Raw genomic sequence first — 72,089 nt, forward strand, 5'->3', positions numbered from 1 at the left:
AGAGAGAAAAGTGTCAACAGGAGGAAGCTGGGCTTTGAAAGGCCAGGGTCAATGGCAAAGCAGCAGAAGTGGATCAAGAGTCAAGCTTTTTTTTTACTTTTGAATTGTGTGCTTTGTTGAGAGGCAGTCACTCCACCTTTAGTCTCCATAATGACAGCACTGGCAAAGGCTACTAGGCCCATGTATACTTTGTGCAAGTATTGGTTTTGCATTGGTCTTGTTCGTTTTGTTTTGTTACAACACAAAAGTGTCAGGTTTTTTAAATTATTTATTTATTTCTTTTGAGAGAGAGAGCAAGCAGGAAAGGGACAGAGAGAAGGAGAAAAAGAATCCCAAGCAAGCTCCACGCTGCCAGCACAGAGCCCAACACCAGGCTCAAACTCACAAAACCATGAAATCATGACCCTGAGCCAAAACCAAGAGTCGGACATTTAACCAATGGACCCACCCAGGCACCCCAAACATGGTAGTTTTTATGCCAGGATCAACTCTGTGTAGAATAGAGATTTTGTGAGAGGCACTTGAGCCCCCTCAGGGATTCATAACAAGTTTCAAAACCAGGAAAATTGGGGGCTCCAGTCATTTGCTCCAAGATTTCCAGGAGGTATGAGACCAGAGATGACATTTATGTTTGTGTATACTTATTAATTTACTCAACAAGCTCTACAACAATCAAAATCTGGAAGGGTTTCTGGGTACAGTAGAGTTGGTTGAAAATATTTTTGCAGAAGGTGAGTTTTGTAGGAAAAAAAGTTAAGACTGCTTTCCAAAGATCAGGGATATTTCAAGATGGTGAATAAATGATATCTTTGAAATTCAGAGACAGAAACAAGCAGGTTGCATGAAAGATGGTGACTTGTGGCATGATTGCAAGCACTGAGGGAAGATTCTTCTTGTTGTTTTGAGTAACAGGAACTTGTTTGTCAGACAAGTGCCTTCTTTCTTCTGGGAATTATTTCCCACCACCCCACTTTCATCCACATATTTCCATAGCAATGTTTTCTGTGACCCGCCTCTTCCCTGGTGTTGCAGCTGTTAGATGTGGAGCTCAGTCACTGGATGACTGAAGTTCCTACAATGTGGGTGCCAGTGCTCTGTCTGGCTTGCTGAGCAGAATAGAATGTTGCATGATGGACAAGAAGGAGGAAGAGAGATTCTTGGTGGCTTCTAAGTCTCTGGGTTCTAGTTAATCCTGAGACCCAAACTTTTCCCTATCCTTACATCTCATCTTCCTAACGTAGGTAGTCATCATTTTCAGTGTTTCTATCTAGAATAAAGGAGTTCTGTCTAGCACAATCCACAAGACCCTCTAGAGAAAAAAGCAGAAGAGCCTAGTGGAGGCAGGAAGGTTGGCTAGACAGCTTGTACAAGTACTCCAAACTTGATGAGACAAACTTGTCCATGGTGGTGACAATGGGAATTAGCAGATCCAAATGGCATTCCAGGGGACTGAGATGCAGGAAGTGATGATAGAGTAGAGGGCTTCCCAGAAACATTTGGCGTGCTTGTCATAGTAACATTTTCCTGTGACACCTTTGTTGGCTACAGCGCTTTTATAGCAATAATGGGTATAACAGCCTCAATACTAGCCCAGTAGCTCCCAAGACAGGACGCGATCACAAAACATGTCAGAAAGCCAAGGGCATTAATGGAGACTCAGGGGAGCTATAACTTAACCCAAAGAAGAGACTAGATCCAGGCTTTCCAGAAAGGAAATTAAGCACTTCAGCTACCAATTCACCAGCAAGTCCTACTCTCCCCCAAATGAAAGGGCAGCTGCAACTCTACAGGAAGCACCAGGGTCTGTTCCCTGGAGGCCCTCGGCTGGAGCTAAAGCATCTGGTCTCCAGGGAAGGCTGAAACTGAGAGGAAAGTCCTGGAGGGATGCCATGACAACAGGAGCCAAAAATGTGTCCAAATCCAGAGAAGCACCACCACTCACTAGACTATAGCCTGTGTTTTCTAACCACCTATACAAATATTTGTGGATCCCTCCTCTATGATCTAGGCTGAGATAAGCTTTGGGGGAAATTTATAAGTTGTGATCTCACAAACTTTCCTTGAACCTATCTTTCCTTTAACTAAGACCCCTGACATTAATAATTACAAATGTAAGAGGGAATCTCTGGGAAGAATGATTCCCTCTGGGTCTTTTTTTGGAATAAAGGAAAGTTTATACAGAATGCTATCATTCCATGGCATATAATCTCACTATCCATCAGTAGCCCCAGGGCCTCCAGAAAAAATGTGAATGTCTGACAGAAAGAATTTAATCTTCACGCAGAAATAAGTATATTAGCTCTTTGGCCTCCCAGCAATCAATTTCAAAGTATGGACATTTTAGTTCCTGCACTGTGAAGAATGGGGAGTAAACTGAGTCAGTCAGGATAGGCTAGATATTATACCACAGTGACAAAAGACCCCAAAACCTTAACAGCTTGAATGAAGGTTCACTTCTTGTTCATGATCCGTTTCTGACACAGACCAGGGTGGGGATCCCTGCACTTAATGCTGCCACCATCTCCCACTGCTGATGTAGAGCCAGAGATGTATGGAAATTATCTCAGAGTCTCTTCATGTTTCCACCCAGAAACGCTTCCTGTCAAGAGAGTTCAGTTCTGAATCCAGCTCTGCTGCTGATTTACTATCTAGCATGACTGTAAAGTAATTAAACAAAAAAGGAACAGAGCCCAAACATTCAAGTGACTCAGAATAGTCAATGTGGGAAACTTTATACCACTGTGTACTTAGGGCAGCAAGCCTGAAATCATCCGAGAGCCTGACCGTGGCAGTATTCTCAATACTGTTACACTGTTCCCATGACGTGGGTTGAAGGGAAGCAGGAAGCTGAGGTCTCAGCTAATCCCCTCACCATGTACTCAGAGGGGCAGAGTGGAGAGGCAGCCACACTGTTGGGTCCCCAGACCTGCATTGTTGGGTTATCATGGTGAACACAAGCTTGTTCTGCTCTTCTGCTTTTGTTTTGCTTCTTTCATTGTCTTTTTAAAGAGTGGTACAAGTTCTGTTTCAATGGCAATTTCCCACTGAGGTTCTCTCTCTCTCTCTCTCTAAAAGATGATTTGCTTTCCTGCAGTTCTGAGACTTAACAAAACTGTGTCTAGGTGAGAGCCTTATGTCTTTCATTATGTTGGGCACTCATACACCTTTAATTTGGACAATTGTGTTCTTCAGCTCTGGACATTTTTTCTTGAATTTTTATTTATTTAATTTATTTCTTCCTTCCATTTAATCTGCTCTCTCTTTCTGAAAAGGCCATTATTTGGATGTTCTGATCCAACTCTATTTTTTTCCTCTTTTTCACTGCTCACTTTTCCTTTCCTTGTCTTTATGTTTTATTTCTGAATTTGTTGACTTCATCATCTATTTTTTTATTTTACGCTACCATATGTTTAAGTGTCTAAATCCCTTTTCTTATTGTGTCTGATTTTTTCTATAGAATTTTATACCTGTTCCATGCTCTGAAGTCATTTGTTACATTTGTTTTGTTTTGTTTTGTTCAGTACCATATTGTCTGTCCTGTCCTTTCTGTTTCAATCCGTATCACCCAGTTAAAGGTTTTACATGAATTCCTGGTTATTCTTCACTGTTTATAGTTACAGATGCGGCCCTAAAAGACATTCATTATAGAAGATTGGCTGTTTCACTGGCTCCCTAAATGCCGGGATTTAAAATACAGTTGACCCTTGAATAACATGGGGTTTATGGGTACTGACCCCTCAGACACTCAGATATTCACATATAACTTTGACTCCTCAAAACTAAACTGCTAATAGCCTATTGTTGATGGGAAGCCTTACCAATAACATAAACAGTCAGTTAATACAATGTTTTATGTTAAATGTATTATATATTGTATTCTTATAATAAAGTAAGCTGGAGAAAAAAATATTATTTTAAAAATCATAAGGAAGAAAAAAAAATAAAAATCATAAGGAAGAGAAAATATATTTACAGTACTATACTATATTTTTTTAAAACAAAAAAACAAAAACAAAACATGTCACTCAAACCCATGTTGTTCAAAGGTCAGTGGTATTTCATATTGGACCACTGTCCTTACAGAGACTCCTCAAAGCTAATGTGTAAGTGTGTAAGCCTGACTGTCAGTTCTGGGGACTGAAGGAAGTTGGGGGTTCTATAAACTCAGTATGTTCATTTTTATTTCATCCTTTTTGAAAAAATATATAATTCCATGCCTTCATCTCTCAGCTATCCTCAGTGTCCCCAAATCTAGAGATTTGTCTAGTTCAATATCCCAATAAAGTAAACCTCCAACCTTTTCTTGGAATCATGGGCAAATCCATGATTTCTTGGTGATACAGGGTGAATGAAAAGTCCTAATTCTCCTTTGGTTTTCAATCACTATTCCTGTTTTCAACCCCAACTGCATCCTGATCTAATGCTATAATTCCTTGGTTTTTCCAGGATTCTGTGACAAGAGATCTTGCTTTTTTTCCACTTTCCATCCAGAGACTTTAGTAGCCATCTCTGGGATTCAAACCATTTATTTGTCTCCATTCTTCTTTCCAGCTTCCAACGTGCTAACTTCTAGACACAGAAATCTCCCCTCCTTTTCTTTCAATTTTTGTGTACTTATGACATGTTATTCCTTTACTACCATTTTGGTGAGATTTCAGAAGGCAGAAAGGATAAGCAAAATGTACCAACTTCTTTGTTTAACTGGAAGTCTGTTACAATCTATTTTAATGTTGTATTACTGGATATTGTGTAACTTAAATTATATCTGGGGGCACCTGGGTGGCTCAATCAGTTGAGTGTCCAACCTTACCTCAGGTCATGGTTTCACAGTTCATGAGTTTGAGCCCTGCATCAGGCTCTGTGCTGACAGCTTGGAGCCTGGAGTCTGCTTTGGATTCTGTGCCTTCCTCTCTCTGCCCTTTCCCCACTTGTGTTCTCTCTCTCTTTCTCTCTCAAAATAAATAAACATTTTTTAAAAATTATATCTGAAACAAAATGAAAGGGAGAAAGGGCAATAGAGAAGCAAAGGAAGAGGGAAATAGAGAATGAGAGAAAGAAGGAAAAGAGGAAAAATAGAGACAGAAGTGGATGCAGTTTTGATCCAGGCTGCATTCATGCACCTTACATAAAAAGATGCTCAGGGCCACTCATGTTGGAGGAGGCATCATGGACCTAAGGAGAGTATTTGGTCCAGAATAGATGTTCAACTGGCACATAGTGATGCAGGGCTAAAAAGTGAAAGAAGCCAGCCCAGTATTAGGTTCCTGTTAGTCTAGGTTCTCTGAGAAGCATATACTAACATGGGATTAAACTTGCAACAATTTTACTAAGGGATTGCATGAAAAGGAACAAGAAGGAAGCAGGAAAGGCTGAGAGAGCCACCAGACCACAGCCACACTTGACCCTGAGTGAAGGAGGGAAGCAAGGAAGTTTCGGTGCAGGTGTCCAAGGACACTTTGCAAAGTCACCAGGGAGTCTTTGAGTCAAGGACAGGTGATAAAGGAGTCCATGTCTCCCAGAAAAAATATGCCTTCGCATCCCTACTGCAGTCATTGGGGGTAACCTAAGGGATATAAGGCCTTGACATAACCACAGTATTGGAACCTAAATGCAGTAGCTAAACTCTTGATTCTCATGCTCTCTGTAGTAGTACATCTGCCAGGAGCATTCTCACAGCCACCATAGAGGCCAGTAAAGAAGACGATAATGCAAAGGTCCAGCCAGGGAAGCCACATGTCCATCATCATAACAATGATGGCCACCATTGACTAGGCACTGACTGGATGCCTGCACTTGTGTTGGGCACTTTCCATACATGAATAGTGCCTGTTGCTGATGATCCCATTGCCTGCTAAAGGCAGATCCCAAAAGGATCTTTTCACAGACAGAGTGCTAGGTGTAAAGATTCAAGATGAAAGAAGTCAAGAAACCCGAATTACTCTGAATCATAAAAAGGAGAACTGTGGAGAGAACATGAAGAATCCAGGAGGCAGCAAAGGCCAAGTCCAGCAAAGTTGCACAGAGAGTTGGGGACAAGATGAAAGGAAGGTGAAGTCATTGGAACCCAGATAAAAGCTGGAGAAAGAGGTGGGAAGCAAATACCCAAATTGGGGTTTTGGTGGCCTGGTGGAATTTTTCTTCTTAAAAAATAATAAAAATGTATCTTCTTAAAAAGTTTTCATAAAATCTGCACCCTCGGACTTCCAGTTTGGGCAATACTTTCAACATAACACCTGAAACTTTCCTGTATGATAAAATAATTTACACCATTCTAAAATGCTTTATGGAATGGAATCTGCTTTGGGGGGGATATGACAAAATGCTAAGTCCTATAATTCTAAAGACTGAATAGGAAGTTGGAAAAGAAACCCAGTCTTACAGACTTGGACATCATAGGTACTTGGGAAATGCTATGTTTGGGTGGGTGGACATACAGGTACATGTTGCTCATGACAGCCACACCTGATACCAGAAAGATTAATTCTACACTCCTCTCTACCCTAATCTTCTCCTGCTTATAGGTCAGAACCTAATGATTTGGAGCTGATCTTTACCCCAAATGGCTCAAAAAACTATGTAAAACTGATCTGCCAGTTCTCAACCATGAGAGGATATGGAGAAGGTGAGGCTGACATTCCCCATCCTACATGACAACAAAGATATTCTCAGAGATACAGTGTCCACTAGGGGTAAGGAATCATTTTTTGATGGGGATGCAGGCCACTCAGAAAAACACAAAAGTGCTTACACATTTTTTGCAAAATGAACATATCTTGAGTTTATAGATGTCTATAAATACGTATATATCCTTATGATGCAGAAGACTTACTGTATTGTATAGAAATATGTTTAAGGGCAAATATTCTTCAGTCAGTAAAGCATTAGCATCTGAGGTATCTTTGAGAAATAGTAATGTGACACAGCCCTTTCACTATTCACCCTGAAAAAGCCACATCAGGAAGTTAGAGGGATAGAACAAGACTGTGAGCTTTGAGAGTCACTTGTCACCAGACAGAATATTCATTTAACAATAATGGACAGCACACAGGAGCCTTCAGTGGACATGAACACACTGGCAGTGGCTGCTGAGTGCCACTCTGCTCTGCCCCAGGCTGCAAGGAGATGTAAGGATACAGACTCCCTGACCCACTCAGGAGTGGGCCAGAGCCATGTGGAAGAGGGAGACAGCTAAGTAAGCATGTACCAGCACTGTGATGCATGGCATACTAAAGAAAAAGTCAAGTTTTTTTGTTGGATAAAACAACAAAATAATTCTTATTTTGGAAGGCTAATTATCTGCTAATCAGATAATTATGCAATGAGAATACTGAGACCATTATCTAATTATCTTTAGAGCCTTCCAGATCTAAGGACGGCACCTCTGATATTTCTTATTCCAGGCAAAAACTTGTGTAACTGAGACCTGCGTTTATCAAAGTTTCAAGCAGAGAATAATCACTGTGTAGAGGAACTTGGAGGACCCTTTACTAACAACAATAACAACAAAAAATGCTATGGTCATGCTAAAAATCACATCCCCTTCCACATGTTACCTTGGCTTGGCTTGGCTTTTGACTTTTGCTTTTTCATTGGGTTTTATTAACACCAGCCATGGCAACTTAATAATCTGTCTTTGCCTTCCCTGTTCTTAACACTTCAGAGAGGCAAACAAAAGGTTTAGAAAGAGATTAACTACTTTTATTGCAGTGTCTTTAAAGAGTAGACTGGTCACATCTCACTCACTGCTTTTATGCTTACATGGGACTTCTCTTGCTAGACTAGTGGGTTGGAAATCTAATTCTCAATGTTGACATTCTAGAATCAGTTCCAACATAGAATACTTTAGAAGTTAAAAAGAAAATTGGCCTCAAGACAGTCTAAGATCTACCCTAGAAGGAAGTGGGCACAGAATGAACCAGGCAATACATACTATTTCTGGGTTCAGCTATTTGAAAACTTTTCAAGTCTCACTCTGTGACATTTACAGAGCAGTTTCAAGAATGCTTAATAAAATGGGCTTTGAAAGTGTCTTTCTTAATCTACAGTATCCATTTGTACATCATCAGTGTATAATTATAGATCAGTGCTGATGCTAAAAATATAACAAAGGAGGTAAACTTCGTCTGTGGGCGGAATCGAGCTGGGTTATCCAGGGAAACAGTTCTGGAGAGATGGGGCTTTACCGACAAACCACTCCCTCTACAGAGCTGGATCCCGGATAAAATGGGCTTTATGCTTTTTTTTTTTTTTTTTTTTTTAATGGCTGGGCTCTAGGAAGCAAGAGAAATCTCCAAGGACAGTTTTTTGTTTTTTGTTTTTTGTTTTTTTTTCTGCCAGTCTTTGAGCTGAAATCAGAGCAGAGAGCCATGAGCTTCAAACAAACGTATCAGGAATGGCTGACATGAGAGCCAGTGGTAACACAACTCCATAGTAAAAACCTGAACCTTGCACCTGTTGCTTGGGAAAAGATGAATTTGGGATCCCTGCAAGTCTGACAACCCAAAGACGCAATGCTGCCCGGGGTCCTGGAAGAAACAAATGCAAATCGCTAGAGGAACATCCCCAATTTGGGCTCTCAAGAGTCTCTGACATGAAAATCAGGCAAATTCAGGCTCACAACCAAAGACCAAAAACCAAAGACCAAATTCACAAAGAAAAAATCCTCATGAGTGTGAGTTAACAGAAACAAAACCAAAATATTCAGGTTCACACCCAAGGACTTTAGGTAGTAAAATCATCACACATAGATAAATTCCATATTAAGTGTTTGAAGGAATAAAATACAGAACCACAAAAATGAAAAAGCAGCAAACAATGATTAATAAACATCAGAAGAATTACCAGACAGAAGTTATAGATATTTTTAAAATGAAAAATGCAGGTGTTGTAAAGAAGAAATTGTGGCAGTCCTCACAAAGGAAACCAGGAAAACCCATGTCAAACAAGCAAACTGGGTTCACACCTATTCTTTCCAGACAAGGGAGAGGGTGCTAAGAACAGGGTCTCCATGATATCTTGAGAAGTGAAGTCACAGAGAAATTTATGGAACTGGCCTGTGTTAGGGTGATAATTCAACTGATTTGGGGTGAGCTTTCAAAAGCACCCAAGTAAATAGTGAAATAGTCAAGGTTAGTCACTTTCCATCAGTGGGGGGGCACAGAGAAGGGTTTTCCTCAGGAGTTGTGTAGTGGAGTATGCTACAGTTTTAGCTTTCCAGAGTAGGTCCTGGCCACTCTGCATGCCTCCTGCTAGGGAAGGTTTTCATCCCTACATTGCTCTTTTGTGTCCCTTCTGTACTTTAAAAACAACTCTTTCACAGGACTTTTGACATTACCATCAGGTTGCTCTATTTTTCAGTACCTGGCATATAACTTTGAAGATCATAAGGCTTCAAAAAATGCTTATGACTAAAAGGAAAGAAGGGAGGGAGGCAAGGAGTGAATACTGCATATTCCTTATTTGTTGGGCTATCAGACTCCCATAGGGCTGTCTGACTTCCATGAACGTGAAGACTAGTAGATATTCAAGGAGCCTACTTACTGTTCTTCATATGTAGTCAACATTTCTTCTTTTTTTTAAAAATAAATGTTTATTTATTTTTGAGAGAGAGCATGAGCATGGGAGGAGCAGAGAGAAAAGTGGACAGAGGATCTGAAGCAGGCCCTGCCCTGACAGCAGTGGACCTGATGCAGGACTCAAACCTGTGAGCCATGAGATCATGACCTGAGCCGAAGTTGAACACTCAACCAACTGAGCCACCTAGGTGTCCCTGTAGTCAACATTTCTGACTGCCCATCCATGAAACAGGAGCCTTGAGCACTATCAGATACTAGTTTCCCTGGAGTCTCCTTTCCTTGGTCTCTCATCTGAAAAAAGGCCACCTCTGAAAGATGGTCAGCTGGGTAGAAAGAGAAAAAACAAATGGGTTAAATTATCACTTTGATGGCCATGTTTCTGTTACAGGGATCTAAGGAATAATGGTGGAATTTCACATAGAAAGCTAGAAGGGAGAATAATGAGAATAATGGCCACTGCCTCATGCCTGTCTTCCATATCTCACACAGATCTTCTTTGGCCAAATCTAACCCAAGAAAGGTAATTCAAGGAACCGTAGCTCCCAGCTTGACCAAGTTGGCATGGAATAATCTAGCCCAGCCAGCAATGGAGAACAGTTCCTGAAAGAAAAAGTTCCTGGCTTAAAGAAGACAGAGGAGAGGAAGCAGAGTTCATGGAAAGCTCATGGAGGAAGTGCAGTGTTCACTGAGGCTCAAAAGAAGAATATGATTTAGTATATGGGGAAAAGAGAGAAAGAGCAAATACTTCCTGTTTAAAGGCTTCCTTTATTTTGGTGTTGGGCCAGAGTGTGTACCACTTTCATGAAACACGGACAAGGAACCACAGGACCCTGGAGCTAGGATGTGGCCTAGAAACAGAGACACAGAGGAAGAACCTCATCCTAGCCTTGACTCCACCCTTGAGAAGGACTGGGCCAGGATCCTGCTGCCAAACTCATCAACTCACCTAAAGTGAGTGTAATAGGTCTATACAACTGCCTCAGCTTTGCATTCCACTGTTCCTGTGTCTGCTCAAAGACCATTTGGCATGCCGACTCCAGAACAGGAGTCTGCTTTGAAAAGAATGAATTTGGTCTGGTTGCTTTTTAAGGCAAATTTTAAAATAAAGACCGCTCTGGAAACAAGTAGAGTTTTGTTCTTTGCTGACCTCAATGAGATGCTTATTGGCTCCAGTGCCCAGAAGTCTGGCTTAGAGCTCTGCTGAGCCGGTGGCAACTCGCATGGAGTGAGCACTGCAGGGAGGGGTGCAATTCTGGTAAGGTTCTCCTGCAGTAGAGGAAAGGGGGCCACATTGGAAGGGCTCCACCAGGGTCATGGCTTTGGTGCTGGCCCAGGGACTTATGGGAGGGTAGGGGGGAGCCTGCAGAAAATGCTCACAGTGCTTAGAGAGAAAGCAGTTCAGAAAAGGAGGAAGTGGTAGCCAATGAAGAAATGGGCTCCCCAAAGATGAGCTCCAATCCTCAACAAATAAAGTCGCCCCTACTACAATGGAGTCCAAGTCACAGGAGCCTCCAGGGTGGGAATCTTTTTGTCAGATAGCTCTTTTGGCCCACTCTTATTCCTGGCATCCCCTAAACCGCACCTTCACTCACAGGAGGACTGAAAGGAAGGATTTCTCCACAAGCTTCCACAAAAATATCATAAGATTCCCTTTAAGCTATTCTTGGTATTCAATGTTTCAATAACTTGCTTCAGCTCCAGGACATAAAACTGAAAGAAGACTCTTCACCCTGCTGATCCCACATGTACATTGACTGTGCGCATGACAGAATATTCTAACTTGAGTGCTATATTGCTACCTGGGGATATTCATGTTGACATGCTTTTTAAACGGTGCCAAAGAATATCTAGGTGTTTCCTGTCCTTTAGACCACCAAGATCTGATCCATTTTCACTTCACAAAGGGCTCACTCCATCACAGGCTTGAGCAATCTCTTTCCTCCTCATGTCAAGAATATTGGATCAGCTTTTTCCTTTTCTTCTTTTGCTAAGGAAAATTGAGTTTTCATCAAATGGTTCTCCCATTTCTTTTTAAACAAGCATTGTAAATGGACTCCCAGGTTGGCTGGTGCGTGGCCCTTCTGATACACACATGATCCAGGGAAACCTAACCCCACAGCATTCTGTGCCTTGTCATTGGGAATGTTGAATGTTGTTGACAGGAAAGATACCCTTTCTTTCTACTCACCAAGAGGCTTTGATGTCCAAATCCCCATCACTCAGTCCTGGAAACTATCAGGCATGTGTGTGAGAGCACCAGACACAAATCTCTGAGGTCAGGGTCTTGTTTGCATTCAAGTGCATATGCCACATGGTCCCTGATGACCAGCATGTCCCTGTCTGCATGTGGGACCATCCTTGGCTTACAGTCCCTGCTATGTCCCGGACTCACCTCTCACACATGTGGAACACAAATGAGGAAATCAATGCAATTTGATTTTTGGAGACATGAGAAGGCGCCAATTTACATTTTCTGTTCACATTTGTTCAGTGAGTTCATTCCTTCACTCACCATTGGAGTGAAGAAAAATAATCCTTGGAGAAATCATTTGCCTAAAGTCTTCATTGTATTCCATGAGGCGCTCCCTCTTCTCAGGAGCAGAATGGCATTGTGGAGGGAGGGAGACAGTGCAGACAGGGAGCCAAGGCCACTGCAGATGATGGTCTTTGACCCTCTGAAGGGGCAGCCTTGCCCTGGCCCTGCCCTGCTTCATGTGTTTCCCACATCCCACTATGCTTAACCAGTCCCAGTCTTCTCTCCAAGCTGCCAGAATTATAGTTTTTTAATACAAGTGAACTATGTCACTCTCTTGCCTAAGATCACCCTCTGGATTCCACTGTCCTTTGTTTAAAGGAGAGCTTTTGCCTGGGCCCCCAGCCACCACCACCACCTGTCCCTTTCCCCAGCCTCCCTCCCTCACCTATCACACGAACTTCCTTTGATTCTTGCACCCTGTCATGGCCTTGCTCCTCTCGGCCTCGCACATGCTACCCTCCCTGCTGGGCTGTTGCCCCTTCTTTCCCCTCCTGTCAAACTGACAAATGCATCTGTCTAGAGAGGCTTTCATTGACCTCTAACCACTCTAACCCCTGCCATTACCAATGGTCCCCTTGCTATTCTGTCCCATAGAATTTTATGTCTGTCCTTCATCCATGATGTATATGACAACATTTAATGACATAGCTCATCCGCCTAGTTATTCAACACCTCCGAATGGCATTGGAAGCTTTAAGTGACCAGAGATGGTATCTATATTGTCCACCATAGGCTACCTAGTGCCTAGTACAATGCCCATCACACTGAAGGGACTCCATAATCATTTGCTGAGTGAATGAACACAGGAATGGACAAATAATGAAGCCTGGATTTCAATACCCTGCAGGTGCTCTCTAGACACCACACCTGGCCTCTCCATCCCAGACGCAGGCCTGGTGTTTGTGGTTATGTGAGCCCTGTCCGCTCACCTGGAAAATCTGGCCCGCTCCTCCACCAGCAGCAAAAAGTGCAGGAAATCTCTGTGTTCTGGAACAAGAAACTCCAACTTCTTTTTTTTTTAATTTTTTAAATGTTTTATTTATTTCTGAGAGAGAGAGAGAGAGACAGTGTGAGCAGGGGAGGGTCAGAGAGAGGGAGACACAGAATCTGAAGCAGGCTCCAGGCTCTGAGCTAGCTGTCAGCACAGAGCCCCACGCGGGGCTCAAACCCACGAACTGTGAGATCGTGACCTGAGCTGAAGTCGGACACACAACCGACTGAGCCACCCAGGAGCCCCAAGAAACTCCAACTTCTTTTTTTTTTTAATGTTTTATTTATTTCTAGGAGAGAAAGAGAGACAGCGTGAGCAGGGGAGGGTCAGAGAGAGGGAGACACAGAATCTGAAGCAGGCTCCAGGCTCTGAGCTGGCAGTCAGCACAGAGCCCGACGGGGGGCTCGAACACACGAACCACGAGATCATGACCTAAGCGAAAGTCGGACACTTAACCAACTAAGCCACCCAGGCGCCCCAAGAAACTCCAACTTCTTAACCAGACCCCTGAGTTACAGTTAACGTCACCAACGTTATCCCTAGAAGGTACCTTGACAGACATTTCCCCATCTCTCCTGCCCTCACTTATTGATGAGCAGAAAGACCATGACAATAACAAAGGTCATTATTGGATAACTCTGGGGTCCAGACCCCAGGAAGTTTATACTGCAAATGAGCTGCTCAGTGCCTCCCCATGACTGGTGCTGTCCCATCCTTTGAGTCAGCGCTCAGGACCCCCAGAGAAGGTTAGTTTTGTTTTCCAAGCCATTATTCACAGTAAGCTGTGACCTTATAATGACTTTGAGGTATAGCAATTTAAGATGTAAAGCAATATTGATAGAGTCTAACTACACAGTGGTTTTTCTAACCCTCTTTGTGAAAACAATGTTTCCACTATTTCCACTCTAAATATTTCATTTCTGGAACGTCAGTCGAACAAGAAAACACAAGACTTGTTGTGTTAATAGGTGCACCCAAACACACACTTGGGCAATCTGAGCATCTCTTGTGAGGAATTCCACGGGTCAACGGTATATAATTTGGTTGAGGAAAAGAGAATCTCAATACCACAGCAAATGAGTAAATAATTTGATGACCACCAAAGCAATGATTAGAATTTTCACCACAAAGCAAAAGAATTAATTGTTAAAATGTGCACAGGAAGGTGATAGGATCCATTTTTAATAATAATGCTGTTCAGAAACAAATTTAATCTAACATACACAGCCTGAAATATTTTCATATCCAATAACAAAAATGAGGATTATTGGCCCCTCTTGCTCCTTAGGGATTATTTGTCTGTGAGTAGCATATGAAGAAAACTTTGGAACTGAATCCATATAACAGAAAACATCTGTTTGGGTATCTTTCAATTACAATATGTTACAGGAGGGAAAATGGGATTGAGAAATACCAGTCTGACATGTAAACTGACCATTTCTGACTTAAACATTTCATAGACTCCCTTGGCAGAAATACCTATGGTGAATCCTTTAAATTTATCTCTTTGCCTTTTGAAATTCTTAAAAACTGTGGTCTCCCCATCTTCTTATGTGGTGAATAAAGTAACCAGACATACACACAAAGAATAATTGTGAGGCCAGGTTCAAAAACATTTCCCCGTTAATATGTAAAAAGAGGGAGGAAATGGAAAGCCTGGATTGATAGCTGGAAAATCTTTGTCATAGAATGTGAGTCATTGATTTCAATTTTTCAGGTGGAGGCTGCAAGGAGTGAAAGAAGGAAAACTCTCGTCTACCATCTTTTAAAAACTCTGCCTTCAGGCGTTGTGCTTTCTCTTTCCCGTCATGTCTCAACAAGCTCCCAGCCACACTCTTGCCGGCTCTGGACATTGGACTCCACTTACTCGGGATCCGCAGAAACTAGATTCTTCTCTGAAGTCTTCTACCATCACCAGTGATGTCCTGATGGCCAGTAGGGTGCACATTATGTGCAATGCCCTCATTTTTGGCAGTTGTTTCTCTTTCACTCCAACCCACTTGCAGATTCATGATTGGCCCTTCACCCCCTAAATATCAGTGTTTCCTCTGTCCTCAGCTTGGAAGCTATTAACACAAGTCTCACCCCACCTCTTGCATCTGACTTTGCCCCTCCTGCTCCATTGGTCCAAGTCTTCGTGTTTTTTCTGCCTGAATTCCCACACTCCACCCTATCTCCTAATCATGCACCAGGTTGCTGCCAACCATCAACCATCAGGGAAAATCTGTTGCATCACATCTCCCCTGCCTTAAAATCCTCTAGTGGCTTCCCATCGCTCCTGTTTACCCTCTCCATCCTAGACCCTCCTGGCCAGGCCTGCCCCTGATCCTGCCCTTCCCAAAGGCCACCCTCCATCCTGATGCTTCTCACCGTGAGCAGTGGTGGCCTCAGTTACTGCCATTGGTCCAGCCTCTCCTCACTGCCTGGCACGCCTCTTCCTCTTCATCACCTCCTAACTCCCTCTTATTCTTTAGACCTCAGCCTCCATGCCACCTTTCTCATCATTTCTGGTAGCAGCTGTTTGTGACTTCTCTCAATTTTGAATTGTTCAGCCTTCCCCAGGGTTTATTAATTTTACTCATCTTTTCATTTTTTTAAATAGTTTATTGTCAAGATGGTTTCCACATAACACCCAGTGCTCATCCCCACAAGTGCCCTCCTCCATGCCCATCCCCCCCCCCCCCCACATCCATCAGTCCTCAGTTTTTGTCAGCATTCAAGAGTCTCTCATGGTTTGCCTCTCTCCCTTTCCCCCACCATTTCCGCCCTTCTTCTCCCCCTTGTTCCTCCGTCAAGTTCCTCCTAATCCTCCTATACGTGCAAACATATGATATTTGTCCTTCTCTGCCTGACTTATTTCGCTCAGCATAACACCCTCAAGGTCCATCCATGTTGCTACACATGGCCAGATTTCATTGTTTCTCATTGCCATGTAGTATTCCATGGTATAGATAAACCACATCTTCTTGATCCATTCATCTGTTGATGGACACTTAGGCTCTTTCCATGTTTTAGCTATTGTTGAGAGTGCTGCTATGAACATTGGGGTCCATGTGCTCCTATGCATCAGCACTCCTGTATCCCTTGGGTAAATTCCTAGCAGTGCTATTGCTGGGTCATAGGGGAGTTCTATTGTTAATTTTTTGAGGAATCTCCACACTGTTTTCCAGAGGGGCTGCACCAGTTTACATTCCCACCAACAGTGTAGGCGGGTGTCCGTTTCTCCACATCCTCGCCAGCATCTAGAGTCTCCTGATTCTGTTCATTTTCGCCACTCTGACCGGCATGAGATGGTATCTAAGTGGGTTTTGATTTGTATTTCCCTGATGAGGAGAGACGCTGAGCATCGTTTCATGTGTCTGTTGGCCATGTGGATGTCCTCTTTGGAGAAGTGTCTGTTCATCTCTTCTGCTCATTTCTTCAGTGGATTCTTTGTTTTTTTGGGTGTGGAGTTTGGTGGGTTCCTTATAGATTTTGGATACTAGCCCTTTATCTGATATGTCATTTGCAACTATCTTTTCCCATTCCATTGGTTGCCTATTAGTTTTGTGGGTTGTTTCCTTTGCTGTGCAGAAGCTTTTAATCTTGATGAGGTCCCGATTCTTTATTTTTGCTCTTGATGTCCTTGCTTTTGGGGATGTGTCAAGTAAGAAGTGTTACTCTATATTTTTATTGGGTTGAATCCCTAATCAGTAAGAAGTAACTCTTAATCTCCAGTAATTCTTTTTCTTTTATTTTTTTTTTATTTGTTCTAAGGTCAAGTTTGTCTGATGTTAACACAGATTTGTCAGCTTTCCTTTGGCTACTATTTACAGAGTATAATTGTTTCCATTCTTTTATTTTCAAACTGTTTTTATTCTTATATTTTAATTTGTGCCTTGAAAACAGAATATAATTTGGCTTCAATTTGTAATCAAGACAGAAAACCTTTGTCTTTTAACTGAAATATTTAGTCTACTTATATTTAACATAATTACAATATATTTGACTTTAAATCTGCTATCTTACAACCTGCTTTCTATTTGTATCACTCCATATTCTATTTCTCTCTCTTTTTTTTTTTTTGCCTTCTTTTGGATTGACTATTTTTTATTATTCCATTTTCTCAGTCTCTTTGTTTAAAAGTTTTATACTTTTTAGTATGCTTTTAATGGTTACCTTGGAAACTACAACATGAATTCTGGACTTAACAAGGTGTTTTGATAATTGGTACTTTTATCTCCTCTTGGGTAGTATAAAGACCTTAGAACACTTATAATCCTTTTAATCCCTTCCAAACTTAAAGATTTTCACGTCCTACCTGGAGATAGATAGATAGATGATTGACAGATAGGTAGGTAGATAGATAGATAGATAGATAGACAGATAACACACACACACATATATATACATATATATCCCACAAATATTATTATTTTATAAAATCCATGTCCTTGGGATTTGCTCAGATATTTATTTATTTATTCTTCTGCATCTCTAACCTTCCATCAGGTTATTACTCTTTGCCTACTTAAAGAACTCTCCTTAATGCTTCCTTCACTGACAATCTGTTGGTAACAACTCTTTCTGTTTTTGTCTGAGAATGTCAGACATTGGTTTTTCAGTATTTTAAAGATATTCCACTATCCTCTGACTTCCATCATTGCTCTTGATAACTCAATTATCAGTGTATTTACAGTACCTTTTAAAAGTAATCTTTTGGATCCCTGAGTAACTCAGTCAGTTAAGCATCCAACTCGTGATCTCAGCTCAGGTCTTGATCTTAGCGTCATAAGTTCAAGCCCCACAATGGGCTCCTTGTGAAGCCTACTTTAAAAAAAGTAATCTTTTGGGGCGCCTGGGTGGCTTAGTCGGTTAAGCGTCCGACTTTCGCTTAGGTCATGATCTCGCGGTTCGTGGGTTCGAGCCCCGCGTCGAAGACTGAGCTGACAGTCAGCACAGAGCCTGGAGCCTGTTTCAGTCTGTGACTCCCTCTCTCTCTGACCCTTCCCTGCTTATGCTGTCTCTCTCTCTCTCCTAGAAATAATAAATAAATAAAACATTTTTTAAAAAGTAATCTTTTTATTTCTGGCAGTTTTAAGGATTTGTCTACAATGACACCATGATATATCCTTTATATATATTCTGACTAAGATTCCTTGGGATTTTTTACATATATATTAATGTTTCTTGGGATAAATGTAAGCAATTATTTTATCAATTATTATTGATAAATGTTATAATTTTAAACACTTATTTTATTCTTGAGGCTCTTGTTGCTACTTCTTCCAAAATTCCAACTTGGACTTTCTAATTATACCCTCTCTTTATATTGTTTTTTTTTTAATCACCTTTTGCCTTTATGTGCTTCGTTTTGTATTTTCCTCTAATTAATCTTATAGTTTACTAATTTCCTCTTCAACTATATCTAATTTGTCATTAAATCTATACATTGAGTTTTAATTAAGTTACTGGATTTTTAAGTTCTAGAGTTTATTTTGTTTTCATTTAAATCTGCTTTGCACTTCTTATGCTTTCCAATAATCTGCCAAAAATTTCAAACTTATCCTTTCTCTTCTTAAAAATAGTAAGTACAGGGTGCCTGGGTGGCTCAGTCGGTTGAGCATCTGACTTCGGCTCAGGTCATGAACTCACAGTCTGTGGGTTCGAGTCCTAAGTTGGGTTTTGTGCTGATAGCTCAGAGCCTGGAGCCTGTTTCAGATTCTGTGCCTCCCTTTCTCTCTGCCTCTCCCCTGCTCACTCTCTGTCTCTCAAAATAAAGACATTAAAAAAAATAGTAAGTACAGTTGCTATACAGTCTCTCACTGATCATTCCCATATGTGATATTCTTATGGGTGTGCATATTATTTCTTATTTTCACTGGTTCTTTCTCAGGTGAGTGTGTACCTTCAGGTGCCTAGTTTTTTGTTTGGTTGGGTTTTTTTTTAACTACGTGCTTGACATTGTATTTTTTTAAATTATTGGTAGAAATATTTTAAAGTCAAAATTGATTGTTACTTTTTAGACTTAATTTTTGAGTCTGCCACATCTTGAGGAACTATCATTTCATTATCCTTTATTTCAACTTCAGAATATAAGATTTCTTGGTCCCCCAGATGACCCAGAACTGGGTCATTGTTCATGACAGGACTGTTTTATTTCTGTTTCACCCTAATCTCTAGGATGAACAGTTCTGCTGAGACTGAGACCAAAGCATAACAGGTTTTATCTGGTGGGCTCAGGGCTCCAAACTCATGTCCCATCATCTCACAGGACTGGAAAGGTGCTGCTCACTCTCTTAACCATATTTCAGATTTTCATTTGTTCCTTGGTCAAAAGCAGTCCCAGTGGCAACATCATTTCTTGGATTTTCATCTTCTCCCAAATCTTGACCCACTAATTCCTCATTATCTCGTCAGCTCTTAAATGCTTTTGAGAAATTTTTTAAATGTCATTTAATTATCTGGTGGTTATTTTCAGTGAAACGATTGGCATGAATTACCCCAGCCCTGTCACCAATAGAATCTCTTTGCCATTTCAAGCAATTTTATTAATCTTTCTACCCTTGTTATGCACTACAGTATCAGGTAATAATGCTGGTCTGGCGTACCATGAAGATGTGGCCCCTTGAGAGTTGAAGGCAATTGTTGTCCAATACTGGATAAAAGTCTAGCAAGAAGAAACTTTCAGCTCCTTCCACACAACTTGTGTTCCTTCTCTGAGCCCTACTCCTTTTCTGTACCACTTGTTCTTCCTCACTTTCCCTCTGCTCCCCGCTGCTCTCCCTTGTTCTTCTTGCCTCCTTAAACCAGTTCATCTATAAATGACTCTTGAATCTCTCGTTGTTTCATATTTTCCACTTTAAAAAAAATCAAAAATGATTCTTTTTCTATATGGATTCAAAAGACTCTTAATTTCTTTTTCTAGAAAAGAAAGGTCCAATTGCATTAAACTAAGAAAGACTTTGAGAAACAAAGTTAAATGAGTGATTCATCATGCTGACATTAACTGGGAGGAAGTCCAAAGCACATAGAAGAGTAAATACACTTAGAAAGATGATTTTTTTATGTTAAAAATCATAATAATCATGTTTCCCATGTCCTCTTTGTTGAGGCTTAAAATGTCAGGCTAAAAGTAATTAAGCTTTACATTCAATACAAAAATGTATTCAGCAACTGTCAGGTCTCAACTTTGTCTTTATTTTTATGGCTTTATAACCAGGACTGCCCTGTTATAAAAGAGATGACACTTCATTGTAAATATCTCCATTCCTCACCTCCTCACTTGCTCAGCGACCTTCTCAGTGGAGTATCTGTAAACTCCATTCTCATAAAAGCCCAAAAGGATGCAAAACACACAAGATTGAGTTTATTATGGTAAAACCCAAAACAAAAGCCCTACATTCTTCTCTTTTAGATCTATTCAAAAGAACCAATAGCTTTCACTCCAACAAACTGCCACAGTATTTCCATTCCAATGAAAACAAACAAGCTTTAACTGAAAAATCTTAAAGTCCATAGCAAACAATAAGTCAGGTAATTTCCCTCAATAGGGACACACACTTATAAATAAAGAGGCCAAGCAGTAAATTTCAAGGGACATTCTTCCCTCCTACAACTTCCATAAGCTTTTCTCTCAATGTCTACCATCCCACATCATACCACTTCTCCCAATCAATAAGCAACCTCAGCAAAATGAGCTGTTTGCCATGGACTTGTGTACGTGTATAGATAGAGGGGTAGAAAGAGATGGAGACAGAGACAGAGACAGACATACAGAGATGAGATGGGGGAAGGGAAAGCATTAAAGCAAATACAGTGAAGTGTTAAATTGGGGGATCTGGTTGATTTATGGAATTTTTTGTACTATTCTTGCAACTTCTCTATAAATCAGAAATCATCTCAAGAAAGAAAGTAAAAACAAAACCAAAAACAACAAAAGATTGTAAGGCTTTACTTTCAATTTGTGAGCTGGACAAACCCAATCTCCACTCTCACTGCAAACAGCATCACAACCTCAGGCTAGTTACAAAGCAGTTGCCTGTGTCACAGGCTTCCTTTACATCATTATCATCATGTCCTTCCTGAAGTCTTCTCCTGTTGCCATGATCAAAGTTGGGGGTTTTTCAAGTGTCTGTCAGTGGAAGGTAAACAAATCATCTTTCCAGGTAAGGAGCTTCTGCACCTGCTCCAACTACAAAGACAAAGAAGTCGAGAATTGACAGTTATTTTGTAAAAGAAAAACCATATCTCCTGAGAGCTCACTAGAAGACAAGGTATGTGTTAACCTCTCATTAACGTTCAATGAATACATGTCAAGGGATGAAAAAAAAATGAAACATGAATATATGTCCAAAATGTCACAAGACACACAGATATGTCCATACTATGACTTGGATGCTGTCCCCTCTGGCCTGATCTTGCTCGAGGTTGGGATCTTTTAGCAATTCCACATCCTGATTCTGCTCTGTCCTGTGGCCACGTTCAGGTCCATGCTGGTCTGTTCCCTTTAGATCACGGGAACTTCAGGCACCTATCCTAACTCCAGAGAGAGTTTGATTTCCTTACTTGAAAATTCTTACATTTTAGTCTTTAATGCACAAAAACCTCTTCGCCTCAACTACAGAGGCTTCATAAACTTATTTTTGACCCAGTTATTTATACTGCACAAATTCATCAACTACTTGACTTGATGGAGGTGGAATTGTCTCCAAGTCAAACACACTCAACAAAATGCAAGATGCTTGCTAAGCTCTCTCGAAGCGGGGGGGGAGGGGAGGAGTCTATAGACCCTCCTGGGTTCAGAAAGGAAAAACCATATCCTCCATGCTGAAGGCTCTCTGAAAGATTATTCCTATTTTCTCACATTTATTCTTTGCTTACTTTCTATCTTACCTATGTGTTTTAACCACAGCCATTTGCTAAATATTTACCTTATTGGACCTTTGAGATTTTATATTTTATTTACTTATATATGTGGATTATAGTCATTCAACAAAATGTATCAAGCATCTGCAATACACCTGCCACGAGGGTTGAAAATGCAGGGCTCAACCTTGGACAAGATATAGTTCCTGCTGACCATGGCACATCTGATCTTGTAAGTCAGTGCTTCAGGTAGTATTTGGTGGCTTATTGTGTATTAGCATATGATAAGTATTGGCTCAAATAATGCTAATTAGCCCTCTATGCCCACCTAACACAATATAGCTTTTTATATAATGAACCAAAAGTTTAATGAGCACTTACAAAGTGAAAGTCATTGTACCAATGACCCACAGGAGTAGGGGAGTTCAAACTGTCTTGGAGGATATAAGACATAAATGTGTGAAAAACTAATGAGCAATTTATGGAAACCTATGATCTAGGAGCATCCACTTCTTTGAAAGGAGCAGGCTGTGAAGACAAGACAGGTCTATGTACCGAATTCCAGACACTGTCACCCCAGTGTGGGAAAGGTTTCCAACCAAATTTCCTCATGCTCTTCAAATTACAGCACACAGGTTACTACTTATAGCATGTTCCTCCCAAAGACACAGTGCACGGGAGGAATGGGTCCACTCAAAATGGGTCAGACTCCGTTAGTAGGTTGGGAGGGAAGTCGGAGCCCATGCAGTGTGTGTGTGTGTGGTGGGGGGTGTCTCTGAACTCCCGGGACAGCCCAGGGAGGCCCCTCACATGTCCACTGCCATCTGTGTGCCATGCTTTCCAACCACTAGGTGGGGCAGTTGAAGGAAGAATAATTCATAGCCTCCCAGGTTGATATAGACTCCAGATTTCACTCTTGTCCCCACCAAAAGAAGCAACTGAGGCCAGCCCAAGACACTGCTACTGCCACTAGTGTCCCCACAGTGCAATGCTACCTAACTGCTGGCCTGATGGCCCTGCTCAGGCTTCCATACCCACTGTGGCCACATCCTCAGGCTTAGACCCCCAGCTGGACCACAAGGCACTGTGAGTAGCACATCAGGCTGTGGTCAGTACAGTCCATCCCTCTGGAGAAACCTGCTGTCACCAAGTCACTCAATCCTCTCTTAGGATGAGTCTTTGCTGCAGACTTTTCTTGGTCCCGAAGTGAGTTTGCCTTTCTGGACTCCAGACCTATGCAAACATTGACTCCTGAGTAGAGACAGCTAAGACTCCAAAGGGACCCCCTGCCTCACAAGCATTGGCAACAGCTCATGACCTAGCCCTTGACCAGAAACCACAGAGAGCCCAGCTGTGAGCATCAGGTACTCCAACACCAGGTTCATGTTGGAGAGGGATAGGACAAAGATACACCACGAGGAGCTCAGATTCATGTTCCTGTTGAAAAATCTCCTAGCCTAGATTATTTCTTGGGCAAAGGGGTTCCATGCCAAAACTTACACCAAGCTGATTAAATTTCTCACTGTGTCAAGACCCGGGCATGAGCTCCCTGAACCATGAGATAGGTCGGAACTCTGGGAAGGAGAGAATTGAGCAAATAAACAAAGACTTGAGATGCTTCCACCCTGTCAGGGAGGGCCCTCCTGGGCCCTGCCATGGCCCAAGTGGGCAGGACATTGGAGCACACACAGGTGCAGTGGTCTGGATCTGCTGACCCAGGCTCAGGGTCTGCCCCAGGAAGTGCAAGCAAAGCAGCTCCTGAGTGTACATTTATGAGGCTGCCTGCCCAGTCTCAAATCGTCTCTTCGGGGGCCTTCTTGGCCCCAGGCTGGAGCAGAAGGCAGGGAGCCAGTGCTCCCAGTCAAAGGAAGCCTGTTAAAGACCTTCAGGAGGGCGTCAGACTCCTTTGCGCAGTTCTTTTTCCTTTAGGAAAGCAGACTCTCCTGGAATAACTAAGCCAACGTGAGCTCCAGCTCCACCCTCCCGAGTCTGGCCAGGCATCCCAAGTCCTGTGCCCATAGCTCCCTCCTTGACCATTACCTCATCCCCAAACACTCCTGAGCAAGCGTGGCAGGATCGGAAAGGAAAAGCAAAGTTTCTGGAATAGGGAAAAGACTTCACATGACAAAGGCACTCCCTTCCCTCATGGGGCCCTCCAGCATACCTGGCCCTACAGCATGAGGACCCTCCCACCCCTCCTCCCAGACAGCAGCAGGGAGCCCCAGCCTGGGTGCACCAATGTGACCCGGGGAACATGTTCATAACACAGAGGCTCAAACATCCTACTCACTGCCTGACCTACACATCCTAATCTCCAGCTGGGAGCTTGGGGTGGAGAAGAAGGCATGCACCATTTTCAGAAGCCCCTCAAATGACTTTTAGAAGCTCCCATATCTTCCTGGTGAAAGGCCTCTGCGCTGTGGTGTATAAAGTCTGCAGAATGTAAGCAGACACACCATCCCTGCCCTCACAGAACCTTTGAACCTTCTTCTGACTCCTGTCCACACCAACTCACACAGAATGAAGCTTCTGAGAAGATGAGAAACTGGGCNCAGGATAAGCATGGTCTGAAGGCGACTGCCAAGGAAGTAGAGCCATGAGGCCAGAGTTTCAGTGAGTGATGAGGCTTCTTTCAGGCTGGAGGAGGGACCCAGGAAACTTCTGAGGTTGAGGACCCTCTCTCTGGAAGAAAGGTATCAGCTATACAGGCTGCCAGGGGCCAACCCAGCAGGTCCACAGGCTGGACCAGACTTCGTCTTCAGTGACACACTCCCCCAGGCACACAGCATCAGGACTCTGGAGTCTCAAGATTAACCCACTCAACCCAGCCCAGACCTGCCTTTTCCTGCTCATGTGCCCCCCCCTCACCACCACCACCAGGACCAGGCACTGAGGCCACTGTCCCACTGCAGGCAAGTTGCTTTCTGTGGTCAGCCGCACTCCATCTGAGCTGCTGAGAGTCGTGGGGTCCTGAGAGGGAAGGGACTGGTGGGGCCAGCCTGTTCCAAAGCCCTCTTTCTGCTCCATTTAGCCATTGTTAACAGACTAATCCTAAATCTTCTGCTTCTTCTGGGACTATGGCTGCTCCTCCCATGCCCAAAGAGGTAAAACCAATCATGGTCTGACAGGAGACAGTCTTATTCGGGACACATAAACAGACAAGTCAAATAATTCAGAGTTTGTGTCAGATCCCACAGAGTCTCAAATCATAGCTTTTGCTTGCAGGCTTTTGCTTGTACTAACCCCCTGAAGACTCACAGCAACACTTACGGTGGACACAACCATCTCTATCCACAGAGAAAGAGACGAGGGCTTGAGACTCAGCTGTTACAGAGTCTATGAAATTCCACCTCATAACATTGTTTGGAAAGTATATGAGATGGGGAGAGGGATGAACAGGTGGAGCACTGGGGATTTTAAGAGCAGAGAAACTAAGATGCCTGGGTGTCTCAGTTGGTTAAGTGTCTGGCTCCTGGCTTCAGCTCAGGTCATGACCTCATAGTTCATGGGTTTGAGCCTCATGTTGGGCTCTGTACTGACAGCATGGAGCCTGCTTGGGATTCTCTGTCTCTCTCTCTCTCTCACAATAAATTTTTAAAAATAAGAACAGAGAAACTATTCTATAGGATACTGTGGTATATACATTTGTCCAAACCCACGGAACACTAGGACATGGAAAGTGAACCCTAATGAAAACTCTGGACTTTAGTACCAATATGGGCTCATCACTTGTAACAGATGGACCACACACTAATGCAAGATGTTACTAATACAGGAAACTGTGGGGAGGGGTAATACATGGGGCACTCGTACTTCCTGCTCCATCTTTCTATAAACCTAAAAATGCTCTAAAAAATAAAGCCAGTTTTCTGAGTGAAAAGAGATGTGTGCATTTTAACATGCATTTAAAGCATTTGCAAAGTGCCCGACATATTATCTGCTATAGTTATCATCATTCTCTGTCCCAGAACCGAGGTGGCTCATGTAACCCATCTGCCATAAAATATCACATTGATGTGTTATACTTGATTTCTGATTCCCTGGTATAGGTTTGACTATTGTGTGGATTTTCAGGGAATTTCTGCTGGTGGGAGTGAGAATGATTTCAGGAAATATTGCATAACCAAGACAGGAAACATCTGCATTCTCTCTGCCAAGAGAAGATGGCTCCAGAAAATGCCAGTCTCTAATGACATAGTCAAGAAGGTCTTACCTCTATAGCAAACAGGCAGTGCTACAGGAGTTAGAGCCCACTAACCCTGCCACTCGGTAAAACACCTCTTCCAGTCATTCCTGCCTGATCCCTTACCCCACCATCACTGGTGCAATCAAGCACTTTCCCCTGGAACCCCTTTTCCTCACTTATTGGTTGTTCCATTGATTCGATTAACTTTTACAAGCACACCCTACATGCTAGGAATTGTGCTGTGGATCGTGGGTACAAAAATGGGATAAGACAGGATATTTGCTACCATAGATTGTAGCTGAAGAGACAGACAAATCAGCACATAATGTGGTCCTTGTGGTAGCATAGTGGTTGGAAAGTTCTACCTAAGAGTGGCTGAGGAAGCCTTCAAAGAGAAATGTCCCAGAAGAATGAGTCAGACTGAAGCAGGCAGAGAAAGCAAAGTAATAGTGAACAGAGACGGGGGTAGAAAAAGCCAAAGACCCCTGAGAGAAGCTCATATCACCAGGATGTGAATTACGGTGCATAGTTTAACAGGATATCTCCAGTAAGAAACAGAGTGCTGGGGGCTTCAGAAGTAGAAGAGCTACATATCAATAAACACAATGTGTAGAAACAGAAAACTATAGACTCCACAGTCTTACATTCAGCTTCAGTTATGAATATAGTTGAAAGCAAAGGCCACAAATTTCAAAAGATCTTGAGAGAATGACAGATCTGTTGTCACAAGTATTTTGAAAATACAAAGCACTGAACTTGCCACTGCATCTTTTATTATAAAGTTATCACAGAAGGTGAAAACATTTACAAGTCAAACACTTAAAAGACACTCCAGGAAATAAACGCTAACCAGTTGGACAAATTCTTATTCTGCATAGTGTCAAGCTGAATCTAAGCTGATCTGTTTGCTGGAAATTCTCCTGTGACAATCCATTTGTAAATTCTAAAAGTCTTATCATCATCTCTTCTGGAATGTAATCCTTAACCTGTAGGCTATGCTTGTCTTGCATAGTTCTTATGGAGAACTGCTTTTCCTTGCTATTTTATTTATCTAGCAAATTGTATTTGTTACAAGATATTTATTGTAGAGCATACAATAGTTTACTCATCCAAATTATAATGTACACATCAGTGCTGTGGTCATTAGATCACTCTCATGACCTCACTAATTTTATTCTGGAAAGCTCATCTGTATGTAATTGGCTTGACTTTACTTATGCATCAGAAACTATTAGGAGTCTATGTTGGTTTTCAGCCTACAGGTTTATTGAGAAATAGACTGGGCTCTGATCAGGGTCTTTCCTTTGAAAACAATGCAAAGTGAGTTTTGCACAATGCAAATATGTAAAAGTTCAGATGAGGAAGGTCAAAGGCTAACTTGGCAAGCGATTCTGAATTACATAGGCTTCTTCCTAGCTGAGACCTTCTTTTTATACATAGTTCAGCTCTGCCCAACTCTCTTGAGAGGTGCTTGCTCAGACCTTAACTGCATGAGGATTAACCTTACTGTGGGAAGGGAGTTGTTTCCAAAGGTCTGTCCTTTGCCATCTCCGGCTGCTCAACCAGAGAAAAGAAAGTGAAGGTTCTTTGCATCATGAGGCAACATGCCCATCTTGTTACTGCTAGATTCCCAACACCTGTAGTGGTGACTGGCACAGTGGAAGGTGTGCAATAAATATTTGTTGATTGAATACATCTGAATGAATAAACTAATTCCAACCTTCATTTCCTGTGGCATGTATCGAACTGCAGAAAATGTCTTGGTTTCTTTTTGTTCCGTGACACACACAACCCCAGCCTACCATGTTGAAGAAAGCATTTTGTAGTAGAATTACCATCTCACTGGAGGAAGGGGAAACTTATAATAACACCAGTTATAACCATTCATCTCCCTCATTTTACTAATAATGGTAAACAACCCTAGAGAGAAGACACAGTTGCCTATGGCTTTCTTTTTCTCCACTCATGGAATACTTGCTGTGAACGAGACACTAGGTCAAATGCTGGGACTGGCACAGAGGACAGACAAAGCCCCACCCTCATAGAGCTCACTGTCCAATGAGGACAGAGATTTTCAAGCACTGGTTTGAGGAAACCAGGCCAAGCCAAGCACACTAGGATACCCTGGAAGTCTTATTAAAAGTAGAGAGAAGGGCACCCAGGTGTTTCAGTTCATTGAGGGTCTGACTCTTGATTTCATCTCAGGTTGTGATCCCAGAGTGGTGGGAGCTGAACTTAGAGTCTGCTTAAGATTCTCTTTCTTTCTCCCTCCCTCTCTCTCTCACTCTTTCTCTCCCTCTCTCTCCCTCTTCCCCTCTCCTGGGCTTGCACTCACTTGCTCTTTCTAAAATAATATTTTAAAAGAAAGTAGAGAGTATCCATCAATGAATGCCAAAGGTAGTGGATGATGGTGGTCAAGATTACAGGAACTAATACTGTCTCAATGTCTCTCTCTACAAGATACTTATTAATTACAAAGTTACGAGATACTTATTAATTTACAAAATAAATCACTTTACACTTGAGAAGCCTGGTAGAGATCACCTTACCCAATAACCAAAGCTGCAAATGCCAGGGATGGAGCTAATCAATTTCAGGGGCCTCTAGGCTTGATGCATAGAGAAAGACACATCATCATCCTTGTGGTATGATGGATGGCCCAGAGAGCATAACCCGAATCCAGTCATGAGGAATCATCAGACACACCCAAACTGAGGGTTTGCATGTTGCAAAATAACTGACCTGTACTCTTTAAAAATACCAATATTGTGAAAAGTAAACAAAGCCTCAGGAACTGTTCCAGGTTAAGAGAGGCTAATGAGATATGGCAATGGAATGCAAGGCCTTGGGTTTACCTTTTCTATAAAGAATATTGTTGGATCATTGGAAAAATCTGGATAAAGTTTTTAAGTTAAACAATACTATTGTATTGATGTTAATTTTCTGGTTTTGATTATATTGTGGTTTTGATTATATTATATATTGTGTATTTATGTGATAAATCTTAGATTTTAGGAAAAAGGGATATTTAAGGCTAAAGAGGCATCATGTCTCATGTCTGTAGCTTTCTCTTAAATAGTTCAGAAAAAACTTAAATATGCATAAGCATATATGTGTGTGTGCATGCGTGTGTGTGTGTGTGCGTGTGCGTATGTGTGTGTATGTGTATGTGTTGAGAGAATGTAAACACTTAGGACACCTAGGTGAGGTTATTCAGGAATTCTTCATATGATTCTTACTTTTTTTTTTCTGTGACTTTAAAATTATTTTCAATTTTTAAAATTTAAATAGAGATACTTGGGCTCTCCCCTGGAACATTTTGATTCAGTAAACTTGGGATGAGTCAAGGTGTTTTTATTTATTTATTTTTAATTTATTTCTGAGAGAGAGAGAGAGGCAGTTGAGCAGGGGAGGGGCAGAGAGAGAGGGAGACACAGAATCTGAAACAGGCTCCAGGCTCTGAGCTGGAAGTCAGCACAGAGCCCGACGTGGGGCTCGAACCCACGAACTGTGAGATCATGACCTGAGCCAAAGTCAGATGCTTAACCGACTGAGCCACCCAGGTGCCCCAAGGTGTTTTTATTTTTAACAAGCACCCATGAAATTCTGGCTCAGCTTGCCTAGAAAGGGATTTGGGAAAGAGCATGCACTGAGAGTTGCCTAGAATCACACAGCTATTCAGGGACCAAGCCAAGACCAGACTATATCTTCCCTTCCCATCAAGGCCTCCTTCCACTATATAATATACTTTATTAAATTAAAATTAGGCACACATTTAAGATTATTTCAGCTAATAGTCATCAACAACACATTGCTCTCTCAAGGGTCTCTCCTTAAAAATGGCTCCAGTTGTGGGAATGGTGGGCAGTGAGTACATTCCAAAGGCAGAAGAGGAAGTGAGGAGCTTCTGATTGCCTGGGTCTAGCTCACAGGTCAACCAGCAGTCATGTCCACATAATGACCTTCTCCAACAGGGGGTCAGAGCTCATAGCCACAGACAGCTACCTTATTCACTAAAATGAAAAAAAGACACCAAACCAGGAATCATGGTACCCTCATCCATGTCCATGAGGTCACACTAGCCTGAAACAACAGTTATTTTCCCAGTGATCTGTGGCGTACAGGCTGTCTGCACGTGCTTGCGTGCGTGTGTGCATGTGTGTGTACCAGAAATTCTTTCGTCAGAAACATCAGTATGTACTAGGCCTGTACAAAGAAAGAGCACCCTATCAAGGACCTTGTCTTGGACCCCAAATTCTCAGGTTCACATTTCACGAAAGAAAGAAAGAAAGAAAGAAAGAAAGAAAGAAAGAAAGAAAGAAAGAAAGAAAAGAAAAGAAAAGAAAAGAAAAGAAAAAAAGAAAAGAAAAGAAAGAAAAGAAAAGAAAAGAAAAAGAAAAGATTGGAGTCTCATTGACCTCAGGAGGACTCTACCTCCACCTGTATAAAATATGATTCAAACAAAGATCATTAGAATCTTCAAATCTTAGAATGGAGGGCTCTTTCTAAAAGAACCTGGCTTCAAACCTCACCCATTTTTATAAACAGATAGAACTGTTCCAGGAATTGATAAACTTCTCAGTCTTGGTATTGAGTAGAAGGCAAGAGTTCTAATATCAACCCTGCCCAGTATGATCTCAAATGCAATTTCCCAGAAAGAAACATAAACTTGCCATTGACAAACTAATAGGATATTTTCTTCATCCTAAAAAAAAGAGTATGATTGTTTTTGAATCTGGACATCCTCACCAGTCCAGGGTGAGTGATTCAAAATCTGTGAAGTCGATTTATGGTCAGTGATGACAAGTGAAGAAGACAATGGTTATTTGAAGAAGTAGAAAAGAAACAAGTGATTTCCCTCAGGAGCAATGGAGCAAGATGACATGGTGGGGAGTTGTTATTTCCCCATGATCAGGCACTTTCCTTTCGAGCAGCTTCCCACTGCCTCATCTACAGGAATGAGAGGCACCTGTCATTGGTCTGGGAGATCAAGAAATGGGTGCTTCTGGTGCAGGAGGGAGACAGTGCAGCCACCAGCATGCTTCTCCTGCCTCATTCCACTCCTCCTCTGATCCAAATAACTTTTGATGCAGGGAAAAAACAAGGAAATAGACCCAGAAACTTGCTGAAGTGACAGAATTATAACTTTAGTTGAGAAAAACCTCAGCTCATCGTGCATGCGTCACAGAAAGTGCAGGAACTAAGGACTTGGCAGGAGCCGATGAACAAACACAGCAATTACCCCAGAAGGACTGAGTGAAAGCACCCCAGTCTGGAGTGACCTCCCACTGCACCCAATGAGGACTGAAGACCCTGCATGGACACCTGACCTGACCTTCAGGATCTTGTAGACATCAGTGCAGAGATGGTCACTCTTAGACACACACCCTAAAGCCCTGCATGAAGTCATTGCTATTATTCTTGTTTTCAAAGGGAAAATTCCTTCTCTAGAGTGGGGATCTTTGCCAAATTGCTTAGTTACCAAGTGTGTGTTTGCAGTTGTATTTACAAACTCAGTCCTTCCCTTCCCTTCCCTTCCTTGTTTTAATCACCAGAAACCCTATTGGTTTACTCCCCAGGCCTGGCTTTGAGATCAGGCTGCCAGAGGCACTCCTGAGTAAGATCTGCACCAGAAGAGCTTTTCTTCCCTCACAGGCCACTGTCTCATTCAGCAGGCGAGTTAACTTCTCTCAAACTGGGCTCCATCTCCTCACTCTCTCCAACTCACCAACAAACTCATATTGAGCACCTACAATGTATCAGATGCTCTGTTCTGCATTTAGGGGATACCTACACAACGTGGAGAAGTTCTTGCTACATGAGAGGCTCGGTTCCAGTGACTTGATGTATCTTACTTTACTTAATCCTTACAATTATCCTACAGAGGAGATATTAATACCTTCCATTTTACAGAAGAGCGAATGGAGGCACAGAGCACTTTAGTGACATGAGGACTGTCACGCTGTTACTAAGTGTTGGAGGCAAGGTAGGAATCCTGACTGCGGGGCTCACACTCCCAACCGCTGCGCTATGAGACCTCACAGGCCAGTAGTAGAGCACACCTGTAGATCACCAGTGCAGGGTAGTGTGCCAGGTGCAGTCCTAGAGATGGACTCAGGAAACCATGGGGCACAGGGTCGGACTTTACCTGCAATCCATTGAATAATGTTTCCAGTTGGTATCACTAGTCTTTAAGCCTCAGCACCATCATGACAGCATCCCAGACATGTTCCAGGGCTCCAGACTAGCTTATGGAATAAAGTGGTGAGTACATGAGAAATGGCCTCCACTCTGGGTGCTGTGTGGACATCAGTATTCATTTGGATAGCACTTGCTTTCCAAATGAAAGCTGTACCACGCCATCTAGCAGAGATACCTTGAAGGACACAGCCCCAGACACCCCATTGCCCCTGAAGAGATTTATGGCTCCCTGTTAAGTGGTTATGTGGGATCCTGGGAGTCAGAGAGGGGAGTGGCAGGAGAGTCTGGTGGGGATGCTCAGGGTGCCTGCCCCCCCCAAAAAAAAACAAATAATAAAAGGTGGAGAGAAGGGGCACCTGGATGGCTCAGTCTATTAAGCATCTGACTTCAGCTCAGGTCATGATCTCACAGTTCATGAGTTTGAGCCCTGTGTAGGGCTCTGTACTGACAGCACTGAGTCTGAAACCACTTCCAGTTCTGTGTCTCCCTCTCTCTGCCCCTCCCCTGCTCATGTTCTCTCTCTCTCTCTCTCTCTCTCAAAAATAAATAAACATTTTAAAAAGTTTAAAGGTAGAGAGCAAGTAAAATAAAATTAAAATTAATTCTTAATTTAGCTAAAGGTCAACCCCATCTGTAGTCACCTGAGACTCTTCTAATTTTGTTAGCTTATCTTGTTTTAATCTCATTCCATCATTTATTTTCAGACTGTCCACTGGGGGCTGTGCAAATTCTATCTCCAAAGGCAGGGATCACAGAATTTCCAAGTTAAGAAGGATATTTGAGATCATTTGGTATAGTTCTCCCATTTTATGCATGATGACACGAAGGCCCAAGGATGTTTGGTGACAAATTCAAGGTCACTCTTTTACCAAAATAGAGCAGGAATTAAAATACCTCTGCTGTCTTACAGTCTAAACAAACCTCTATTTCCCAAACATTCAGGAATCTATTGCCTAGTGTTATGGCTATTTTTGTAGTAAACATAATATGCCAAGAGACAAATTTCTGAAAATTCTACACTTGGTTCAGTAGTTTTAATCAAAATGTCCCATTCTCTTCTGCCTTCCTAGTAATGGTTTCTTTAGTTGTTTCTGTGACTCTTTTACTCTTAGGTATTTTTTAGTGCCTTTTATTATCATTCTATCATAAAAGAGTCCCATCTATTTCTAAATGCATCTACTGTCATCGACAGTGTCTACTGCCAACCATCCTATGACTGGATAGTCCCACAGCACTACCACTAGACTGTGGCAAGTGTCAAGAGGGCTTGTGGCACCAACTTTTATAGTGATTTGAATAAAGAGCCGAATTGACAGAAGAATAAATTTGATTACACATTCTTCATTAGCCTTCCTTGTTCATTGCTAAGAATAATGTTGAAATAAAATTATCTAGGTTAGGAAGTTGCTTGTGAGTGAATGCTTGGCATCTCCCTTTTGAGGTCTCCTCTCCCAGCATTCACAGATAGTGTATGATCTTCTACCTCACCGACTAATCATGAATAATATGGTAAAGCAAGTGCTGTCCAACTAGAGAGAGATCTGAGGACATGACGACGTAAAGTCTCCCGCTGCCAACAACTCCAAAAGAAGTTATTCCCATTGCTGTGGCTCTTCATTAAGAAGGACAGAAAGAGCCTGTAGCCCGGAGTTCTGAAAGGGAGTTCCAGAAACCTTGTGATTGGATGCAAATGTCTGTGTCTGTCTATTTTTTACTGTTTTTTTTTTTTTGAAAGAGAGATAGAGAAAGTGCAAGCAGGGTAGGGGCAGAGAGAAGGGGAGAGAGAGAATACCAAGCAGGCTCCATGCTGTCAATGAAGAGCCCAATGTGGGGCTCAAGCCCACAAACCATAAGATCATGCATGACCTGAGCTGAAATCAAGAGGTGGTTGCTTGCCCCTCTGGAAAACAGTGTGGAAGTTCCTCAAAAAACAATAACAATAGAACTCCCCTATGACCCAGCAATAGCACTGCTAGGAATTTACCCAAGGGATACAGGAGTGCTGATGCAGAGGGGCACATGTACTCNAAGAGGCGGCTGCTTAACCAGCTGAGCCACCCAGGCACCCCTGTGTCTGTCTATTTTTAATAAACTTTTCAAAGATATATGTGGCCCCCGAATATTTTTAACTCAACTGTGGGAGAGGATGAGAAACCATGGAAGCATTTTAAAGGACAAGTGCAGCCCAGTCATGTTTCTTAGATCTCTCCAGTGATAGGGTGGAGAACAGCCCTCAAAGGACAATGGTTGGAGGCAGGAAACTCGTGACAAGGGTAATTAGGGGGTCCAGGCATGGAAAGGCGAGCACCAAGCCTCCCACAGCCTGTAGGGTGGAGAGCAGGGGCAGAACCATGAGATCTGGGGAGCTACATAGAAGAATTTAGAAACTGGATGTGGGATAGGAGAGACAGACAACATCATCCCCGAGATTTCCAGCCTGGGGAAGGCACATGACAGTGTCACCAAATGAAGCAGGATTACAGCAGAAGAAGAAACTGTTTTGAAGTGAAGATGATGAACTCAGCTTTAGATGCTTTGCACTTCACTTTCCTATGGGGAAAGGTGCTCTGAGATGGTTAAAAATGTGTCCAAAGCTTGAGATGGTGGGAGGATCAGGGACATAATCAGAAAATGCCATTAACATTTATTTAGATACGAGTTAAAATGACAGAAGTAAGATTATCTAGGGAGGAAAGAGCAGGGGAATAGAGAGAGATGGGAGACAAAAGCCTGTGACACACAACATTTGAAGAGTAGAGAAAAGAGCAGGCTGTGGAGGAGATACAGGAGGAAACATCCCAGGAGGCTGAAGGAAGATCATCAGGGTACAAAGGAAGTGTCTCCTGTAAGACAAGAACTGGAAAGAAAATGAAACTATTCATTGGATTTTGCAAATGGAAAGTCACAGGTTAGCTCAGCTGGAATACTTCCACAATCTTGATTCAGATAGAAGAAAAATGGTTCTGGCTTTTCAAATGCGTGAAAGGTAATGAAGAAGAAGCAGTGAGTGTCTTGGTTCCGTGTGGGTGGCTATAACCAAATACCACAGACAGGGGACTTATAAATAAATTTCCTTCTCATAGCTCTGGAGGCTAGAAGTCCAAGATCAAGACAAAGATAGGTCTGGTGTCTGTAGAACCCACTTCAGGACTACAGATGGCCAACTTCTTGCAGCACGTCCGCACAGTAGAAGCAGGAGGAGGCTCTGGGGACTCTTTTCTAAAGATACTAATCCTATTCCTGAGGCTCTGCTCTCACAACCTGAGCACCTCCAAAGCCCATCCTCCTAATACCCTCGCACTGGGGGTTGGGTTTCAACCCATGAACCGAGGAGACACAAACATTCAGACCACAGCAGTGAGTGCAAATTACCATGCAGAGAATGTGAGGTAAAAAAGAGAGAGGGAGAGTGGTAGCTAGAGATTGAGCCAGGGAGACATTCTGGGTCTGTGCTCCACACAGAGACCAGAGTGTGTTTGTACCTGAGGGGGCTGGTGAGTAGACAGGGGTGTGCAAATGTAGGAAAAAGGATGAAGCCTGAAGACAGGCCTCTGAGGAAACAGTGACATTTGTAGTATAGGTCCATTTCCTTTTCCTTTGTTCTTTTATATGTATTTAAAGTATACAATTTGATTTGATTGATGTATACATTGTACAGAAATCAATCACTACAACTAAACTAATTAACACATCCATCACCACATGTGTGCACGTGTGTGTGTGTGTGTGTGTGTGCGCAGTGAGAATACTTAGGATCTACCCTCTCAGAAAACTTCAAGTGTACAGGGCACTACAGTAACCTACCATCACCATGCTGCACACTAGTCTCAAGAAGATAGTTGTGCTGTGTAACTAAAACTTGATACCCCTTGGACCAACATTTCCCATTTCCTCCTCATGCCAGTCCAGGTAACCACCACTCTGCTCTCTACTTCTATAAGTTCGGCCTTTTCATATTCCACATGTAAGTGAGATCATACAGTACTTGTCTTTCTGTGTCTGGCTTATCTCACTTAGCATAATATCCTACAAGTCTATCTTGTTGTCACAAAGAGCAAGATTTATGCCTTTTTTCAGGCTGAATAATATTTCTTCATATGTACATACCACACCTTCTTTATCCATTCATCTGTCAGTGGACACTTGGGTTGTTTCCATACCTTGGCTTTTGTGAATACCACCGAAATGAAAATGGGAGGGCAGTATCTCTTTGAGATCCTGATCAATTCTTTTGGACAGATACCCCAAAGTAAAATAATTGGACCAGATAGTAGTTCTGTTTTTTAATTTTTTGAAGAACTTCCATATTTTTTCCATAGTGGCTGTACCAACTTACATTCTCACCAACAATGTGCAAAATTTCCTACAAAGCAATTTCCCTGATGAACATGGATGCAAAAATTCTCAACAAGATACTAGCCAGCTGGATCCAACAATACATTAAGAGAATTATTCACCACAATCACATGGGATTTATACCTGGGATGCAGGACTGGTTCAATATTCACAAGTCAACCAATGTGATACATCACATTCATAAAAGAAAGAATAAGAACCACATGATCCTCTCAATAGATGCAAAGAAAGCACTTGACAAAATACAACATCCTTTCTTGATAAAAAACCCTCAAGAAAGTAGGGATAGAAGTATCATAGCTCAAGCTCATAAAAGCCATATGTGAGAGACCTAATGCTAAGATAATCCTCAAAGGGGATTTAGCACAGTCCCAGGATATAAAATCAGTGTACAGAAATTGGTTGTATTTCCATACACCAATAATGAAGCAGCAGACAGAGAAATCAAGGAATCGATCCCATTTACAATTGCACTAAAAACCATAAAATACCTAGCAATAAACCTAACCAAAGAGGTGAAAAATCCATACACTGAAAATTATAGAAAACTTATTAAAGAAATTGAAGAAAACACAAAGATATGGAAAAATATTCGATGCTTGGGGTTTGGAAGAACAAATATTGTTAAATGTCAACACTGCCCAACGCAATCTACATGTTCAATGCATTCCCTGTCAAAATAACACTAGCATTCTTCACATAGCTAAAACAAACAATCCAAAAATTTGCATGGAACCAGAAAAGACCCCAAATAGCCAAAGCAATCCTGAAAAAGAAAACCAAAGCTGGAGGCATCACAATTCCAGACTTCAAGATGTATTGCAAAGCTGTAATCATCAAGACAGTATGGTACTGGAACAAAAACAGACACATAGATCAATGGAACAGAATAGAGAACCCAGACATGGACCCACAAACATATGGCCAACAAATCTTCAACAAAGCAGGAAAGAATCTCCAATTGAATAAAGACGTTCTCTTCAACAAATGGTGTTGGGAAAACTGGACAGCAACATGCAGAAGAACGAGCCTGGACCACTTTCTTAAACCAGACACAAAAATAAACTCAAAATGGAGGAAAGACGTAAACATAAGACAGGAAGCCACCAAAATCCTAGAGGAGAAGGTAGGCAAAAACTTCTTTGACCTCAGCTGAAGCAACTTCTTTTATATCTCCAAAGGCAAGGGAAACAAAAGCAAAAAATGAACTCTTGGGACCTCATTAAGATAAAAAGCTTTTGCACAGCAAAGGAAACAATCAGCAAAATTAAAAGGCAACCAACGGAATGGGAGAAGATATTTACAAATGACATATCAAATAAATGGTTAGTATCCAAAATCTATAAAGATTTTAGGAAACTCAACACCCAAAAAAACAAATAATCCAGTGAAGAAATGGGCAAAAGACATGAATAGACACTTCCAAAGATGACATCTAAATGGCTAACAGACACATGAAAAGATGTTCAACATCACTCATCATCAGGGAAATACAAATCAAAACTACCGAGAGATGCCACTTCACACCTGTCAGAATGGCTAAAATGAACAACTCAGGCAACAACAGGTGTTGGCGAGGATGCAGAGAAAGAGGAACCCTTTTGCACTGCTGGTGGGAATGCAAACTGGTGCAGCCACTCTGGAAAACAGTACGGAGGTTCCTCCAAAAATTAAAAATAGAACTACCCTACGACCCAGCAATTGCACTGCTAGGTATTTATCCAAGGGATAGAAGTGTGCTGTTTTGAAGGGGCACATACACTCCAATGTTTATGGCAGCACTACCAACAATAGCCAAAGTATGCAAAGAGCCCAAATGTCCATTGATGGATGAAAGGATAAAGATGCGGTTATATATACAATAGAGTATTACTCAGCAATAAAAAATAATGAAATCTTGCCATTTACAACAACATGGATGGAACTACAGTGTATTACGCTAAGCAAAATTAGTCAGAAAAAGACAATTATCATATGACTTCATTCATATGTGGAATTTAAGATACAAAACAGATGAACATAAAGGAAGGGAAGCAAAAATAAAAACAGAGAAGGGGACGAAACATAAGAGACTCTTAAATACAGAGAACAAACTGAGGGTTGCTGGAGGGGTTTAGGATGAGGGGATGGGCTAAATGGGCAAGGGACATTAAGGGGGGTACTTGTTGGGATGAGCACTGGGTAATAAATGTAGGGGATGAATCACTGGATTCTACTCCTGAAACCATTATTGCACTATATACTAACTTGGATGTAAATAAACAAAATTAATTAATTAATTAATTAATAAAAACAGTGTGCAAGAGTTCCATTTTTTTAAAAAATAACAGCCTTCCTACAGGAGTGAGGTTGTTACTGAACCTATGTTCAGCTGCCCATTGCTCAAAAGGTCAATCCTCAAGGGACAAGTTTTGATTGGAAAGGAATATAAACTTTATTCAGGAGGCTAGCCACCTAGGAAGAAAGCAGACTCTTGTCCAAAGGCCAGTTCCAAGTTTTCTGCTTGGCCCAGGGACTTTTAAAGGGTTTAATCAGTTAAGAGAGTTCAGTGGTTTGTGACATTTCTTGCCTACGTGCATGCTCAACGATGCCAGCTACAGAGTTACCTCAGTGCTCAGAGGTTGTGCAAGAAGTTCTAGTTCCTTGGTGCTCAGGGGAGAGGGGTGTTGTGCAAGGTCTGGTTCCTTGGTACCAGAGGTTGTGCAAGAGTACTCTGTTCTTTCTGCAAAAGAGGGCAAGGTCTACAGATGTGCAAAAAGGGGTCAGTAAAGTCATTTGTTGTGATCTTAACAAGGAAAAATATTATGCTAACAGATTGCTAGGCTACTCACAAAGCCAGCAACTTCAAATAGACCTGCTGGACTCTGCGGCCTGGAAATGTCTTGGCTCTTCCTTCTCCAAGTCCAGTGATCTTCAAGTCTCAAAGAAAGTAAATTAGTTCTGTTACAGATCAAGGGCCTTGGATCAGGAAACAAGGAGTGTGTTACCTGAAACAAATTAACCCTTAAGACCAGCTGGTATGCCATTAAAGGTGACGTCTCATTGTGGTTTTGATTTGTGTTTCCTGATGGTTAGTGATGCTGAGCACCTTTTCATGTGCCTGTTGGCCATTGTATGTCTTCTTTGGCAAAGTAGGCCAGTTTTCAATGGGAGCTGGGGAGCTCCAGAACCAAGTAGAGCTTTAAAGTAAAGCCTCCTAACCTCTCCAGTTGATGGACAGAGCTCAGGCACAGTAAGGATCTGGGCTACCTGAATGCACTAAGGCACTCACTATCTCTTCAAGAAGAGCTCTTTTTCCTCCAGGAGAGAACTACTAAAAGCTTTGGTTCTCATACTCATGGAAATAAGCATCTCATTTTCTGATGGTAGGTTTTATGGGGCTGCAGTTGGCTAAAACCATATACACATTTCCAGAGCTGAGTTATCCACGCAGGCTCATGATCACTCCCCAGAGAAAGCGGTCGGCAGCGCCTGCCAGGGGCCAGCCCCACAATTAGCATGGTTTCATTTCTTGGTCATTGACCTGGGAGAAGGAGTAAAGGATACACCCATTAGCTTGGTGGATGCTGCCGAGTGAGGCAGGGGAGCTAACATCTTGGAAGAGAGAGCAGAATTCGGTCACTTGGATGAGTTGGACAAATGGTTCAAAGGGGGAAAAAAAAGATAAAGTTAACCAATTTATGTTTTAAAAAATAGCACCACATTTGCACAAAGGAAAGGGACTTGATAGGTATAGCGCTGCATCAAGACATGCAACAATGAAGAAATTGGCTTCTTTCAAAAGTCAGAAAATCATGTTTCTATTGCCATCCGTTTTGGTCTCATAATTTCTACATTCTGTGTCTTAACTTAGATCTTTGCATTTTTAAAAACCCGAGTTAAAAAATGCCAAGAAGGAGGGGAAAAATGAAAGAAGATGGAAACTATATCCTACCAAGAAAAGATAAAGAATAGAAGGACAAAAAGAATTAAGAACTATCATGATCATCCCACAATTAAAAAAAAAATCCATGATGTGAACTACAGGCCAATATCCTTGATGAATATGGATGCAAAAATCCTCAACAAGATACTTGCAAATTGAATTCAACAGCNAAACCCGACAGACTCCACCAGAACTGATCCATGAGCTCAACAAAGTCACAGGGTACAAAATCAATGTACAGAAATCGGTTGCATTTTTATACACCAATCATGAAGCAACAGAAAGAGAAATCAAGAAACTGATCCCATTCACAATTGCACAAAAAACCATAAAATACCTCGGAATAAACCTAACCAANGGGGAGAAGAAGGGGAGAAATAGTGGGGGAGAGAGAGAGAGGCAAACCATGAGAGACTCTTGAATGCTGAAAACAAACTGAAGGCTGATGGGGGTGGGAGAGAGGGGAAAGGGGTGACGGGCATGGAGGAGGGCACTTGTTGGGATGAGCACTGGCTGTTACATGTAAATCAACTTGACAATAAACTATTTAAGAAAAAAGTAAAAAACAAAATTAAGCATCAGACTGGGAAAAAAAAGAAAGAAAGAAAAATCCATGATGTGAATATATCAATAAATGAACTTAATGTCTTAAAGTGCTCTTTTACAGAATTCAGAGAATTAGTATTAAGGATACCGTTTTGTTCTTCACTTTCTAAAGAAATTGATGAAGCCAGCAGTCAGATGCAGCTCAACTAATCTACAAAGCAGAATCTGCTGTCTGCAAATTATTATTCAAACCTAAAACGGACTATGAGGAGATGTAGAACTTCCCTTCCAGGAAGCTATTAAAAGCAAAGGCACTTGGGGGCGCTTGGGTGGTTCAATCTGTTAAGCATCTGACTCTTAATCTCAGTTCCAGTGTTGGTCGTTGAGTTCAAGCTCTGCATTCGGCTCCATGTTGGGCGTGAAGCCTACTTAAATAAATAAATAAATAAATAAATAAATAAATAAATAAATAAATAAAGGCACTTGTTTTACTGCTGGTGTAAATTCACATTTGGAGACCAGTTTGGTAATATGTTTTAAAAGGCTTAAAAATTTTAATTTTCTTGACCCAAAACTTCCATTTGTAAGACTTCATGCAAAACCTCACTTTTAATTTCTACTCCCTTTAATGGTTCTGTGACATTTTATATCTCTTAGTCTAATGTATCTTCCTAATCCCTTAAATGGGCAAATAATACCAAATCACAAATTGTGTTCAGAAATAATCAAAGTAATATAGGTCCTTTGTTTAGTTGAAAATAGTAAGTGCTTAACAAGCAAGTAATTGTTTGCAAGTCTATTCTTGTAGAATCCATTTAATTATGTAAAATGAGAAGATAACATTAGACAATTAGAAAATAGGTCATTACTTAAATATATCTATAATATATACACCATAATAACTGTTCAGCTGCTTAAATAACATCATAAAATATTTAAAAGGTGAAAGTGTTCATGATATATTTGTGCTTTCTGATACAATCCCAGCTTATCTTGGGATACATAAATTGAGAAATTGATCTGAAAGCAGTACGACAAAATTTCCTCATAGGGTATTTATAAGTGGTACGGTAACAAGTACTTTTATGTTTTTCTACATTTTCTCAATTATCTACAATGAACACATATTACTTTGTAATCAAAACTTACAAATGAAATGTTCTATTTAAAATTTTGGTTCAGAGAATCAGCTGGCCTTCATGGTATTATTAAACTAACATAACTCTGTTTAAAAATTCCCTAAACAGTCTTCAAAATAATCTCTAGGAAGAGGCTCAAGTTACCTTCAGAAATAATTTCTGGAAGAGTGTGCAAGTTTATAAAGCTTGCAGATGAGCTCTGTTAGCTGCTAGAAACTGATGACAATGGTTTACACATGTGTGTCACCAGCTGCACTTCCCAGAAATTTAACCTTTGGAGGGGGAATGAGGTTACAGACACCTGGGAATTCTTCATGAAAGCTCCAGACTGTCTTTCCAGAAAAATACACATTCCCTATATACACTTGGAATGTGAGGGTCTGCTTCAGAGGATACAAGGACTCCCTGCCATTCAGCCCACCAGTAACTATTAGGGAAATACCAATGCGAGATACTCCCTTCAGTTTAAGAATAAAGTGGAGGGGCACCTGGATGGCTCAGCTGGTTAAGCGTCCAGTGACTTCAGTTCAGGTCATGATCTCGCCATCCATGAGTTTGAGCCCCACGTTAGGCTCTGTGCTGACAGCTCAGTGCCTGGAGCCTGCTTCAGATTCTGTGTCTTCCTCTCTCTCTCTCTGCCCCTCCCCCACTCATGCTCTGTCTCTCAAAAATGAATAAACATTTTAAAAGTATAAAAAAATAAATTAAAAAAATTGTTTAAAGAATAAAGTGGAAAACCACTCTCTTCCTATTTCGGAGAATAACACAGGAGCTTAGCATAAAGAAGTAGGTAATGACCAGCCAGCTCTTCCTTTTCATTTCCAAAGAGAACAAAAGGGAGATGTAGAATGGGCTGGACCTTGTAGGTGACCTGTTAAAGATGCTGATTCAAATTAGTTTGACTAATCTAAGCATAGGGAGTGAACCTCCTATAACTGAGCTGGGAGACAGGAGTCATAGGTACTTATAGTCATAGGCCCAGTAGATTGACAGACTATAAAAAATAGGTATAGTAGAGATGAAATAGACTACAGAGCTATAGACTAAGACCAACTGAACTTTTGCTCTGAGACCAAATGTTAGATCCATTTTGAATATGGTTATTCTAGATAATTACTGTGTTTTAGTGAGAACCATATAGAAGCTAATAGAGTTAGGAGTTTATCTCTTTTAAAAACTTGCTCCATAAGATTATCTTCTGCACTCATTAATGTTTGGGTTTTTTTAAATACAGTTTTCATTTTATAAGTGTGATTTGTTTGGTAAATTCATGGGTATTTCTGCATCTCGGATTAGGTATGCACCTTGTAGCTCAGAATGCAAGAAGGGGCTCTGAGGGCCACTGCTCACCCCGTGACAAAGTCCCAGCACTATAGAGAGAGGGCACCTGCTGCAGGGACACAGGCGGCAGACTCAGTTTCAAGTCTGAAAACCACAGATTCAGAGCTAAGTGACGGCCAATGTCCCACATTGACTTAAACACTCATCTTCATGAGGCTTTACATTCGAGCTTGCAGGTTTGTGACGTGTATCCCATCTCTTTGCTCTGTGAGGGGTGAGCCAGGCACTATACTTGTGCTTAAAGCCTAAATGGAAGCTAGTGAGCAGCCAACTGGGGAGGCTTCTGAATATTTCTATGGAAGAGACAGAGGAGATGCACTTCTGGAAAAATTGCCACATACAGCTTCGTTGCCAAAGAAACAGTGGAACACAAGACAAAGACCCAGAAGAGAGAAAGGCAGAGAGTCAGTGACCTGCTGAGCCAGCTCTAAATCTTCCCTCACAAGGTGCCTGCTTTGCCAGCATCATGACCCAAGGTCATGACCTCCCTATATAAATTCTAACCCAGCAACTCGTGAATGGTCTCCCATGAGTCAAGGGAGTTGACTGAAGGTCATTGGAGGGCTGATTCTGAGCCTGATCCATAGTGTGCTGTGACTTAGGTCACAGTCAGGACTATGACCCCAAGTGAACGAGAGGCCACAGAGAAGTTTAGTGGGACCACAGGAGCTAGAGGGACAGGTTGGCTAACCCATGGAAATACAAGGAGTGCAGCAGTTCTGCTCAGGATCAGAACACATACAGCGTCAGGCTGGCACACAGGCATGCATCATCAGAAAATAATTCTCTGGGGTTGCCTGGGTGGCTCAGTTGGTTATGCCTCCTACTCTTGATTTTGACCTACCCAGATCATGACCTCATGCTTCATGAGTTTGAGCCCTGCATCTGGCTCCAAGTTGACAGTACAGTCTGCCTGAGATTCTCTCTCTCTCTCTCAAAATAAATAAATAAACTTTAAAAAAAGAAAAGAATTCTCTTTATATGTTTATAATAAGGGCTATAACAGTAGCTGCAGCCTATTACTTTCAGAGTGCACTTGGCACTTGCAAGGGTGGCTATAAATCAATGCAGGACTCAAGGTAAAAATGGCTGGGCAGACAATCTTGTCTGCCAGACAAAGAGGAATAAATCATCAAATCTGGCTGTTCTGGAATTGGAATTAAATGTGCATAGAGTCCCCAGGACTCTGATAGGAGTAGGACTTCTCATAACAAAGGCTGAGAGATGGGAATGGAAGCCTTGAGGCTCTGGGAAGGCATTGCCCACCACTCTCACAACACTAACAGCTAATGTGTATTGAGTGCTTACTCCCTGAGCCTGACATTGATAATCTAACCCTCCTCACAATAAGCAAGCTCTGTTTGGATTCCCATTTTATAGATAAGGAAGCTGATCCTCAGGGAGTAGTCTGTAGTGACTAGCCTAGTTAGAAGTAAAATCAGGATTTGAATCCAAGTAACCTGACTCTAGAACTTGATGCTTTTATTTTTCTGCCCAGATTTACTGAGGGATAACTGGCAAATATAGATGTATACATTTAAGGTGTACAACTTGATGTAACATACATATACTTTGGGTACCTTAGAGCTCTGGCCAGCTGAAACGTCACCTGAGTGCTCACGGTCCTCCCCATGGAGTGACACTGCAGCAAGCGGCCTGAACGCCCTTCTGTGCAGGGCTGGAGACCTAGCAGATAAGTCCTTGATGCAAAGATGCAAGCAGCCAGCCGTCCAGCTGGTGGGAGAAAAGTCAAGGGGATGAGTGTGGGAAATGAAATTTAAAGAGACTTAAAGAGAGTGTTGAGTGGGAGACTTCGCAGCCAAGATCCTAGAAGGGGCTACCTCAAGAAACAAGCCCAAGTACACATGATGGAGAGTCCCAAATACCATTACGAGTAGGGAAACAAAATAACCAAAGTCTCAACAAGAGAAACCAGGAGACACCATCCAAAGAACCCTTCCTGAATGGACAGGCCCTGGACAGTCAAAGAACCCTCTTTAATACAGCAGAACTTGCAGGGGCATAGTGTACAACAAGCCTTTAAAATTAAAAAGAGATAGAAAACTAACCAAAATAACGNGGCCAGCTGAAACGTCACCTGAGTGCTCACGGTCCTCCCCATGGAGTGACACTGCAGCAAGCGGCCTGAACGCCCTTCTGTGCAGGGCTGGAGACCTAGCAGATAAGTCCTTGATGCAAAGATGCAAGCAGCCAGCCGTCCAGCTGGTGGGAGAAAAGTCAAGGGGATGAGTGTGGGAAATGAAATTTAAAGAGACTTAAAGAGAGTGTTGAGTGGGAGACTTCGCAGCCAAGATCCTAGAAGGGGCTACCTCAAGAAACAAGCCCAAGTACACATGATGGAGAGTCCCAAATACCATTACGAGTAGGGAAACAAAATAACCAAAGTCTCAACAAGAGAAACCAGGAGACACCATCCAAAGNAGGTCTCTTGAATACTGAGAACAAACTGAGGCTGATGGGGGTGTGGGAGAGGGGAAGGGAGGTGATGGGCATGGAGGAGGGCACTTGTGGGGATGAGCACAGGTGTTATATGTAAACCAACTTGACAATAAACTATTTAAGAAAAAAAAAGAAAAATAACCTGAAATGAAAAAAAAACCCATACATATACTTTGTGAAATGATTACCACAATCAAGTTAACACACCTATCACCTCACATAGTTACCACTTTGTGTGTGCAAGAACACTTAAAATCTAGTCTCTTAGGAACTTTCAAGTGTCCAGTACAGTATTATCAACTGTGGTCACCGTGCTGTTTCTTGGAACCCCAGAATTCATTCATCTTATAACTGGAAATTTGATGTTTTTAACAACTCCACTCCATGTCCCCTTTTGAGGGTCCTTCACATCACCTCCTCTCCATTTCAATCACTTCAGAAGTGAGCCCAGCGCCTCCTTGCCCCGGAGAAGCAATTTTTGGTGTAAATGATAAAATCTGGTTTATGCCCCCACCCTCTCCTCCCACTCTCTCTGAACCCTGACACTGGGTTCACCCGCCTCTGGGGAGCTGCTTCCACTCTTGCTCAGAGGGTTGAGGAAAAGGTAAGCCACATGTTGTGATAGGTGTAACGGATGGGTAGGATTAGACTCAAGTTTATTTTTTGCTTTTTTAAAAAAATAGTTTATTGTTAAGTTGGTTTCCATATAACACCCAGTGCTCATCCCCACATGAGGGTATTTTTTGTTCTAAAAAAAAAGAGTAGGGGCACCTATGTAGCTCAGTTGGTTGAGCGACCGACTTCAGCTCAGGTCATGATTTCACCATTCTTGAGTTCAAACCCCACATCAGGCTTGCTGCTGTCAGTGGGGAGCCTGCCTCAGATCCTTTGTCCCACTGTCTTTCTGCCCCTCTCCTGCTGGTGTTCTTTCTCTCAAAATAAATAAACCTTCTAAAAAATTAAAATTAATAAATAAAAGAGCAGATTGAATGGTGCATAATGGAGAGAAAATGATGCTGAATACATGCAAACCAAACAGCCTTAAACCTTGACCGCAGCCCAGCACTTTCTAATGGCACAATATTGGATAGTCTGGTGGTTTTCTCTGTCATAACAACTAGCCAATACACTAAAGAAAGACCCCTGGGCACTTGCTTCAGCCAACCATTACAGTGACCGAATAATCTTCCCATCGTTTGTAGTTCTGTTACTGGGATCCTTTCATAAAGAGTGGAGAATCATCCGCTTGTTAGCCTGATGGAGGGTTCATGTCCATCATATTCCCTCTGGCCAAGTCTGTCTGGCTTTTGCTTCCCTCTGAAGGCACCCTGCCCTAACTGGAGCACTCTGCAGAATTCAGACTGCCACAGAGGAGGCTGTAAGAGCCACAGTAAACTTCTCTGATGAACAAGAATGAATGACCACCATCAAAATAACAAAACCCCCAGCTGATTCACCCAAAAAGAAGGAAGTGAAGCAAAACCTCTTAGAGCAGACATAGAGAAAATAAGACTGCAGAAGGGGCAAAAACATGGAAATTTGCAGTGGGCGCTGATCTGTAGTAACACGCCTGCACCTTTGTTATGACTGTTGCAGGGAGGTACAGAAAAGGAGGTTTGAAGAAAGGATAGGTGGCTTCTTTTTGTATAGGGTTTACTGCTGGTCCAGTCAAGTATCAGGAGAGGCAAAAATCCAAAATACCAGCCATGGCTGCAGTACTGACCCTATCTTATCAGAAGCAGGTGAGCTCCATTATTCCCAGAAAAAAACACACCATCCTTGACACCCACTCTTGGACCAAGCACCACATCCAACTCAGTAGGAGTAACCCTACCTTGGGCTCTGCACACTTGAATGCAGATGCTAGTTACACCACTCCAGACAACTTCCACTGCATCAAATGCTCATTTCCTGCAGAGTATTCACCCAAGTGCCTAGTGTAGTCTTCTGCAAGGACAATAATTGCCCAGGCTCACCAACTTCCAAACAAGTATGAGGCAGTTTAAAGAGCTCTGTGCTGGGAACCATCATCTCTAATCTTATCATAGCCCCTGGACTTTCACTCATTACTTTGCTGACAACGAGCCAGAGACCCAATTGGAAATGTAGGTTTCCCAACCAATATATCTAGAACAGGATACTTAAAAAAACAAAACAAAACAAAAAAAACCCCAGAACTTCCTATTTATCGTGGAATTACTTTCATGTTTTAAATAGGTCCACATTACTTGGCAAGCACTAAGAATTTCATGTTCCTCTAAAAATGGAACTTTCCAATAAATAAATAAATAAAAATGAAACTTTCCATGGTATATCCGGTGCAGGGATAAATCTTCTCTACAGGCAAATTTAGCAATGAAATATGTTGAGGGCTGAACATCCAGATGTGCCAGGTTGTAATGCTTGTTGTGCAAATAGCCCAGTGTCTCCATTTCTCTCTTTACAAAATAAGGTTGTTATCACCTCACCAGCCTCATTGCTAGCTCTAATTTTAGATTCCCCCCCAAAAAAACCTGATGTTGTGTTCTAGAAAGTAAATTGTAATGAGAAATCTCAGAAATAAGAAGTAACAAAAAAGATATATTACCAAGATTCAAGCAGTCATACCTAGTTTGTCCTACTCAACATCAGAATCATGGACACTATCAAGGAAAATGACAAAGCACGGGCCATCATCAACATGTCTTTGGACTCCACTTCAGCCCCCATAAAATGACACAGCCTACACCTGCCATATTTTAAAAAGTACAATTTCACATATTGATTTGCTTGAGGAGATCCCATGGATGGGATGGGACAGACTCAGCACCCTGCCATGTGGTGATGGCAAACTCTGTGGGTACAGGTATGGGACATGTGGCTGTCACATAATTCCTTCTCAGTGCCTGCTCCTGGCTGCCTTTTTCTGTCTGTATTCCAATTATATCTCATTTCTTTATTGGCCCTTAAAGTAACCTACCTACGCCATTTCCTTTGCAAATCTGTTCTATACTACTTTTGATTTGCTCTCCCCCTTCAGAGTGTGGAAACATGATCCTTCCAACTCCTCCATGTGAACAAGAAGTTAGACACTCTCCTCCACAGACTCCTCCCTCACCTTCCTCAGGGACCTCTGCATGTATGCCCTGTGCCAATGGATTGATCTCATGAAGGTGATCAGACTTCACAACTGAAAACTCTGTCTCTGAAACGTATCATGAAAAGTAGTTGTTAGGCTTGATTCTGAATCAGCTTTTTTATAGAAAATAGTGAGAGTTATTCTCTTCTTCTTTGAAAGAGTATGAATAATAACCAAACCCTAGTCAAGGCCTTGACCACAGCCAGAGCTAAGAAATCTTTGTGCGCAAGTTAAAGGTCAAGCATAGGAGAACACCTCTGTCTAGCACTGTCAACTAGTAATTTAACCATTAGATTCTCACTCATGCTTCTGTTGTGTGCCTTTCAAATTTACATGAAATAATCTTTTAAAAAAATTTTTTTAATGTTTTTATTTATATTTGAGAGAGAGAGAGAGAAAGAGCACAATCGGNGCATGAAATAATCTTTAAAAAAATTTTTTTTAATGTTTTTGTTTATATTTGAGAGAGAGAGAGAGAGAGAAAGAGCACAATCGGGGGAGGGGCAGAGAGAGAGGGAGACACAGAATCAGAAGCAGGCTCCAGACTCTGAGCTGTCAGCACAGAGCCCAATGCGGGGCTAGAGCTCGTGAACTGTGAAATCATGACTTGAGCTGAAGCCAGATGCTTAATTGACTGAGCCACCCAGGTGCCCCCTTTAAAAAAATTTTTTTTAATGTCTTTAGAAATAATCTTTATTATTCTACTCTACTATAAATTCCTTTAAGAAAGTTTTCTATTCTCCACAGTGCCTAGTACACATCTTTGCAAATAGTATAAAATGAGCAAATTTAATAAACATATTAATAAATAATCAATGCAAACAAGAAATTCTTTGGGGAATGGTAATTTTGTAAAATTTTATGTGTAATAAAGGGACATGTTTCAACTTAAACCAATTTAAACAACTTTACCATGGCACTAAAACAGACCTCTATTTTACCAATTTGCTAGTATTCGTGTCTTTGAAATATATGAGCCCCCAGTCTGTAGCCAGAAGATATTTATAGCATTTCCAGAAAATTCTTTGATTAATTTTAAGACCTTGAGCTAATGTCACCACTAGCTGCAATATGATAATACACATAAATACCAACAGAGACTGAGAAGTCCCTTCCAGTAGTCATTAGCCTCTTCTTCCTGAGAAGAACCTCAAGTTTAGTTGGGATCATTGATTCTCCAGCTACTCCAGCAGCTAAAGGTGGGCATGTGACTAAGTTTTAGTCAATGAAATATGAGAAGAATATTGTGTGTGACTCCTGGAAAGTGTCATTAGTAGGAAGGGGCTAGCCCTTCTCCTTCCTCCTTCCTGCCATTTGGAAAGAAGAATTTGTGGCTGGAGCTGGTGATATCAGACCATGAAGTCACCTTGGATATGACAGCCATGTATGATAAAGCAACAAAATGGAAGGTGATAAAATTGCTGACCCCCCAGGGCTACCAAGCCAGCACTGGAGTGCCAACATCTAGACTTCATAAAAATTTTTGCTTTATTTGAACTTCTATTGGAGAGGGGGTGGTTCTCTGTTGCCCCAAGACAAACCTAATCCAAATCAAATTCAACCTGACATAGGAAGCCCTACAGCCTTGCAGTGTGCTCTTTAAATTAGGGAAAATGTAGTGATACAGATTATCCTTAATGAGTCCACTTGAGGAGATGCCAACAATTCCAGCAGTTAAAGAGAATCCAAAGTCACAGAGTCTAGCCCCAGATCAAAGTAATTTCTAGCATGCTTTATGACATATATCACAAACTGATTCAATTCATCTCTATGCTGACCACCACATGGAAACTCCCTTCCTTTGACAAGAGGCCCTCATCCTTCTGATACGGGGTGAGATGGCTGGGGCTCCCCCAACCGCCATTCATCCCTGCCCATTTTCCATGTGTGATGAAGAGGGGCACCACTGCAGACAGCCTCTCTGACCCACAAGTCCCCGGGCACGTTCAGGTCCTTTCCTTCATGCCTCTTCTGGGGACTTGTCTCCTGCCCATCCCAGCACCTGAAGCATCATCTCCTATAAATGAAGCTGCCTGAAGGGGGAATAAACAAATCAACATCTCATGGCTAAATTCCCAAACATCCACGGGCCAGACAGAAATCCTTGCTGAAATTAGTGAGAGGGAAAACTTGAAAATGAGTCCCCGGCTGTGCTCAGACTCTCTCGCCACACGGTGCATTCACAGGGTGTCAGGACTCACGACCTTCAGAAAACACACTTGAACTACCTGGAATCACTGTCAAACATTTTTGTCCCAAATATTTCAGACCCCCATATTAGCTGTAGCAAATCTCCTCATGTCTTCTTCAAAAACAAAAAATAAAAACACAAAACTCCGCATTGTATAATTTTTCACATCTATCAAGCCCTTCAGGCAACAGCCAACCAACTTCTGAGTCAGGTTACTAACACCACCCCTTGATTATTCACAAACAAAATAGCTTTAGAATACTGTGTAGCTGTTAGGGTGTCTGAAAGCACACTGCAGCCCTGCCCTCCTTTCCCAGACTCAGAAATAAGAAAAATCTAACCAATTAGACAAACTTTACTCCTAAATAGAGTGTCTGTCTCTAGTCCTGGCATCCTTCAAAACCTCCTAAGAGGTCTCTGTCATCTCTCACCAAGAACAGGGCCCATAGATTAATGATTTATATGCTCTTCCCCCATCCTCCTAAAGTTCCCACTCAGGGCCAATGTGTGCAAGGACAGGCCAGCTTGGGTGGGGCCCAGTGGCTCTCATCCCCCTATTGCTGAAATGATACCCCCTTTCTAGTGTGTCCCTCTGCCTTCCTCTCCTTCCCTATCTTCCCCTTCTCAGAGAACTTCCCAGCATTAATCTCCCCTCTGTGCATTTGGAACCACTCTGTAAGAAGATGAGGTTGTGTGAGCTACACACAACCTTGTGTGTCAAGGAAATAGGAGGGTCTCACTTTCACCGACCATTGAATATCTCCACATAGTACATATTTTTGCCCATAATACATGTTCTCATCTAATACAGCTAATCAGAGTGGCTTGTATCAATATTTCCATTTTATAGATGAGAAAACTAAGGCCTTGAGTGGCTAGGAAACTTTCCCAAGATCATAACATAAACTCAAGTCAGCTTTCAAATCCAAGCTTCTATGATCTCAAAGCCCATCCAGAATAGTACATCTCTAACACATACATTAGAAATAATTAGTATTTAATAGCTTCCTAAAAATACAATTTGTTTCTCCCTGCATCCATGGAATTAAGGCAGTGAGAGAAGTCACTTGGCTAAGCTGGAAAGAATGGAGAGTTACTTTGGGGGATATTTTTTACCTGAAGCTCCTTAAGAGAGTAGCATGTCAATTTTCAGGGCTTAAGAAAAAAGCATTTAAACCCTAATATCATCTTGAAATAATTAAGCATTTCATTAAGGTCCAAAATAGAGCTTAAGACACAGAATCCAAAGTGTAGCTTTGGAACAATACAGCCAAAAAGAAGTTAAGTAATAGTATGAATAATGTGAGGAAACATTTAGTAAGATGAATATATAAAATTAAGTTTGGCAATATAAAGTCTCCACTTAAGACTTACTGTGCCAGCACGGCCTTAGCGACATCTGCTTCAACGCATACTTCAGTTTCTAGAACTGCCAACTTTCTCTAATACCAACACGTAAGGGAAAGGAAAGAAAACTTGCTTTCTCATATTGCCGTCTTTGTTTAAAGGAAATGAAAGGAGGGTTAACCTAGGTGAACATCTCGAAGATTCTTATTACATCTGTGGAAAAGGGAGCAAAATTTTCAAGAAATTGATTTATGTCAAACTGGGAGGTCTTCAGGCGGGAGTGACTGTGGGTTTATTCTTAGCAGTTCAAGTCACTGCTTATCTTTTTTTAATATATTTGTCATCTTCGGAGTTCAGCACAGTTGCCAAGTTCCATGAGGATGCTCAAGGAGCCAGTACTGAGAGCAAAGGGGCCTCTCTGTTGTAGGAGAGTAATCTCCCAGCCCCCACCCTGTAACCCCCAAGGCCTTCAACAGACACAGAAAATACATAAATTCCATTTCCGTATGTGGCTTGGAATGCTCATTGTCATCACGCTATTGTGTCTGCCTTAAGTATTTGTGCTCTGGGAAAGGGACAGCTTCTAAGGAGGCAACGAGACCCCCAGCCCTTTCTCTCTTCCCACTTCTATTATCACCTCCATTTCCCTCCCATCTGAGAAGCTTCAGGACCGTGGGAAGTCCATAAGTGAGCCTGTCCCCAGTGAAAAGGGGAGAATTCAGATGATCCCAACCTGAGGTACGGAGCGGGGATACAGACAGGGCTGCACCTGGTGCTCATGCTTCCCCTCACCATCTGGGGCTACAGCTCCCTGGTGTCACCCAGGAGGAAAGTGAGGGCAGTCTTCATTTGAAGTGGCCAGGCAGTGCTACCGTTAGTCCTGAGGCTCCAAAAACTCTTAACTCGGTTCAGCCCACCTGCCAGACTCCAAAACCATCAGCTCTTTAACTGCACCAGGCTGCTCGCTCCCTACATTCTTCCTAAACAAGTAAATAAAGATCAATTTCATCATTAAGTATTCCAAACATACAGAAAAGTAGAAAGGACACTATAACAAAGACTCATGTGCCCATCACCCAGATTTTTTAAATGTTGAGGACAAAGAAATATCTGGGCTGGTGAACATTCCAGAACAGGTTGGCAAGTCAACTCTGCCTCTATTTTGCTTCCGTGTCTGTATTGTGACCTTCGAGGTTGGTATCCCATGTATCAGCTAAGACGTGTAAACAGCACATGCAATTCTTGGAGCCAATGAGAGGTGCTGTGTGACCATGGTATGCTCCGCTCAAACAGAACTCCTCCTCTTCACACCCAGAATATACCTGGAGCATCAGGGGCTGCAGGCCCTGAAGAAGTGCCTCCCGTGAAGTAGGCGTATCGTAAAATTTTCCCAGTCCAATGGTCACAATTATCCTAATTTAGATCTGAAAGAAATCCCAAGACCCATCCAATTCCATCCCTTCATTTCACAGATGGCAAAAATCAAGGCTCAAAGGGGTTCAGTAGTGTACACAGGTCACACAAACACTTGATAGAATCTGGGCTGGATCCCCGTTCTCCGTCAGATCCCTCAGCACAGCGTGTTTTCCATCAGCTCCCCATAACTGCTTTCCTGAGAAATACAGCGCAATGCATGTGGCCTTGCTTGGACCATTGACCAGATGAACACAGAGACTAATGTCCCTGGTGGTCAGTGCCCTGCCTCTTACAGTGTTTATGTCCTTCTTTCTAGGTTCTGAGGACCCCAGCTCTCTCCCGATGGCCTGGAACACCACCCTCTGCAATTTATCCCCTGGGTTTGCCCCAATCTACCCCTTGAACACCATACTAGGCCCCATTCCCACTACCGTTATCTGTGACTGGCTAATCTAGACAAGGAGCTCTCCCTAAATATATTGCTCTATAGAGTTAGTGGCCCACTGTGGCTCTCAGATCCCACTGCATTAAGAGAATTCCTAGCACTTGATGCAAATCCCTTCTTACCATCTTTGGACCAGAATTCATTGATTGGGCCTTCTCCATTCTCCTTCCCTCCACTATCAAATTGTGGGGAATAAGATTCCCTGAGCTTGCACCGATGGGTTAACAAGCATAAAGGAATAGGAAGCCACAAGCTGAAAGTATCCAAGATTAGGTAAACAAGATTAGATATTCAGGGCAGAAGCGCCCCAATTTAGTACAATAGCAGAAAGCTGCTTTCACAAGAGAGAGGACCAGAACAGGTGAACCGGTAAACAGGGCTATAGACCACAGCAGGGCGAAGTTGCCTGGAGCAGAGCTAATTAGCAAAAGAATGGTGCCTTGTTGACCCTGAGGTAGCATGCTCTATCGGTCTTATCCCCTAAACTAGCTAAGATAAACAGATGGGACCTACCGGAAAAAAAACAAAAACAAAAACAAAAAAAAAAACAAAAAAACATCTGCCTAGCGACAGGATTTTGTTTGTATTGACCTAAACTCCTAAAACCGAGTATCTTCAAAACCCCCTTTCCCTCACGCATGTGAGTTAATGTTCATGGTTTCATTGTCTCTTTGTGCACATCCATCGTGCCTGTCAGCCTTCTGATCCTAATAAAAATGGAGCAAGGACACTTACTGGGGGCTCTTGTCTCCTCCTGGACATTAGCCTCTCTTGCATTTTGATTCTGCATTAGCTTTCTTGCTGGACAAGAGAGAGTTCCAGACCCAGAGTCTACCATATCAAATAACATAAGGGCAATGGCCAAGCTGCAAAAACATAAAGGTAATATGTGAAAATAGACAAGGAAAAAACCTGGGTCACCCAAGAACAGTATAATCTAACACTGAAAAATAAAGAATAGGCTATAATTATCATTCTTCTCTTGAACACATTTCCAAGTGACTTAATCTCCCAAACATTCAGTCAAGGCAGTGAAATGGAACCCTGAGATACCAAGAAGGCTTTCACGCCCACATTTTTATGTCAAGGGAGAAAAAAACCATCTGGACTTCTAGTTACCTGTGGTCTTAACGCTTGACATGAATCCAAAGTGCACTTCCCAGATGCCTCTCTGAGAGGCCTCAGGCCCCCTTTCATGGCATAATCCCTCCTCAGAATGGGGTCAGGGCCTGGTGTCTCCAGAGCCTAGAAAACATGAAGGAGCCAGAGTCTCAGTCCAGAAGACACTCAGAGCTTTCTTTTCAGCCTGCCTGGGGGAACTCCAGAGACCTGAATCGCCTCCTGCAGTTCCTGAAACTGGCTTCAGGTCACTGGTTTCAGATGGACTCATGTATTAAAGCAGCTGAATGCAAAAATCCCCTTTACCTTTGTAATGCTAAGACTCTTGGATTCCAAGGTCACTTTTCAGCAGAGCTGGAGTTTCCTTGGGTTGGGCCAATGGGCCCTAGAGAATTCCTCACTGGCCCAAGGAAGCCCTCCCTGATTCACCTCGCCTTAGTTCTTGAGTCCTGGCAGTTGGGCGTGAGAGAAGAAAACATCTTTTGTGAGAAGACCCTGGTGAAACTGACATTTCCCACCACTGGACTAAGACAGATTTGGGACCAGGCTGGCTTCTACTCCTCTCTGAATGTCACGGCAGCAGAAACACAGCCTCTGAATCACTCACTCAACCCTCCCCAGAGGCTGATTCAAAGTTAACACTGCCTCCAGAACCGTCTACGTCTTCATATCCCACCAAGTTACTTCACCCCTTCAAGACTCCATTTCCACCTGTCAAATAGGAAAACGATCTTTCTTAACCCATAGGGATGCTTGCAAAGAGGACATGAGAAAATATATGTAATCTCCTAGCACCATGCCTGGGACATAGAAAGCAAACAGTATGTGCTGTTATTCATCAGTGGGCCTCACAGAAGGACTGGGACTAGGGTATGGGGACTTGTAAGGCCCAAGACCCCATCTAACACAGGAGAAAACAGGCCCAGAAAGACCAATTATTCTCCCAGGCTCATGCCACTGGTCAGCATAGCACACAGATCAGAATCTGCATTCATAGTCCATATCCAGGGTTCGCACATGCCCCTACAGCCTGCAGACAGGTTTCTCCCTCAATCTGTCTCTTTTCTTGATGGCCACAAAACCATCTTCAACGTTTACTTGTGCTGGGTTTTTCCCTCCTTATTAAACGAAAACAAGCACACTCTTGCTTTCCAGAGCAAGTCGTCTGACTTGAGTTGCCTTTCACACAGTATTTCCATAGACTTGGCATAAATCAGCCTTTCCTTCTCTTTCCTTTCTTTTTTCAGCCCTTTGGATACTCAACAGAGCCTGATCTAAAACTTCCTCTGGAAACCCAAACGCTGGGAATGACTCATGTCAGAGAGTCTTCCGCTCACCTTCTTCTGAGTCAGAACCTCCCTGCTGACAACTCGTGTGTCCATGGGAGGGAGAGGTGTGGGTCTGGCCCCCAGAAGTCACCTTATGTCCAGAAGCTACTGCAGGGCCACGGCCTGTGGCCCCAGTAACAGGGAAACAACTCACACAAGGAACCCCTTACAGCTGAGCTGAAGAAATGTGGTTTCTGCTCTGGAAATGGATTTGATAAATGGGTTTTCTTACAAGATTTTCACCCAGCTACCCCAATGTTTCTTGCCATCAGACACATTTTCAATATCTACTGATACTGGATGAGTTAAATTCAAGGACTCCCAAAATAAATTTCCCAATTTTCTTGGTGAAAAATGGACTTAGAGGCAGCGCCACAGCTTACCAAACAGAAATTCTATTTTCAAAGTCATTTCAACTCAACACATATTTATGGAGTACTTCCTGAGCACGGGGCTCAGGCCAGGCGATTTGATATACATGTCCTATTTGCCTCACAACCCCCAGTGAGTAGATTTTGTTCTGTTTCAGTGAGTATTTCAGGAAGACAAAAGTGAACATTGGGACAGTCCAGGCTTAGAGGGGGAAAAAAAAAAAACCCCACAGAAAAGAAAAAAAAGAAAAAGAGAAAAACAAAGAAAAAAGAAAAAAAAAGAAACATCTTTGTCATTAATTCAGTAAAGAATTCATATGTTTCTCTACTTATATGATCTATGGAATAAATGTGCCATTAGTGGAACTAATAATCCATGTAGTTTTATGTAAGGAGGGTTGATTAAAGTGGTTTTATTCTGAGCAGGCAAATTTACGATAAGCCTTTAGTTACTATTTTTTATTTACACGATCCTTTAGGAAGCGAGGTGGGTGGTAGAAACTCAGAAGGATTACCTGTTAGTCACTGAGATTTTCAGATTTTAATAGTCTGCTCGGGGTGACCACGACACAGCAGGGTCCAGGAAGGTGCCTTCTTGGGGTGAATGTCAGACAGGACTGAATGCAGGACACACACAAATGCCTCCATTCCTCCAGGGTGTCTCCATGGAGGGCTGATTATGTCCCTGGGGTGCTGGTCTCACGCGGTGACAGTAAATTGTGAAATCCTAGATAAATGAAGTGTGGGTCGACATCTGCTCTGTCAATTAAAAACAGCCTAAGGAAAGTATCATTCTTTTTGTCTGGTAATTTATGGCACTCTCTCTGATCTTCTGCCCTGGGAACCATGTGCTCCAAGACATCTTCTATTGGGATGAAAACACTCTGCTGCAGTAAAGCATTGTTTACATTACTCTCTCGAGATGACTTGAGGCCTCCCACTAGTCCAAGCTGGTGGATTTCAGCAGGGTTTTATCAATGCTGGGAAAGCTGGCTCTCAGACTTTGCCATGGTAAATAAGTAGGCATCTCTGTTTCATGAGGTCATGGGTTAGCCCTTTTGGTAATTTGCCTGCACACAGTTGAACTCTCGGGGGGGTTCAGTAGCCAGAGTTGGCTTCTCCTTCCCTCCACCCCCAACAACATTCTCATTTATTCAAGCTAGTGTGTCCTCCTATTAAGTATTCTAATTTTTGATACTAAGTTAAATAAAGCATAAAAGGAAAGCAAACACCCTGGTACAGATGTACTGAAAGAGGGAAAATAATTTCAAAGTCTTTTGCAGGGATTTTTTCCACTGCTTCCTGCCAGCAGTGCTGTGGTGGAAGCTGCCTGTGAGTTAAGTACGCATGCGTGAACTTGGCTTTGATGTTACTTCTGACCTGTGGGCACAGCAAGCAGTGCACTTGCTTTGGAGGTATCTAGAGCTGCAGCCTCTTCAGTGGCTACAGTGAAGGGAGGAAGGCATCCAGCATCTTCCTGCATACTATTGGATTCTGATGGATATTTTCCCACAGAAGAAAAATGGTAGCTCTATATCTCATTGTAAATTTTAACTACCTGGTTTCTAATGGCTCTCGAGAGTGAAGTCATGGAGAGTCATCTGCCCTTTTGTGACCAGCTCTGGAATTGTGTTGAGACCCAGACTTCAGGCAGAAGATAACTCTTATCACCTGCCACGAAAGGCTCTATCTGAGCTGTTGGCCAATCTCTCTGTGGCTGGTAGCCTGGCATCAAGGTCTGAGTCAGCCTGTAGCAACCACACCATCTACCCTACAGGGCCAGGCCCATCCAGCAAAGCAGATATGGCAGGGCGCCAACCAGCATGCTCTGTCCCCACGCTGCCCCCCGGTAGTGGAAGATTTCTCAATAATTGTTGTTCTACAGGCTTCCCTCTCACAGATTCTATTCAGATCATCCTGTATATAAAATACAGTGCAATTAATCATCACTTTTGTGCTGCCATGCCCCTGAGTCACCTTGATCAGACTGTGTGATCCCAAATCTCTCAGCCACACATTTATAAATTGTTGGGAAGCCGTTCTTAGAAAGCAATCTCATTTGCAGGTAAACATATTTCAGCTAATAAAGGGCAAGGGGAATTCAGGAATGCTAGATGTGGGACACAAGCTGGAGCTTTAAGTAGTAAGGTCAGTATGGACCTTATGAGAAAGTAACATTTAAGGAAAGACCATACTTCACCACAGTAAATATTGCAAGACACCAACATTAATCAGCCATAACATCTGAGCTTAAGAAGTTTGTCATCTAATGATGGGAAATGTTCAAGAAGAGACACAACAGACTGAAGTCATTAAATACTGATGGGAAAACATACATAAATAGCAATGAAAGAAAAATTGTGCTAACTCTAATCAGATACATATACATACATAGCATTGGTGGGTCTCAGAATGAAGACAAAGTGGTGAGAAAGGGCAGTTATCAATACCAGAAGTTTGATGAGGAAGGACCGAGAGCGACAGCAGCCAGCATGAGAGGGTCACTCTCAGAGAAGCAGGTGTCTAATGTTGGGAAGAGCTAAACATGTGCAAAGGTTGGGGGAGATGAGACGAAGGCTCCATAAGGTCAGCAGAGAAAACCCACTGTCGAGGATATGACAGAGGAGTTCCAGAGGAAGTGAGGAAGGGTAGACCAAGTGGAAATATTGCCCCTGGAGGTGAGGCACAGTTTTGTCTCTGAGATGCATAGGAAGCAGAACTGAAGTAAGAATCCAGAGGAAGGCTGAGATGGAGAGGAGGAAGGGGGTTCAGATGCCCACATCAATTTCCTCTAGAAAGTAAGAAGCAAGGTCATTTACCAAGAGTAAGTAGAGATGAAGGTTAAGGATTTGGCAGGCCAGAAGGGATTTAGAATAAACACACTGAGAAATATGCTTATGGGTCAGATAAAAATAAATAAAAAGGAGCATGGAATATCAGCAATTGCTACCTAATGCAGGACTTTCTCCAAGATGTTTAGCCACCTGGGACACAGTAGAAGTACCAGGGACGAGAGAACTAGAGGTGTGGACAGTGAGAGAACAAAGAAGGTGAGGTGAGCCACACGGCCATTCAATAGGACTGATAGCAGTCCTATAGTGTATGCATTAAAAATCAGTATGTCATCATGAACAAACAAATGAAATTATTGGGAAAATAGTTCAGATTTGCCTGTAATGCCAGAAGATTTGGCCTGGCATACTTAATTTAATTTGGTGCCAGGCCTCCATGACAGTAAAATAAAATAGAAGACATTCTCCCTATTTGCTCTTCGAAGAAACTTGAAAGCAATTCATGTATCACTTTTTTCAGTTGTTCAATGACATTTACACCTCAACTTTTTAGTTCATAGTCAGCTAAGCAGGAACGAGCCAAAATTGCATGGTTCTGAAGAAAATAACATAAACTTATAAATTCTGTCTCCATAAGAAAGGGGCACCCTCCTACACTGTTGGTGGGAATGTAAACTGCTGCAGTCCCTCTGGAAAACAGTGTGGAGATTCCTCAAAAAATTAACACTAGAACTCCCTATGACCCAGCAATAGCACTACTAGGAATTTACCCAAGGGATACAGAAATGCTGAGCCATAGGAGCACATGTACCCCAATGTTCATAGCAGCACTCTCCACAATAGCTAAAACATGGAAAGAGCCTAAGTGTCCATCAACAGATGAATGGATCAAGAAGATGTGGTTTATCTATACCATGGAATACTACATGGCAATGAGAAAGAATGAAATCTGGCCATGTGTAGCCACATGGATGGACCTTGAGGGTGTTATGCTGAGTGAAATAAGTCAGGCAGAGAAGGACAAATATCATATGTTTGCACGTATAGGAGGATTAGGAGGAACTTAACGGAGGACCATGGGGGAGAAGAAGGGGAGAAATGGTGGGGGAAAGGGAGAGAGGCAAACCATGAGAGACTCTTGAATGCTGAGAACAAACTGAGGACTTATGGGAGTGGGGGGGAGGGGAGGGGGGAGATGGACATAGAGGAGGGCACGTGTGGGGATGAGCACTGAATTTTATATGGAAACCAACCTGACAATAAACTATTTGTAAAAAAAAAATTAAATTAAATTTAAAAAAATAAAAATGAGGATAAAAATATTGTAAAAGAAAAAAAATAAATTCTGTCTCCATAAAGTACAGCACTGGACAAATTCCTCCTAAATAATTCTGATTTTATGTTCCACCAGTGCACACCTCCTATATAACCCAGTACAAACACATACACCCAAGCTCTATGTTTTGAAATATGTCAGTATTGAAAGAATATTGCCTGTTCATTTTAAAGCTTTATCTTCCTGTAAACTGATTTACATAGGATATTTGGGGTTCCCCACAATAATGTTATTAAAATGATTCACTTATGTACTCAAAATAAACTTTTCTCTATACTTGGGCATAGGGGACACATTAGCCAATATGTACTCAGATGACTACCAAAGAGTTCCGGGCTGTGCATGAACCAAGTGAGGTCAGACAGAGAATTGTGACCTGGAAGGCCTGGGATCCCCTGAGGGCCAGGGAGAGATGTGAGGATTGTGAGAATGAAGAGTCATTCTGTGGGGATGAGGAAGGCCAGGAAGGACGCAGGAAGTAAGAAATATCAAAGAGAATCCTCAGGAAGGGAAGACCCAAGTCATATGCAGTATAGCTTCTAATGATAATGGACTCCAAGTATGAATGAGATAGCTGACCCGGACTGAAGCTCAAGGTCACTGAGAACCAGAAGGCTGAATTGCTGTGTGTCTAGATTTATTTCTCCAATCTATCCTCCAATCTAAAATCACCAGCGTAACCTTCTCAACAGCAAAATCTGAACTCAACCGCTACATGTTTCCTAAATGCCATCCAGGCTACTTATTCCAACCCATAAATGGTCACTCACTCTTCAAGCCTCTGCTCAAATGTTAACTTCTTTTGAGGAGTCTTCCTGGGTAAAGCCTGGCATTTGCTTCTTCACAATTCCATACCACTGTGCACAAGTGTCATTCATTACTCTGCATTGCAAATTCCATATAATCAATTCACTTCTAAAATATAAGATCTTTAAGGACAAAGAGTTGATTTATTAATGTCTATACCCCAGTGCCTAACACAGAGACTGGCAAATTGTTTGTGCTCAACTAATTAATATGTAAGAGTAGGAGTTTTTAATCAAGGTTAAACTGTTGAATCTGCTAGAGAGACTTTTCAAAATGCAAAATTGTTGGCCCTTCTCACGACCTAATGCTTCCAATCTCTAAGGCTGCATTTGGGTATTGGATTCTGGAGAAGCTTCCTCAGATGGATCACATGCTACCCATGGCAGAAAACCTCTGCCCTGGAGATCCTGCTCCAGATTCTATGCACTCACGCTGCTAACATCACTCACAGAATCTGGAGGCAGGAGGTCACTGTGAAAAACCCATTTTCCAGAGCCAGGTGGATCTAAATTCAATTCATAGCCTTAGTCTGTGAGTTCATTGACAACCAACCATGGGAACTTGGGCAAGTCCCTATACCCCTCTGATCCTTGGCTCAGAGGGTGGTTGCAAAAATGAAATGAGATCATGTATAGTACATAGTAGACATTCAAGCTGGTACTGATTATGTCTGGTAATGAATCAAAGCCTTGGGCATACTCTTTCCAATCAGTCCTGTCTATTATAATAATGATGATCTTTTACATATTTACAAAGCTAATTATTCTTCCCACAAAACTTTCACATTGTTGATATCATGTAGATCTCTTAGTAACTCTAAAAGGGGGCCAGAGAATGTCTTGTTTGCTCACTTTATAGATGAAAGACTTGCATTTCATGGAAGTGTAAAGATTAGCCATAAGCACATCTGAATGCCCAAGCTAGAACAAACACCTTCCTGCTCTTCTCACTTGATCACCACTACCCCTCCCCAGGTAGTCACACAGGTGTGTAGGGAGGTGGTTAGAGACTCCAAGTAAACAGCCATTCATTTAGTCAAAGTTTTCTCAGGGTAAGAGGAAAGCAGCATGCCAGAAGTAGAAGTCCTACTAGAAAGATAAAATTCCAGGCAAAAAGAATGCTACATGCTAAGATGCAGGGACAGGAAAGAAACAGGGGTGTCTGAAGAACAAGCTCACAGTTGATTCTGATGACTATGAGAAAATTCTGGAAGGAATATTCTGGCCAGATGATAAGGGCCATGTCATAAGGGGCTCTAAATGACATTTATGCTTTATTTGCTTGGCAATCCAGTTGGTGAAGATTATTAGCAGGAAAACTGATAGCTTCAACACTCTGGCCCTGGCTTTCTGAATGGATTAAAATGGGGATGATGATGATGATAATGATGATGATACTAAAAATAAAACAATAAGACTCTTCCCCAAGTACTTTACAAGAATTAACTCATTTTTTTAAAAAAAGAAAGCTCATAGATAGAGAAAACAGATCGGTGGCTGCCAGAGGTAGGAGGTGGGGAGGTAGAGGAATGGGTGAAGAGGATTAAAAGGTATGCACTTCCAGTTATAAAATAAATAAGTCATAAGGATATAATGTACAGATGGTGACTATAATTAATAACATTATATTACATGTCAGAAGGTTGCTAAGAGAGAAGATCTTTAGATTTCTCTTCACAAGGAAAAATTCATATCTGAAGGGATAGATGTTAACTGTGATGGTCATCTCACAATGTACACAAATGTCAAATAATTTTGTTGTCCACCTGAAACTAATATCATGTTGTATGTCAAATACACCTTAATTTAAAAAATGAACTCATTTAATTCTCACACCGACTCTTAGGGCAGGTCCTATCATTTTCTTCATTTACAGATAAGGGAACTTCGATGAAGATATGGTAAAGAACATCCATGACCACATAGCTGGCAAGCCATGGAGCTGGATTTGCTGGTGGTCTGGCCTGATGCACAAAGCTCTGAATTATCTGACAAATGGTTCCTCCCAAGACACAAGAAAGCAGGTAGAGCAGTTGGGAATTGGCACAGTGGGAACGAAAAGGAAGGGAAAGAAGGCCTGGTTGAAAGCAAATAAATGTGTAGCCACTGTAGGAAACAGTATGGAGGGTCCTCAAAAGGTTAAAAATAGAACTACCCTGTGATCCAGTAATTCCTCTACTGGATATTTCCTCAAAGAAAACAAAAACACTAATTTGAAAATATACACGCAACCCCATTTTTAGCAGCAGTATTTACAATAGCCAAGATGTGGAAGCAGCCCAAGTGTTCACAGACTGATGAATGGATAAAGAAGATGTGGTATATGTACAATGGAATATTATTCAGCCATAAAAAAAGATGAGATCTTGCCATTTGCAATGACATGGATGGAGCTAGAGAGTATTATGCTAAGTGAAATAAGTCAGTCAGAGAAAGACAAATACCATTGGATTTCACTCATGTGTGGAATTTAAGAAACAAAACAGATGAACAAAGGAAAAATAAGAGACAAACCAAGAAACAGACTCTTAACCATAGAGAACAAACTGATGGTTACCAGAAGGAAAGTGGGTGCGGGGAATGAGTAAAGTAGGTTTACAAGTGCACTTATCATGACGAGCACTGAGTAATGTACAGAAGTGTTGAATCACTATGTTGTACGCCCGAAACTAATATAACACTGTATGTTAACTATACTGGATTTAAATTTTTAAAAAGAACAAATAAATGTGAGTTTTTAATATAATTTAGTATTTGTAGAAATCTACCTGCCAGGTAGATCAAAGACATCTTTTATTGAACTACTTTATAAATAGAAGGATGGCTAATAAGGATGACTCATTTTCATCTTCATCCATGTTTTGTAGGCAAGGAAATATTCACAGATGTTTTAAGAATTTCCTTCTATCTGCAGAGGCCATTATTTGGTCTGATGGGGCCAATGCCTCACAGAAACCAAATAAATAATAGTTCAAGCAAAGAGAGCACAGGAAGCACAGGCACCCAGGTTGTGTTTGCTGTGCACCTCCTTCACCTTCTGAGGCCAGGCTTTCTAGAAGACACTTGGCAATAAAAGATAGAATAACATAAAGATTGGAAGATTAAGGAGAGGTATCAAGAGGAAAAACAGAACCAAAATACTTCGGCTATCTTTGAAAATGACCAGAAATCTAAAAACATCAAACATTTTCAAACTTGCGAGTAAAATGGAAAAAAGGATAATGATAAATGAAAGCACACCCAAAGCATTGCCTCAGCTGTCCTGGGTGTCCTCCTGCAAGAGTGCTAGAAGTCTCTGTGCCAAGAGAAAAGCCCCATCTGGATGCTTTGGAGAGGTCTCTCACTGACCTCACACTCTTTCACTGAGCTCATCTTGGATGGCTCTATGGATAAGCAAATCGTGTTGGATGTCCTGCTTTTCATATCTGCCCCTGTTTTCTGACTTCTCTTTGCATAATCTCCAGAGTAATTTCGGTTCCAAACTTCCCTGAAAGAGTATTTCCAGGGCAGTGCATCCTGATTGTTTTTCCATAGACTCTGCGGAAGTCACTCTTTCCACGAGTTTTGCTATGTAACGCTCCTCATAGGTAGCTGTGATGAGACTGGCTTGTTGGTCTCCCAGATGTGTTCTTTTTCCTCTGGGAACCCAGCTGTGACATTTACCAGCCTCCTTTGCTGTTGGGAAATCCATGGGATGAAGCTCGAGGCCAAGACTGTGGGCAGAATAATGTTTGCCATTTTCAGGCTGGCCCATAACACCCTCCCTAACACAGTGAGTCTTCTGCTTCAGTCATGCTGACTTTGAGGTGCCATTGAGACATCAGACCTGTGGGTTTGAAGGTCATGAGAAAAGCCTGTAGAATCACTGACAGAAATGTGATTGCCCAGTGACTAGACAATGAGAAAGAACAAAGGGCAGAAGCATAAAGACCACTAGCACTTAACAAGCAAGACCTTCCCAAGAAGCCGGAGATGCATTCTCAGAAGGAAAGGACAAAAGAAAAGCAGGATGAAATATTCATGAAAATTAAGAAAGGAGAGAGTTTCCAGGAGGCAGGAACCAATAGTGACCACTGTCGCTACAAGATCAATAAAATGAAGAAAAAAAAATGTTTGCCATGTTTTCCAATGCCGAGGTATAAAGACCTAGCATTTGCCAGCTTCTGGTGGGGGTGCGAAGTGGGGGTTTGGGGGAGCATAGAATACAGTCTTCAGGGGTTTGAGGACTGAATGAGAAGGCAGAAGTGTAGACAGGGAGTGTAGCCTCATGATGTTTATGAGGGAAAGGAAGACAGAAGAAGACAGCAACAAGACAAGAAGAAACACAACAACAGGAAAATGAAGGAATTTTGAAAATGCATCTTCATTGCCATTCTAATTTTGTATGTGGGTGGGGGAGGTGGATAGATATAGAAAAAGTGAAAGAGAACACACACAGAGGGAAAAAAAATCCCCCAAAATAATATACGATTATCTTCTAGTGGTAAGTTTATATGTGCGTTTTGTTTTTCTTCATAATTTTGTTTATTTTCCAAATTCTCTACAGTGAATACTGTATTATATTTGTTACAGTAAAGGGATTTTGGTTTGGGTTTTTTTTTTTTTTTAGTTTATTTATTTTGAGAGAGAGTGTGTGTGTGTGTACAGGGGAGGGGCAGAGAGAAAAGGAGACAGAGAGAGAGAGAGAGAGAGAGAGGGAGAGAGAGAGAGAGAAAGGGAATCTCGAGCAGGGTCCACACTGTCAGCACAGAGCCCAACCTGGGGCTCAATCCCACAAACCATGAGAACATGACCTGAGTTGAAACCAAGAGTTAGCAGCTTAAATGATGACCCACTCATGTGCCCCAAGTTTGGTTTGGGTTTTTAATGCAAGAGAATTGAGCATGTTTATAAGCAAAAGACCAAAGAGCAAGTGGTAAGAAGGAGGAGGAGGGGCAGTTTGTGAAGCAAAGTTCTGAGTTAGTGGGGAATGTTCTCATCTGATACTTTATTTTCTCGTGGCCACAGATGAGGAAGTAACAGGGAGGCATGGGCTGAGGAGCTCAGAGCCGGAAGTAGGGGGCGCTGAACCACATGGTCCTGTCCCCCCCACCCACCACCAGAAACCCTTGTCCAGGCTGCCCTACCATTTCCTCCCAAGGAAGTGCCCTTGCTCAGAAGCTGTTCTTCTTCCTTCCTTCTGTCAAAAGTTAATGTTCCTGTTTATCCTATAATGACCCCACTCCAAGGTGACATCACTACCTCGCCATGCAGTGGAAAGCACTCCACGAATTAACTCACGGTATAAAGCTGACAGTGAACAATGGCTAATACTTGTCCTGCCTACTGATGAGAAGGACAAATCACCCAGGGCCATGAGACATTTCATTTTAAAAAAGACTTTTAGAGCCACATGTTTTACTCAACAGGTGGGCATTTCCAACTCTCTGGCTCTTGGGCAAGAGAGTCTTTTTTTTTTTTTTTTCAATGGAAGTAAAGGGTTGTTCCAGTGTTCTTTAAACCCACCACCTAGAGGCACCTGGGTGGCTCAGTCAGTTAGGTTAAGCTGCCGACTCTTGATTTCTGCTCAGGTCATAATCTAAAGATTCATGAGTTTGAGTTCCATATTGGGCTCTGTGCTGACAGTGTGGAGCCTGCTTAGGATTCCCTCTTTCCCTCTTTCTCCCTTTCTCTCACTCTCTCTAAAAATAAAAAAATAAACTTTAAAAAAATAAAATAAAATAAACCCATCATCTAGGTAAAGAGGCAGCTTGTCTCCGTGGGAGGGCAGCCACAGTGACAGGTGTGTTCTAAATACTCACCTGTTATAAACCACTTTAACTAACAGAAAGATAAATAATAGCATAAGAAAAGAAGATTGTATCCATCAAATGTGTCTTTCAAAGATCAGGATAAAATTCAAAATTAAAAAAAAAAAGGAGAGTTTGCTAGCAGCAGACCCTCACTAAAGGAAATCCTTAAGCATTTACTTCAGGAAAAAAGGATATTATCCCAGATGGAAAGAATGAGACACAGAAAGAAATTAAAAACAAAGAAAGGGGAAAATATGTGGGTAAGTCTAGGAAAACATTGATATATAAAATAAGAAGAAAGAGAATGAGATAATAATAATAATGTTCTTGGAAAACAATAGAAATACACAACAACAGCACCATGTTAGAACCAGTGACTGAAATGGAAGCGTTTTAAGGATTTCATGCTATTTGGAAAGAGAGTGTAGACTTATTAACTTTATAGTTTGATGAACTATGCATGTTAAATTTCTATAGTAGCTATGAATAGAATAAAAATAAAATGCATAAAGTTTAAACTACTATAGAAAAGAAATGACATGAGAAAAAACTAACCAGTCAATAAAATGAAGACAAGAAAAGGAATATGGAAATGGTAGAACAGGCAGAAATCACAAAATAATGTAATAATGTGGGAACTATAAACACAAACATTTCATTAACTACAATAAATGTATTTATTTCCCCAGTTAAAAGACAATAATTAAAGAGACATTTTTAAAAGGAATACATTAAGAACATGTGGATACAAGAAATCAACAATAAAATAAAAGTATAAAAATATATATACAGGGAAATACCAGTTTAAAAATAACTATTGCACTTGTAATGATTTTAGGAAAATCTGGATTTTAAAGCAAAAAAGAGCACTGTAAAAGTAAAGAGGATCATTATATAATAAAAAGTTTAATTTGATAGAAAGTTAAAATAATTCTAGACTATTATGCACCTAATTACAAGGCCTCAAAATACATAAAGCAAAAATAGAACATGTATACCACTACTGTGATAGATTTTCATATAACACTGTCAGAAATTGTGAGCCCAAGCTTTCAAAAAATTAGCAAAGACATAAAATATTTGAAAATAAAACAATAAAAAAGTTTTCCCTAACTGGCATAAAAATATACACATAGATTAATGGAATAGAACAGAAAACCCAGAAATAAACCCACAAGTATATGGTCAATTAATCTTTGATAGAGGAGGAATGAATATCCAATGAGAAAAAGACAGTCTCTTCAACAAATGGTGTTGGGAAACCTGTACAGCTACATGCCAAAGAAGGAACCTGGACCACTTTCTTACACCATACACAAAAGTAAACTCAAAAATGATGAAAGATCTAACTATGAGACAGGAAATCATCAAAATCCTTGAAGGAAGCACGGGCCATAATTTCTCCAACCTCAGCTGTAGCAACATTTTTCTAGATATGCTTCCTGAGGCAAGGGAAATAAAAGCAAAAATAAACTATTGGGACTTCATCAAAATAGAAAGCTTCTGCACAGTGACGATAACAATCAACAAAACCACAAGACAACTTACTGAATGAGAGAAGATATTTGCAAATGACATATTTGATAAAGGGTTAGTCTCCAAAATATATAAAGAACTGATACAACTCAATACCAGAAACAACCCAATTAAAAAATGGGCAGAAAACATAAATAGACATTTCTCCAAAGAAAACATCAACATGACTAACAGACACATGAAAAGATTCTCAAAGTCACTGATCATCAGGGAAATGCAAATCAAAACTACAATAAGATATCACCCCACACCTGTCGGAATGATTAAAATCAACCACACAAGAAACAGCAAGTATTGGTGAGGATGTGGAGAGGAAAGAACACTCTTGTACTATTGGTGGAAATGTAAATTGGTGTAGCCCTTATGAAAAACAATATGGAGCTTCCTCAAAAGGTTAAAAATAAAACTACTGTATGATCCTGTAATCACAACACTGGGTATTTGCCAAAAAAATACAAAAACATTAATTCAGAGGGATATATGCACCCCAATGATTATAGCAGCATTATTTATAATAGCCAAATTATGGAAACTGCCTAAGTATCCACCAATGGATAAATGGGTAATGAAGATGTGGTATACATACACAATGGAATATTATTCAGCCACAAAGAAGAATGAGATCTTGCCATTTGCAACAACATGGATGGAACTAGAAAGTATGATGCTGAGTGAAAAATAAGTCAGTCAGAGAAAGACAAATACTGATTTCACTCATAGGTGGAATTTAAGAAAAAAAAATGAGCAAAGGGAGAAAAAGAGAGACAAACCAAGAAGCAGACTTTTAATTATAGAGAACAAACAGACGGTTACGGGAGGGGGGCAGGGGCGGGGGAATGGGGGAAATAGGGAGTGGGGATTATACTGTACACTTATCACAATGAAAAAATATTGTGAAAAATAAAGTGAGTAAAAATTTTTGCCTAATGAAGATACAGCTACTGAGAGTATTTATAAATACTGACACATACTATGCCATACAGTGTGTTTCAACACATTTAGAAGAACTGGTATCATACAGAGCATATTTTATAACAATGCTACCAGTAAAAATCAGTAAGAAAAACATCACTGAAATTGACGTATATTTGAATTAGGAAACTCTTTTAAATAATTTATAGATCAAAAAGTCAGGGGCACCTGGGTGGCTCAGTCGTTTAAGTGTCTGACTTTGGCTCAGGTCATGATCTTGCGGTTTGTGGGTTTGAGTTCCACGTTGGGCTCTGTGCTGACAGCTCAGAGCCTGGAGCCTGCTTCAGATTCTGTGTCTCCCTCTCTGTCTATCCCTCCCCCACATCTAGTCTGCCTCTCTCTCAAAAATAAATAAAATATTTAAAAAATTAATCAAGATAAAAATTATTTCATTGAAAAGTAATGAAAATACTACTAATGAAAATATACCAAAGTTTTGCAGCTGAAGAAGAGCTTAGATGGAAATTCATGGCCTTAAACATTTTGGCTAATAAAAAAGAAAGGGTGAAAATTAAAGACACACGCACATGTCTCCAGAAGCAGGAAAAGAACTGCCAAAGAAACTCAAATTCAATAGAAAGCAACAAAAATAAGAAGAATAAAACCCCAAAACTATAGAGAAGAGCACAAGTGAGAGCAACAAAGTGCTTCATAAACACGAATAAAATGACTGACTTTGAATAAGATTCATAAAAAAAAAAAAAAGACAGATCACACACGCCATTAGGACATAGCTTCAAGCACTGCCAACATTAAAAAACATCCGAGAATATTTGGAACAATTTTTAGAAACAAAATTGTACAAATAAAATTTGTAGCATAAATAAAATAGTCAAACTCCTAGAAAATTATTACTTATCAAAACCAAGTTAAAAACCAACCAAACAAACAAACAAACTAGAGGGGCGCCTGAGTGGTTCAGTCAAATGTCTGACTTCAGCTCAGGCCATGATCTTGCAGTCTGTGAGTTCAAGCCCCACATCAGGCTCTGTGCTGACAGCTCAGAGCCTGGAGTCTACTTCAGATTCTGTGTCTCCCTCTCTCTCTGCCCCTACTCCGCTCACACTCTGTCTGTCTTTCTATGTCTCAAAATAAATAAACGTTTAAAAATAATAATAAAAAACTAGAAGACCTTCCCAGGCCAATAAACATTAAAGAAATGGACTCAATAGTTCATTCAAGGAATAAATAATTACATCTTTGCACAAACTATTCTAGAATACAGAAACAAGGGAGTACCTCTCAACTCATTATGTGAGGCCAGTACAACCAGGGTAGGTGAAAGGGAGAGGCAGAAAGAGAGAGAAGATAAGCAGTGTAGCATATGATTCTACATAAAGGGTCTGCCATAAATACAGAGAACAAACTTTTGGCTGCCAGAGGGGAAAGGGGATGGGCAAAATGGATGGAGGGGAGG

Source organism: Crocuta crocuta, unplaced genomic scaffold (genome assembly GCF_008692635.1).
Source record: "Crocuta crocuta isolate KB4526 unplaced genomic scaffold, BGI_CrCroc_1.0 scaffold11, whole genome shotgun sequence".
NCBI lineage: Eukaryota > Metazoa > Chordata > Mammalia > Carnivora > Hyaenidae > Crocuta > Crocuta crocuta.